This window comes from Nelumbo lutea, chromosome 5 (genome assembly GCF_056320005.1).
Source record: "Nelumbo lutea isolate HS-2025 chromosome 5, American lotus-T2T, whole genome shotgun sequence".
Lineage (NCBI taxonomy): Eukaryota > Viridiplantae > Streptophyta > Magnoliopsida > Proteales > Nelumbonaceae > Nelumbo > Nelumbo lutea.
Window position 1 is genome coordinate 15,064,522 of NC_142688.1, and position 60,948 is coordinate 15,125,469.

Consider the following 60,948-nt stretch of genomic DNA (forward strand, 5'->3'; position numbering starts at 1 on the left):
CACATGTTCGGAGAGAAGCTATCCGACAAAGGGTCGTGATCACCAGTAATAATATGGAAACTCCAGGAGCTGTTTTGGCCTCTAGAGGTGTTAAAACTGGGCAACTTACGCCCTCCTCAATGGGTTCTCTTCCTTCAAGCAACGAAAAATCTGGTACGTCCTCTAAATCCTGAACATCTTCTGGTGGAAAAAAGTGTTCTCATTGTGGTAACTCAAAGCATACCCGGGAGAATTGCTTCAAGCTACATGGCTATCCCGACTAGTGGCATGATCTCCAAGCTCGAAAACGTCAAGACAAGGCCGAAACTAGTGGTAAGGTTGCAACGGTTACAACAGAATCTCAACTCTCACCACAGGGAGACGTACACCTCTCAGATTCAGGTAACAATCTTCCCAACAAAACTATTGATGCATGGATACTTGACTCAGGGGCTACTGACCACATGACCTATGATGCTACTGATTTTTCAAAGACTTCACCACCAAGACAGACTACAATTGCTAATGCCAATGAGGCTATCTCTGAAGTCACAGGAGCAGGCACTGTGACCTTGTCACCTGCAATATCCTTGAAGAACACCTTGCTTGTTCCCTCTCTCTCCCATAAATTATTGTTTGTTAGCCAAATCTCCTCTGATCTAAATTGTGTTGTGCTCATTTATCCTACTTTTTGTCTTCTTCAGGATATTCTCAACTAGGAGATAATTGGGCATGGTACTAGGAGGGGTGCTCTACTACATGGATGATCTCAGCACGGGTCAAGCACATCATGCACAGCATCAATGTAACACCAAAGAACAACAGATTTGGATGTGACATCGCCAGTTAGGACATCCATCATTCGGTTACATGAAACACTTATTTCCGGAGTTATTTACAGATATACAGCCTCATGATTTTTAGTGTAACACTTGCATCTTAGCTAAGAGTCATAGAACTATTTATCCCTTAAGTATGAATAAGAGTAGAGTTCCATTTGCTTTGATTCACTCGGATGTGTGGGGGCCATCCCTGATAACTATAGTGTCTGGATTTCGCTGGTTTGTAATCTTTGTTGATGACTACACTCGCATGACATGGTTATATCTGCTGAAACATAAAGATGAAGTGTTGATTGTATTTCAATATTTCCATATGATGGTAAAGACTCAGTTCACATCACAGATCCAGGTACTCAGGTGTGATAATGGCGAGGAATACATGAATCAACGGTTCCAAGATTATTTCTAGATTCATGGGTTACTTCATGAGACTTCATGCCCACAAACTCCACAGCAAAATGGCATTGCTGAGAGGAAGAACTGGCACATACTCGAAACTGTCCGTGCTATGTTACTTAGAGCACATGTACTTAACCGACATTGGGCTGATGTTGTTGCTACCGTCGTGCACCTCCTTAACCGAATGCCATCACGGGTCTTACAGTTTAAAACACCATTACAAGTTCTTTCATCGCATGCCTCCTTGCCATCCGTTTTGATGATTCCACCTCTAGTTTTTGGCTGTGTAGCATTCGTGCATCTACATAAAAAACAATGCACAAAATTGGATCCATGAGCAGTTAGATGCTTATTTTTGGGGTATGCGCTACACCAGAAAGGGTACCGATGCTATGACCCAGGAACCCACCGCACCTATGTTACCATGGATGTTACCTTTTGAGAATCATAAACATTCTACTCTCCTTCCGAAACCAATTCTTCTCTTCAGGGGGAGAGTCAGAGTGAAGAACATAACTGGTTTTTTCCCGACTGGCTGAATACGAGTGCTTCAACAGAGATGGTGATCAATGAAGCAATCGGTAAGACACCTACAGAGACAACACCGGAGACATCTACAGAGACCCCCAACGTCTACATCACCTCTCCTAGAAGAAGAAATAGAGACCCCAACCTCCCCAGTACCGGAAGGCCCATCTCCTGAGGATATCCCGGAAGCCATCCCTGAGGTAATCTCTCCTATCACACCTTCAAGTTCTAATGATATGAATACTTCAACTGGTTACTCTTTACCTTTCTGGCATAATCGTGGCAAACCACCAAATAGATATTCTCCAGATGTCGAGGATCAGAGGTCAAAGTATCCAATTGCCAATTATGTATCAACAAGGAGAGTCTCCAAACCTTTAAAAACATTTGTGCAAGAATTGTCCTCAAATCATATCCCCGCCAGTATTCAAGAAGCTTTGACAAACCCGAAATGGACTCAAGCCATACAAGAAGAGATGGAGGCACTATTGAAGAACAAAACATGGACTCTGATTACCTTGCCCGAAGGGAAAAGACCTATAGGGTGTAAGTGGGTATTTTCCGTTAAATACAAGGCGGATGGGACAATCGAGAGGTACAAAGCGAGGCTGGTCGCAAAAGGTTATACCCAGACACAGGGCATAGATTATCAAGAGACCTTCTCACCAGTGGCCAAGTTGAATAAGGTCAAAGTTTTATTATCTCTTGCAGCAAACCTTAATTGACCACTGCACCAGTTCGATGTAAAAAACGCCTTCCTCCATGGTGATCTTGAAGAGGAGGTATACGTGGACATCCCACCTGGTTATACAGTGAATTCCAAGAACCAAGTTGTGCGTAAACTACAGCGAGCACTATATGGACTGAAACAATCACCACGGGCATGGTTTGGGCGGTTTAGTCTCGCAATGAGGAAATATGGCTTCCAACAAAGCAATTCAGACCATACACTATTTCTGAAGCATCAACGAGGGAGGGTGATAGCTCTAATAATATACGTGGATGATATAATTATCACAGGGAATGATTCAGAAGAAATAGCAACACTGCAAAAGCAATTGGCAACTGAGTTTGAAATGAAGAACTTAGGTGGGCTCAAGTATTTTCTAGGAATTGAAGTTGCTAGATCAAGGGAATGTATATTTCTGTCTCAACGGAAATACACCTTGGATTTGCTCTCCGAAGTGGGACTATTAGAGTGCAAGCCAGCAGACACACCAATTGTTCAAAACCATAAACTTGGAAAACACCCAAACCAAGTACCTACCAATAAGGAGAGATATCAAAGGCTGGTTGATTAACTTATTTACCTCTCACACACTCGTCCAGACATCGCCTACGCTGTCAGTGTAGTAAGTCAATTCATGCATTGCCCAAGCGAAGATCACATGGATGTTGTAATGCGAATTCTGCGATACTTGAAGTCCTCTCCTGGAAAAGGACTTATGTTCTCAAAAAATAATCATCTAAAGATAGAAGGCAATACAAATGCAGATTGGGCCGGAAATATCTCAGATAGAAAATCCACCTCGGGGTACTTTACATTTGTCGGTGGGAATCTGGTCACGTTGAGGAGTAAAAAACAAAAGGTGGTGGCCCTATCAAGTGTTGAAGCTGAGTTTTGAGGAATGGCTAAAGGGCTTTGCGAGCTACTCTGGTTTAGAAGATTGATGACTGAAATTGGTTTCCCCCCAACCTCTGAGATGGACCTATTCTGTGATAACAAGGCTGCCATAGACATCTCTCAGATTCCCGTCCAACATGATCGAACAAAGCATGTGGAAGTGGACCGACATTTTATCAAACAAAATATCAAAGACAAAATCATTCGGTTTCCCTTTGTCAAGTCTAAAGACCAGCTAGTAGATATACTTACAAAAGCTGTATCCAGTAAAAACTTCTACAGCTCACTTGGCAAGTTGGGCATCCAAGATTTGTACACGCCAACGTGAGGGGGAGTATTGGCATGAGCTGTAAACTAGGAGAGTATCCCTTAATTATGGGATAACTCTTATCATAATAATTTGTATGTAACTAGGAAAGGAAGAACAAGATAGTTTGGGTGTAACTAGAAGAGGTGTGTATATAACTCATTCGTTGCAAAGGAAAAAATAAGAAATAAGAAGAGTTTTCTCGTTCTATTCGAGTTATTACTCTTATTAAATCCTATATTTTTTAAGTTATTTTACTAATAAATGTTATTAATTAAATCTATGTCAATGTTTTCGATAATATAAATCCATATATTTTAGAAGTGACTCAAAAACAAAACCATTCTTTATCTAAGTGGTGGCTAAGTAATTCAACCATCCAAATCAAATTGTTCAACCTATGAAGTCATAGTTAGGTAATAAGTTTTTTAAAATAGAAATAAGTATAAAAATTACAAAAAATGAAGAAAAAATTAGACACACTTATGATATTTTTATTAATCAAATTAAAACAATAATTATTTTTATTGATAATTTAAAATGACCAATATAAAATATAAAATTAATAATAAATAGTTTAACTTTTGGGTTAAATGTGTTAACCTTTATTGTCATAAATAATTAATAAAAATTAATAAAACATAAAAAAAGTACATAATTTTTTGCAAAAAAAGTATTTAGTATAATATCATATATTTATCATATTAAACAAAAAGTAAGTGTGGCATACAAAAATTATTTTTACACACAAAAATACAAAAAATTAAAAAAAAAAAAATGAACGCATTTATAGTTCTACATTTACACTTCTATTAAAAATATGAATAAGATTGTAGAACTTTTTTTTGACTAAAATCAATGTTTTAAAAACCGATCCAAAGACGAAATCACTTTAGCTTTCGTTTTTTAGTCAGCAGTTCAACTATCCAATTTGAGTGGGTTAAATTGATAAGATGTAAAATATATTTGTAACTTTTTATTTTGACTGTTAGATTAGGATTATGTTAAAACCCACCATATATATACATTATTAATTAGAAGGGAGTGTGAGACTTTGAGAACGGGGTGGTTGATTAAAGCTAAGAAGTGAGAAGAAGAAAAAGAAGAAGAAGAAGAAGAAGGAACCACGAGCGATGATTATATCCATGTTTATCATCACTACCACAACAACTCTGTTTATCCTCTTCTTACATCTCTCTAAATCTCTCTCAGATTCTAGGTCGTTTGTTTTATTAGTGTATCTCAAAATTTTAATATAAGATCAATGTTTAATCTCTCATCTCTTGCATTGATTTTTCGATTTTTTTCATTAGATTTGTAATTTTTTTGTTGTTACAACTTGAAAAGAATTACAAAATGAGAAAATTCAAAATCAAAATGGAAAAACTAAAGACCCTAACTAATTTTGGCTATTGGGAATAAACAAACAAGATTATGAGATATAAAAGTTTCTTTTTCATTTTTTATTTTCTAATTTATATTTTAAAATAAATAAATAATTTGAATTAGTTTGAAAGCAACACAAGGACCATTAATTCGAGTCAAGCGTTTTAACGGTTAAACTGTCTGTGTTAGTGGTTCTCTAACCATTTCAACAGTTTTTCTTTTTTGTAAAATAGCAGTTCAAGGCCAAAATGGAACCAATGACTTAATCGGTTCCCAAGCCATATGGTTTGACCGTCTACTTTGGTCCAGTTTTTAGAATAATGACTAAAATACTTAATGTTGAATTTAATCCTTATTTAATTGTAAGGTTTAAATTGTAATTTGAACTACTACTTTTCACATCATTCAATTTCTTCTATTTAAATCTTATATATATATATATATATATATATATAATATATAAATGAACAAAAGGAAAAATATACATTAAAAAGATAAAACACTATAAGAAGAATGAGTGTAGACAAGTAGGTATAGTCATGTCAATGGTAATTGAAACTTCACAACTTGATCTGATTATTACATATTTGGATTTAGTATTTATGTAATAAGATTTGGATTTTGTAATATGCATTTGATTAATAATAAAAAATAAAAAAAATATACATAAAATTTATAAAAAAAAATTGGATATAGTATTAGTATAATTATAGATAATTGTGATGTGTAAAACACATGTGCACTTACTAGTTTTAGATAAATGTACCAATACCAAACACAATTTTGCCGAAAACACTTATTCAATGCCTAATCAACATAAGTATTAACTAAACAAGTTTTTTGTCAAAACATCAATGTCAACATTTTGACATAAAATATCATTACCACTCTATGTTTGAGTCTGAAATGGCAATGGTACAACCAAGGGTTAAGGTATCAATACGATAGTTCCGATATGGGGCATATCGTATCTGTATCCATGGTCATGGGAACGGGATAAACCATGGCTGGATGCATATCTCACGAGTTGTGTATCGGCATGATACGCCTCTATTTCGAGTCGTATCACACTGCATTGATGGATACGGTTCGATACACACCGATGCAGAGGTGTATCCATGCCTAGTTTGATAAAATGGTATATTGACTACTTTTGGATTATTTTTCATCTTTAATAAAAATAAAAAAATTATCAAAACTTAAATAAATAATTTGATATTTAATTTTTTCAAAAAATTTAATAAAAACTAAATATTATAAAAACAATATATTTCATCTACCTTAGATGATTTTATATTTTATTTTACACATAATTATATGCTAAAAATGAAAGCATAGTTATTATTTAAAAAAATAGAGTTGTTATATAAAAATACTAAATAAATAATTTTTACCAACAAAATTAACAGAAAACAGAAAATTATAATTATAAAATCTGAAATGAATAATTTAATATTTATTTTCCCAAAAAAAGTTTAATAAAAATGAAAATTATAAATAATTTATTTTATCAACCTTAAATGATTTATTTGTTTTATTTTACAATTATATGTAAAATAAAAACATTATATGTTAAAAACGAAAGCATATTTATTATTTAAAAAACTGTTGTTATTAAAATAAAAATACTAAATCAATAAATATTCCCAAAAATTAATAAAAATTGAAAGAGTGATAATTATTATATGATGTTTGAATGTTCTAGAGTCCTATTATTGTTTAGTGTAATATTTCTTTTCATATAACCGATTGAAGTATGCATTTCTATCTTATTCATAGATAATTCAACTTTTGGTTAATATTGTATAATTTGCATGCATTTCCCTAGTGTATCCAAGCGTTACTATATCTTTTGTTCATATCCATGTGTTTCCAAAGCGTATCCGTATCCAACTTGTACTACATCTAGGATACAATACACTACCTAATTTTTTTAAAATCTTCTCATATGAACACAAGTTTGTAAGCATTTGGGCCATTCTCACTAAATATTAGGCTGAGAATTGGGTTTCGGGCCATCCATGCCTTTATGTAAATTCCCTACTTCCTGCTCTAAGTGGAAATGTCTGGAATGAAGCTAGCCCGCCCTTCCCCAAGCATTACACAGACAAACACAAAAAAACCTTCCAGTAAACTGGGACAAACACTGAACAACTATACACAAAGCAAAGACATACCCAAATCCAAACACTAAAACAGACAATTGAAATAGAACCAACAACATCACTACAAAGAAAAGAAAACTAAGAATAAATCCTAACAACACACAAAAAAAAAAAGAAAAAAGACCGAGATACCTTAACTTAAATTTAACAAGTCTATCATTTATTATCTGAATTCTCTCCCTCTATAGAACATGACTAAATATATACAACAGGATTCTCTACTAGTAAAAACCAATTCAGATCAGGTAGGCACAACGTTGTAAGCATATTTAATGAGCACTTGGATTTTTTTTTGACACCTACCCCTTAAAATACCCTTACCGCACCATTGAAAAAGATTAAAACCCACTTTTAACAGTTGTCAAAATACTTATCAAGTGCTCATTTAACGTACTTACTTATGTTGTGCCTACTAGATCTGGTCCCAATAAAAACTCCTACGCCCCAATAATCAAATGTCCTTTTGGATTATCTTATTACACCCTCATAGATGTATTCCTTTGGATTTCGAATTGGACTTTGAGGAGAGAGTACAATATAGGTTTTCTAAACTTTTTTAAGGCTAATTCTTACCCACTCCTTATCCACCGTGAATTAGAGCCACACATCTCTATTATGAATTAAGAGATGTGTGGCTGCAATTCAGGGCGGGTAGGGTGTAGGCAAGAAAAGTGGGTAAGAAATCTGGGTTCCCTATACTATGGGGTCAGCACAAAGAACCCCTATAGTTTATGACAAAGACCCCTTGAACTTTAGCCATGAGACCCTTAGCCATTAAGTCAGATTACTTAATGTGATAAATTACCAAAATACCCATATGAATTTTTCTTTTTTTTTTTTATTGCCATTTTCTCTTAAACCCTAACCTAACCTAATTTCATGCGTTATTTTACGAAAATCAGCCACACAAACGATTGATTTCCACCAAGGAATTAAACCCACATTTTAGTCTCTTTTTTTTTCCTTTCTTTTTAACTCCCCACAGTTCCTTGCTTCTCTTGCCCGAAAAATGTTGATCTTTCTTAGCTGGAAAACCAAGAACTTTATCATGGGAATTCCTTCAAGATTCCGTCTTCTTTATTCATTCATTCTTTCTTTTCTAACAATCAATCAGCATTAGAGTTACCGGAATCCATGGCAATTTGGTTGGTGGTGTCTTCTCACCATTCAGATAAATAAAAACGGGTAATTTGGGGATTTAAAAAATTAAACAGTTAAAATGAATATTCTTTTTTGAAATTAATTGATAGAATGGTATAAGAGGAAGGTCTTTGTCTCATCGCTAAAATTAAGGGGTCTTTTTCTGTAAATTAAAATATAAGGGTTTTTGTCACCGACCCAATAGGGATATTTGTAATTTACCTTTTCTTTTTACTTGTATCCTACACTATCATTTAGTGGTAAACTGACAAGTGTCCCTTAAACTGCGTTTGTTTATGGTGTAAATGCTACACTCTGATCAGGTTTGGGGCTGTTTGGATGGAGTGCAAAAGAATAATCGATGTAAAAGTATTACCGCGGATAATAACGTCTCTCTCTCAAGCAAAATGCAGGCATTGGTACCGCCCAATATGGATTTCAACTTCGATAATGCCTGCTTTTCTCCCTGCATTAGACCTCCTTCTAGCCCCAAATGTTTCTGTGAGTTCTACTTCAGTGCTCCAACTAGTCGTACCAGGGTAACCTTTCCGTGACAAGGACCAATGACACATACAGTAGAGATGGACCTTCTTCTTCTGTTATTGTCCCATTTGGTTGGGGAGACAAGCTCGGAGAACAAAAATCCAATGATAGCAACGAAATCAACTTCGCCTTTGATTTCAGTGGTCAGTTAGAGAGAGATTTACCGCTGATATATAAGCTTTTCGACGGCGGCGTCATCCAATCCCTAGAACCTCCATTGCGGTTAGGTTCCTGAGTCCGCCACTCGGAAGAGCGTTGCTTCATCATCGAGGACCTCCAAGTCCCCCATCTCGCTGGGGGAAAAGAGATGTTCAGTGAAGTGTTGTCCCCGCGGCACAAGAAGGACTTCAATTCATTTGCAGCCGCAAGCCAACAAAAGCATACAAGACCAGAAAATGATTGAGAAAGGGTCTCTGGTTCAAAATCTGCCCAAAGAGAGACCAGATCACCCTCGCCATTCAGGGTTTCTAAGTTTACGTGGGAAGAAGAATAACACCAAAGCACCAAAGCCACTTTCTCGAATCTGAATTCCTCCTCTTACTCTTCGTGTGGTTTTGCAAGGGCAACAAGAAATGGAGAGTGAAAGATTTTCTTTGTTTCGAATCGCAGTGGCAATTGGGTGGGTTGGGTTTTAATTCATCTCACCCATTAACCCATTAATGATACATTTACGTAAAATTAAATGGGTTAACCCAACTGCATTGACCCAATCCAATTTGTCCAAATCCATTAATCTTATATTTATCTACTTAAAAAAAAAAACTAACTCACATTTGACAAATAAGTTGGTTATTGCTTGGTAATAATAGTATTTGTTATTTAAACAAATAGTGAAGGTTTAAATCACATGACATGAATGCTATATTTACATAAGTGGCGAAGCCATTTAACCATATTCGAGTTTTGGGTTTGACTGAACCATTTAGGTTTAAACCGGTCATACCAACTTGAAGTATTTAATTGGATTATTTTTGAGCTAATCACATCATGAGTGGTTGAACCGTTTGGATTCAAATCAATCTAGCAAGTAAATCGGGTTGGGTTGTGCATGTACAATCGAATCAGATGCTCTGGACTAGGCTAAAGCAAACAAGTTAGCTTTTAGGTTGGATTAAACAAAGTCTAGACCGAACCAGCCCATCCGGTTCAGTTTTAGATTAGGGTCGACCCATATCAGCATGATCTAGATTGGGTTGGGTTCGGACTGGACTAACTAACCCAAATGAAGTGAACTGAGGTGATTGGGTCTGTTCATATTTAGATTGAGTTGAACTGGTCTAAACTCGGGTCAAGTTGATTTGAATTTATGTAAATTTGGGTGAAGTGTGTTGATTCGAGGAAATACTATTTTTAGTCAATAATTAATAGAAAATTAATACATTAATTATAAATTATTTCATTCAAATGAAGAAAAAAAAAGACTACAAAATTAATACTTATATTTTTAGTGGTTAACCCAATGGTTATCCACAACCCAACCCGACCAACCCATTTAAATTGACCCAATGGATGATCAACCCATTTCCACCCCTCATTCCGTAACGATCGTTGCATTTTGAAAATCGATGTAAAAAGATGTAAAGTTTTACATCGACAAAATTGATGTAGTTTTTACATCGATTATTGATGTAAAACTTTAAAGGTGGTGGGGTTTTATATCTATTATCAACATAAAACTACACTCCATCCAAGCGTACGCAAAATTGAATTGGAGTGTAGTTTTACGTCGATAATAATTACATTCTTTTACCAAATGCATACAAAAGTGAACCAATATAAATTCGGTTCTTGATTTACATCGCATCCAAATGCAACCAAGAGGTCAAAGTGACGAACAAGGATCCTTTGTTCCGTTGATGGGTATTCTCCAAAATTTAGCAAAAGTTTGTCATGCATTTTACATTGATCATTTGAACGTGTTGGAGTGTTAATGGGTGTAAAAGTTGGTTCGCTTTTCACACTCAAACAACCTGACCGTTGTTAAACCCGTCAATGTAATTTTGTATTGGGGTTATATCAGATAAGGGCGACTTTTGGGCCCTAATATCAATAAAAGTAATATATTTAATAAAATTTAAAAAAATAAGTTAACTTCTAAAAATAATATAAAAAAGGGGCAAAGTTACTGATCATCATCTTCTTATTATAGATTATTCGTCAAAGCCGTCTGCTGTCGCCTCCGACTGTTGCCTGTAGCCGCAGAAAACATCTCTTCAATTCTTTCTCAAACTTCATACCCCTTCGCCTCTCCTTGAACCATAGACGGTGGCCATGTCCAAATCCATTGGTTTCCCCAAATCTAGAAAGTAGGGCTTATGTGGTTTGGGAAAACCATCCGAGAACAACTATATCATTGTCGAACCAGTTCTCCTTGACCATGATGTCGCTATCCCTAGACAACCACTCTGTATCTAGCTTATACTGCGGCAAAGGGGATGCCATTTCCTGGGATGCCGACACCTACGGCCCAGGTCCCCCCATAACAACTAACACTTATCTATCGACGACCGATGACAATGATGGCCACGATAGGGACCACTTTTTTGTGACACTCATGGATTTTGAACTCCACCACTTGCCGGTGCTCGACTATTAGCGACGCTTTTTCGATCGTTCGATTGATGCCACCGCTAGATAGGACGCCATTAACTAGATGTTGAAGGCATAATATTTGTCCATCTATTGAATTATTTTTCATTAAATTTGAGTCTAGCCTTCTGTTTCCTTATTGTTTTTTGCAATTTTGTTTTTCTTCTTTCCGTGACTTAGGTGCATGCGTACTACCGCTTCAAAGCTATAATGATGTATCTCTCCATCAACTATCTCGACCATTTCCTATCCTCTCATAAGCTCCCGGTACATAGTTGCCTTTCCGACACTTGATGCCATTTTTTTTTATTGTTTCATCAAACGAACAACATGGTGGCATGCATCTCTATAGCAGCGAAAATGGAGGAAACGAGCGTTCCCCTCTTCTTAAACTTATAGATGGTGAACGGAGGCGGAAGCGGAGGTGAGCGAATGTGGTAGCGGATGTCTCTGATAAATAATCTAAAAGAAGAAGAAGATAATCAGTATATTTGTCCATTTTTAATATTATTTTTAAAAATTAATTTATTTTTTAAAATTTATTAAATATATTATTTTTATTAATATTAAAACCCAAAATAAAACCCTTTTCTATTTACACCGCAAACAAGCGCAATGTTAACAAGTATATTTACAATGCGAACAAACGCAATCTTAACACGTATATACACACGTAATGTACATCTGTCAAAAACAAAAACCTAATAAAAGTGCAGGACAAAGGTGTAGGACAAAAGGTCCCAATTCCTATACACGCCGTTCCCCAATTTTGCCTCGAACTCGGGGGAAGGGAGACGGAAGCAGAGCTGTAAGTCTGTAAACAGAAAGATGGAAGAGCAGCAGAACGAAGCAAAAGAAAGCTCATCATCCACCACCACCACAGCCACCAGCCCCAATACCCATCTCCGAACGTCTTCCAATACCGCCTGTCGCAACTGCGGTGGCCCAACCACCTTTACACCACCACCCAAATGGTCCGAAGTCTCTCCCCCTCCTAACTACCGCCCCATCCGTTCTTCCGCCATCAATCTTCCTCTAAACAACTCCCAACAAGCCATCATCCTCGCACCTGTCCCGCAATCCCAAAAAGTCCACACCATCTCTCCTCCTTACTTCTTCCAAGTCCCAACCAAGAAAATCACCCACCCAGATGACATCCGCCGTTTCCACGACTCTGATTCCGGCAAGAACTTCCTCGGCTTTGTCGTCGCCCTAAGCGAGTCAATCCGTGGCCACAAGATTTCTGACCACTGCCACCAATCCCTAACTCTAACTTCCATCGTCTCCCTCCTCCAAACTCTCTTCCTCTGGGTTGACGAGATCCCCCCTGTCCAGCAATCCTCCCGATATGGTAACTACTCGTATAGGGTTTGGCACGGCCGGATGACCGAAAATGCTGAATCTTTGATGCTCCAATTCCTCTCCGACGATCTACGGCCCGCCACCATCGAGATTATCCCCTACTTCACCGATAGTTTTGGTAATTCGAGCCGCATCGACTACGGTACTGGTCATGAGACTAACTTTGCGGCTTGGCTTTATTGCCTGGCTAGGCTGGGCCTTCTCAAGGAAGAGGATTACCCCGCTGTTGTTTCTCGGGTGTTCGTTAAGTATCTGGAGTTGATGAGGAAGTTGCAGGCGGTTTACTGCCTTGAACCGGCGGGTTCACATGGCGTCTGGGGTCTTGATGACTACCATTTTCTGCCTTTTATCTTTGGATCATCACAGTTGATCGACCACAAGTATATCAAGCCCAAGTCCATTCATAACCAGGACATACTTGATAATTTTGCGGACGAGTATCTTTATCTCTCGTGCATTTCCTTTGTGAAGAAGGTTAAGAAAGGGCTCTTTGCCGAGAACTCGCCGTTGCTGAATGATATCAGCGGCGTGCCCACATGGAGCAAGGTGAACAGCGGTTTGCTCAAGATGTACAAGGCGGAGGTGCTGGAGAAAGTTCCCATCATGCAGCATTTCCTGTTTGGATGGCTCATTAAATGGTATATCCTTGGATCCCTTCTCTCAATTTAATAGCTTGTAGCCTCAATTAAATAAAGTCTTCAAATTGTCGTCTAAGCAAATTGAACTAGTAAGTCCTTGAAGAAGCTACGGCTACTCATATTGTTGTCTTAGGTGCTCTCTCTGAGCCAACTCCTCAAGGTGTTAATTGGCTGTACAGCGCATCCCAGAAAATGAAGTGTCAACTGATAGTCCTAAACTAGATTGCAAAACAGAAAATTGACCCATTCGGTTGGCACAGAAAAGAACTTCTGAAGGTATCTTCCTTCAAAGAAGTTGTACTCCTCTACTGTTAAATGTTTATAAATAGGTATGGAATTTTTTATTACAATAAACATAGCTATTAGTCTGAAAATACTGATAAAGAAACTAATCTGAATTTTTGAGTTGATAAAGAATAGTGATTTCTTCTATATATTTTGTCATCCAATGAGACAGGGACAGAAAGACTTGGTGCCTTTACCCAATGAACTACTTTCTCCAATATCTTTTCAATCAAGGCTTCATTGGTGTGTGTCTCTCCTTGAATATTCTAGCATTTCGCTCTTCCCGAACAGTTCATAACACCACTGCCTTTGTACATCTCCAAAGAATCTTCCCTCTTCTTCTTGGTGGTTCAAAGGAGGCCATAAAGGGCCTCCTTTGAAATGCTAGAGACAAAAGGGCAGAAGATTAGACAATGGAATTTAATTTTGCTATGTCATTCACAAGAAGCAAATATGAGGAGAATGCACGAATTCAGCCTTCTTTTTTGAAGGGTGTCACACATGCTAATCTTAAAGTGAAATACCTCCTAACAAAAAGCCCTTGTGTTGGGTAGTACTTGACCCTCCAAACTACCTTTATTGGGAAACCAATGGGGGAATTGGGGATTGGGGTTAAATGATGGATCGATGAAAGCGGCAAAAAAAAAAAAAAGTGAAAAAAGTCCCGACCGAATCAAGAACCCTTTAATCTATTATCAGATGATGATGAAGCATCAAAGAAAACTCCTTCTAAAGAATTCAGAAATTCCAGTACATGGGAAGTGTAGGTGGGTACCATACACCCCATCCCCGACCCTAACTTTGGAACACACTCCTGTCCCTAACCTCGATCCCCAATGGAGACGGGTTCCCTACAAGGTTCAAAGTATCGATACGATACAAGTTTCGGCCGTATCGTATCGGTACTTAGAAACAGCCAAAACACTTTTTTTTAGTTTTTTTTTTTTTTTTTCAAACTTTGGTTTTTTGGAAAGATTATAGGCTGTTTTTTAGTATTAAAAAAATGGGGGTCCGAAACATCTGGAAACAGGCCCGTATCGTTTGTAAAAGATACGATAGGGCGTATGGTATCGATACTTTGAACCATGGTTCCCTGTTGGAGACCTGAATCCCCAGAATTTTTAAATTAAAAGTTTTAGAAAATAAGTTTACTTAAAACAAGGGATTTTTTAAAATATAAAAAATATTTTAAATATATCTTGATATATGCGATATAAATTATATACATAATATTATATGTATATATTTAATATACAATGTATGTTCAATATATATAATTGGGGTCAAGGTGGAGCGAGGAATTGACTCCCCATCCCCATCCTTGTCCCTGGTCGGGTATCACCATTAATTGCCATCCCCTCTCTCGTCCCTGCCAAGGCAATCTCCATCCCTGACCTGATGGGGTTGGGGAAACTGGGTACCTGGTGGGGATGGGGAAATTTGCCATCCCTAGTGCCCAATGCATAGTGTGAGCGGTGGCTCCTAAAACATATTATATGAAATGTTTTAAATGTTTAGTACATAATGTGAACAGAAACCTTTATGCTCAGCTAATGGCTGATGATGTCAAGTACATAGGTTCTTTAGCAACAATTTTCTGAGTCATGATGGACCTGTTGTTGCTTGGTGAAAATTGGAATTATTTTTCCGCACTTTTTAAGTAGATGTAAGACAATGGAAGTATCCATTCCAAATGGCTGGTGCTTCAGTTCTTTGATGATCATGGCCTTTGCTACAACTACCTTTTTGTTCCTTGATGAACAGTTGCAATTTTCTGCAATTCTTGATTGACAAGGACAATGGAAGAGTGAAAGCTTCCCTACCTATCTTTCACGTTATCATGGCACTTGTGATGTTCATGGTCAGATCAAATAATTTGTGATTTCTTCCTAGTATTACTATTAATGGACCTTTTGTTTAATACTTAGTAATGATGGAGGTGTGATTGGATCCCATGTATAAGTGGACCATTATCCAATGTTGGTCTCTATCTGGGCTCTTGGGAGGAGTATTGATGCCAAAGCATTTGATGGACTGAAGGTTTACAGCTGCAAGAAGAAAAGAAACTCATACCGTACCAAAGCTCAATCCCACCACCAAGACCAAACCCAAAAGGTTTGGGGTTGATTTTAAATTTATATTGTATTTCCATCATCAATAAAAAAAATATTCTTTGCCACACTTATTTTCATTTAATATTGGTTAATTAATACAAGAACAGGAGTTAATACTTGAAATATAAGACTTAATGAGAGGGAATTGAAATATGAGAAATATTGATAAAAAAATTGAAATATGAGAAATAATAGTAGTTCAAATTACATTTTGTGCCTCACAATTAGAGAGGGACCATTTTTGAACGAGGATAAAATGGTTGTTCAAATAACATTTTTGTCCTTACAATTAGAAAGGGATCAAATTAAAAAGCTGGGATATTTTAGTCAAACAAAAGTTCCACACTCTCATTCACACTTTAAATAATAGTATAGATTTTATGCCTTGTTGGTGTTACTCCAACATTTTCTTAGAGGTATAACACTATGACTCCTCTAACTGATTGGTGTGACTCTAATCTAGAATTAGAGTTTGAAAGTGAGACACCAAAGACTCTAATTCAAAGCTGTGTGAGTGTGACTCAGCCCAATATTCTCTTTCTCAGCATCCTACCACATATCCTTAATTCTCAAGCTGCATGTTGGGGTTTTGGGCTGTGCTGCATCAGGTAGACTGGGTATGGATTGTACAGTCATAATCTTTGGCATTTTGCACTAAGTGGCTGCTCTCAGACTCGAACGTGCATTCTCACACTTGCCAGCCTGAGATTTTACTTGGTGTAATGGTAAAAATGGAATCCTTTTAAGAAAACAGAAAAGGATTCCTTTCACTGTAATGCTAAGTGAAGGCAGCCCCATTGGAATGGAAATGATAGTTGCACTGAAAATTGAGGTATACTTTATGCATGTACCTTTTGAAGTATCAAGCTGTGTTCTCATTATCAAACAAACTATATCCTGTTTAGTTTCTGATGGTAATTCCACATTGTTGTCATTGTCTTGTAAAGATTAATGTGGGTTGCTTGGAACCCTGCTGTTTCAATTTGGAAATTGGAATAATGACAATCTTTTGGAATCTTTACAGGGAGTAGGTTAATGAATCAGCTAAGTTGGACATTTGCTGTGTAATAAAGTTCAGGACTCACATCAGGATATACAAATATGGCTGGAAGTTGTGTTATTGGGGTTATATATTGTTTTTGGTGATGCACATTAGGTAAGTTGTTTCTCTTTGTAGTCTTGTTGTATTGATTAACAATGCAGATCTAGTTTTGGAATCTTTACAGTGATTGGGTTATTGAATCAGCTTGGTTGGACATTTGCTGTGTAATAAAATTCAGGACTCACATCAGGATATACAAATGTGGCTGGAAATTGTGGTATAGAGGTTATAGACTGCTTTTGGTGATACAAATTAACGTAAGTTGTTTCTCTTTGTAGTCTTGTAGTACTGATTTACAGTGCAGATCCAGTCTTGGAATCTTTACAGGGAATGAGTTGATAAATCAGCTTAGTTGGATATTTGCTGTAGAATAAAGTTCAGGACTCACATCAGTGTATACAAATGTGGTCATAAGTTGCATTATTGAGATTATAGATTGTGCTTGGTAATACACATTCATGTAAGTTGTTTCTCTTTGTAGTTTTGTAATACTGATTTGCAGTGGACATCCAGTTTTGCATCATTCAATTTTGCCCTTTTTAATGGTATCGATATCCTAAGCAAAATCAAGATTTTAATGGACTGGAAGTTCACTTATCTTTTCAAACTCCTTTTAAGAGAAAGGGAGAGGAAATAAATGTCTTCATGGTTATGATTTTGGGATGACTTTGAATTCTAACAGAGTTGTAGTGCCATCTTAATTCAGCTTTTCTATTTGTTGAAGTTCAAAACTTATATTTATGTTGGGATAGGGGTAGAACTTAGGTCTTAGTTATAAAATGGTTTCCTAGGCTATGATTGAATGGAAGTTCTCTTGCTGTTTTAGGCTAATTGATTAGGGAGTATTTATTGGTTGGTGAGCTCACTGTCTGAAGAAACAACTGAGGCAAGCTTGGTCTAGAGAATCCAAAGGAAGCACCACTAGGCTCAACAATGGAGGTTTGTGCCCCATTCCTCAAAGTACAAGGCAAATAGCCAACACTTTTGAGGTGTTTTGTGTTAAGGTAGTTCACATTATACATTAATCAGAATAGATTTACTCACACTTAAAATTCAAAAGATCCAACATTTTAGTTTTCTGATTCTTTTTAGTTTGTTCAAGTTAAACTATACTCAACATACTGGGGTCTCTTAAAAATTTTTTCGGAGTATCTATGTCATATTAATAGTTTCTCAACGGGTATGAGTTTGACAGCCCTTTAGTGATACTTCCCCTTTTGCATCTGAAATAATTGACTTGTATAATCTTTTTCATTAAATGATGATTAATCATCATTTTCTTTCAGTATGTAATTGACAAAGTTATAGAATAATTGAGGTTCTTATCTTTAGTTTTTGTGTCATTGTATTTTTTTTCCTTCCATTCATTTTTTCTGGAAACTTCTTTATTTGGGAGCAGAAAATCTAAGCTTTCTACTTTCTTTTTTCCTTTTTATTGCATCTGTGGAAAGTGTAAGATAATTATGGCCCTTGTTTACATCGAAACAGATGCTGCTAAAGGAATTGTGCTTCTAGAGTTCTAGTTATATTACCTTTTGAGGTTTGTGAAGTTTAAGCCTCCTGCTTTTTGTGTGTGGGCATCATGGCACCACGTCTTAGTTCTTTTCCTTCAACGATTTTTATTTATTTATTTATTTATTGGTGGGGTGGAGGGGACCTGTGCACTTCTGCTTTGCCATCCTTTTATTTGTATCTTCCATCTACATATTAATGCTCATGGGAGTGTTCTTCTATTACCTTTTTCTGTTATTTCAACCTCCCTGAAATTATCATGTTTGTTCTTAGTAAAGCTGTTGATTGGTATATAACCATGGTTGGAATCAACTCAATCCCGATTAACCCAGTTGGGCTGGTCTTAGGTTTTCTGTTACGCAGGGGTGTTCAAATTTGACCCAGAACTTGGGTTGGGCTTGAGCTGAGGTCTTGAGGAAATATCATATTTTAAGTCTGGATTGCAAAGTAAATGGCTTTTACATTGTGAAATGTAATTCATGTGATAAAATTAAACTTCATCGACATATGCATTGCCATCGTTACCCTTTGGATAAATGCCTCTTTTGTATTTCCTTCTTCCTCCTTGTATCTCCTACTTAACTTTGGTTTCATAGTTCCTGTCAACAACCAAATGAAAGTGTATTGCTCTCCTATACCATTTTACTCTCTTTATTTCTCTGAAAATGCTAATCCCTTGAATGAATTAATTTTGTTTCTTTCACACCATGAGAGATAATGAGCTGACCCTTAGGTTGTATTTGGTTTGAAAGAAAAGGTAGGGAAAGGAAGGGGAAGGTAGGGTTGGCAATGTTATTAGAAGAGAATGGGACAGAAAATGAAGATATGAAAGGAGGGTTATGCAGAACTCTCCCAGAGTTGGAGGTATTCTTTAATGATTTCAACAAATATTGGTGGATGGGCTGATACTGATACTGGAATAGACGATAGCTTGACTTCCGTCAAGGGGCATGAATGCTTATCTTTTCCTAATTTTGGCTTTCTTCTCTTTCCTCTCCGGCATTCTTCTTTCTCTAACCCATCCAATTTTACCTAACCTCTAATTTGCTGCAGTCCAATTTGTAATTTAGCACCAAAATTCAGGCTTGACCTGGTTTGGACTGCAGGATTGCTACTCCTATTATTAGTAATGGAATTGACTTCCAATTGCATGGTGATGATGATGATGACGACGACGACAGTAAGGAGGCATGATAACAGTGATCATGAAGATAAAGCAACTCAAATGAGGATAAAAAATTCTAGTCTTTTGATGGCTAAATCTTCAGAGGAGGCGTGGGAAGCTGTTCACAGATTTTAGGTAACGTTGGTGGGTTTATCACTTAACCTCCTATTTTATATTTTTTGTCAAATCCCCCCTCCAAACTTTCATCCAATCAGGGGCGGAGCTAGGCGGACCCGTGGGATCCATGGCCCCCTATGCCTCAATATTTCCACATTATATGATTTCTCCACTCCATATATATTTCTCCCCTCCCCCTACCCCATGGTTGCCTTTTCGTGGCCCCATCCATGTATATATATATATTTTTTGATCAATAACACTTTCATTAAATCATCAATAGAAGATTTACAAGAGGAAGACAAACACACTTATCTTCCAAGAGCAACAAAGAACCTCAATAAAAGGAAAAAAAGAAAAAAGAAAAAAAAAACACTAAAGTTACAGCTTAGCCCAAAACAATGAATCCCTTTTTGCCCCTTGTTTAGTTAAACCGTCAGCTAAGGAATTAGCCGATCTTTTAACCCAACATGTCTTAACTTCCATCTCCCGCACCAGCCACTTGAATTTCCTCCTCTCATTGTTGTACTTATAAGCCATTGTGATCTTTAATCAGCCACCCTATCACTACCTCTGAATCCCCTTCTTATGAGTTTCCTGATGTTCAACTCCTTAGCTTTCCGGGCTCGTTCCATAACTGCAAAGATCTCAGCTCTAAGGGAGTCACCCACTCCAATTGGGCTTGAGAAAATGGCAGAAATGACCCCATTTTCATCCCTAAAAACACCCCCAATCCCAGATTGTCCCGGATTTCCCCTATTACACCCATTAAAGTTTAATTTCAAGAATCCACCAGGTGGAGGGGTCTAAGCCACTCATTCTTGACTTGGTCTGTGTGCAATTTGCAATTTCACCCCACTTCCTCAACATATCATTCACACTGTAATCTGTGAATAACTCCAAAGATTTCAGCCACTGTATCGCCCTAATATGTATGATAGCCCTCAGATCTGTTGCTCCTCTCTCAGCTTTTGAGAATATCCTGGAGTTTCTTTCTTCCCAAAGTGTCCAACATACTGTAGCCCTTAGTCCTCTCCACATAGTCCTTCCCCTTTTTATCCGCTACCTGAAAAAAGAAGGGGAAAAAAGGCCCTGCAAATCTGATGGAGGATTCCAGCTACATCCAAATAGGGAGAAAGCCCAATCCCAAATTAACCTCGCAAAATGGCAAGACACCAATAGGTGAAAACCAGTCTCCCCATCCGCTTACAAAGAACACACCACTGAAGTTCCACCCAATCCCTTCTTAGACCCAAGTTCCACCCAATCCCAGAAGTGGAAGAGGACAGGGTGGTGAAAGACGAGATTGGCTCATTTTTCAAAATCAGAAAGAGCATACAAAGAAGGAAACTTATCTTTTAGAGGGGCACTCCCCACCCAGGTTTGTTCCCAAAATTTTATGGAGTTACCGGAATTCAAATCATACCTGATATTAGGGGAGAAAACTGGTAGCAGGTCATGAATGGCTTTCCAAGTAGAATTGCTTGTGGTCCTAGCTCTGATTCCAGCGTCCCATCTTTTGTGCTCCAACCCATGTATACTTGCCACTATTCTAGCCCATAGCTTCTCCTTCTCCATAGGGAATCTCCGCAACCATTTTCCCAATAGAGTCATATTCCTTCTCCTAATACTCCCAAGCCCCAAACCACCACAAGTCTTACTCCTACACACTATCTCCCAGCTAACTCTATGATCCCTCTTCTCCTCTCCTGGCTCTCACAGGAAATCCCTCATTAGCTTCTCCAATCTGTTAGCAACCTTCACTGGGATTTTAAACACCGACAGGAAAAAGATGGGTAAGTTAGCAAGCGTGGCCTTAATTAGTGTAATTCTCCCACCAAGTCTTTTTTCAAACCTTTCCACCACCGGGTTCCAAAAGCTCTCTCTCATAGGATTATCACCTAATGGCAACCCTAAGTAGTTCAAAGGCCACCCTGAGACTTCACACCCTAGCACTTTAGCACTCTCCCTAATCTCTCCCTCCAAATTCTGTTTCCTGATAAAGCTCACATTACCGCCTTCACAAAATAGAATCGTGTCATCAGCAAACTGTAAGTGAGTGAGGGAGGTTTCCACCCTCCCAACTCTCCAACCTTTAATGAGCTCCCTAGAATCTGCTCTGTGAATCAGTTTCCCCAAAACCTCTGCAATTAGAATGAACAAGAAAGGAGAAAGGGAGCCTCCTTGTCTTATACCCCTATTGGCTGGAAAGAAATTTACCACTGTCCCATTCATTAGCACTGAATAATGACAATTCCGGACACAACCCATGATCCACTTACACCATCTAGCCCCAAACCCAAATTTAGTCAAAACTTTCTTGAAAAAATCCCAGTCCACCAAGTCATAAGCCTTTTCTAAGTCCAACTTACAGATCACTCCCTTCTTCTTATCCCTTTTAAAGTTCTCCACATTCTCATTAGCAATTAAAATCTGATCAGTAATTTGTCTTCTACTCACAAAAGCTCCTAGATAGTGTGCAATGATATATGGAAATACCTTCTTCAGCCTCAAAGACAACACTTTTGCAATGATCTTATACAAGCTATTAACCAAGCTAATTGGCCTAAAATCCTTCGGGTGGGATGCATCTTTCTTTTTTGGAATTAAGGCTATAAATGTAGAGTTCACACCCGGATTGACAGTTCCTCTCTTGAAAAACTCCTCAAACACCCGCAAAAGATCATCTTTCAAGATATCCCAACAGTCCTGATAAAAAGCCATTGTGAACCCATCCGGCCCTAGAGCTTTTGTTCTATCCATAGAAAAAACAACCTCCTTGATCTCTTCTAAATTAAAGCTTCTTTCCAACCTTCTCCTGTTCTCCACCCCTACATCTAGCCAATCCAATCCTTCTACCCACACCCTTCTACTCACAGGCCTTCTTAGAATAGATTTGAAGTGCTCCACACATGCCCCGACAATCTCCTCTTGTTGTACTAACTCAACTCCATTTACTACCAATTTAGAGATAAAGTTCTTCATTCTCCTGCCATCTGCTAGAGAGTGGAAATACCTAGTGTTGCTGTCTCCCTCTTGCAACCATTTACATCAAGATTTTTGCCTCCAGCTAATTTCCTCCTTGTGCAGGCAGTCCTCTAACTGTCTTCTCAACTCTCTCCTGAGACCATTGTCTTCCTCTCCGAATTCTCTCATTTCTTCTTTAGAGTCAAGGCTTTCAATCTTATCCATCAGATCTCCCTTTCTTTCTTCTATCCTCCCAAACTCCACCAAATTCCACTCCTTGATTTTTGCTTTCAAGAATTGTTGTTTTTTATGGAATCTCATCCCCTCCCATTCCACCAGTGGGTTATACTCATACCACCACTTCCTCACTTTGCTAGTAAACCCTGGATGAAGTAACCACATATTTTCAAATCTAAAGGGGGTAGAACCTCCACACCTTTCCTCCTTACATAACACTATGGGCCAGTGATCCGAGGTCACTCTTGGGAGAGCTCTAGAAGCCAAGGTTCCCCAATGTTCTTCCTAATCCAAAGAGAACAGGAATCTATCTAGCTTGGAGCAAATGGGTATAGATTGGAGATTTGACCATGTAAATGTCTTATGAGATAGGGGAATCTCTTTAAGCTCAAAGGCATCCACAAAATTGTTAAACTTCCTCATGCTTTTTGTCACCCTCTGATTAACCTTATTGGATTCCTTCGAGAATCTGATCACATTGAAATCCCCACCCATGCACCAGGGCCCATCCCACAATCCTCTAACATCAGCTAATTCCTCCCACAACTCCTTCCTCTCTCTGTAGTCATTCGATCCGTAAACATTTGTGAGCACCCACATATAATCATCCTCTTGCTGCTTAAACTTCATGGAAACCGATTACTTTTCGATCAACTCCTCCAAACCTTCAACAACATCCCTCTTCCACATTGTTACAATCCCCCCGAAAGCACCCCACGAGGGAGCAGCCACCTAGCTAATCCCCCTGGCTTTCCATACACTCCTTACCCATTTGTTATTAAACTCCATTCTCTTAGACTCTTGCAACAGCACAATGTATGTGTCATACCGTCTTATTACCTCTTTTATTGTCGCTCTCTTCCTTGCACTCCCAATTCCCCTCATATTCCAACTAAGAATCTTTATTCCGCTTCTTTTTTAAACCCCTTGCCACCTACCCACTACTTTCCCCCTTTCCTTCTATCTTCTTTTACCCCGAGCTTATTGTCTCCTTCTACATCTCTCTACTTCACTCAATCTCCCCTTCTTTGTTCTGATCTCCTTCTTCCTCTTCTGTAAGCTTTCTTTTAACACATTCAAATCTTCCAACCTACAACCCAACTTCCCTACAAATTCTTCTATCATGTCTTCTCTCACCGAGTCCTCCACCCCTACCCTTCCTACAGAATCCCCTCCATCTTTGTCCACCTGCCCTTTCTTCCTTTCCTTTGGTCCCACCTCTATTCTTTCCTCTCCATCCATCCTCCCTCTCCTGTTACCTCCCTCCTTCCTTGTTCTCTCCCCGTAATCCTCTCCACCTCTACCCTCATTCCTTTCCTTCCTCTCCACTAACCCCTCCTCTCTTCCTTCCTCCCCTTCCCTCCTCCAGATTAACTTTCCTTTCACTTAAACACTCTTTCAATGATTTCCCACACTTTTTCACTCCTATACCTTCCTTCCCGCACCTTCCCACTTTCCTTCCTTCCCCTCTCCCCCTCCTCGGAGAGCCCACCTACTAGTTCGATTGCATATTCATGGGCTACAGGACATGGAACAAAAACGGAATCTGAAACCAAAGACACAGGAGACACATTAGTAGCACAAACCGAAATCACTCGGTTACCTGGGACTGATGGACAAGCTAGAAAAGGACTGCTCCCGGCCTCCCTCTCTTGTTCTAGAGGTTGGTAACCATCTATCTCCTTGAGTTGGTTAGGAAGTACATCTATCCTTTGGTCATCCTGGTGATCTTTCCACTCTACCCCTGGTTCACCCCTAGATGGTGTGTTCCTGCTCTGCTTCCGGTTCTCCCGGTTTTCCCCTTCTGATATTCCTTGCACACTCTGTAGTCTTGGGAATGAGTTAGACCGATTGCAATATTCACCTTGAAATAAGCTTGCAGTATTCCACCATCCATGTCACCTCCAACACAATTACCTTTGTTGTTTACACTGCCCACGCTAGTACCATCAACAAAAAAGTCCTCCGATTCTTCATCTCCTTCATTGCACTGCACCCAACCTTCATCCTTCTCTTCCCTCTCTTCAGTTCTTTCCCTAGCGTATCTTGGATTCAGCCTCTCTGAGGAGCGTTGCAGGGGGTTGGGCTAAGCTCCTCCAGACTTGGTCGGGAAACCCACTGCAAATCCAGCTTCTTCTCCATTTTCTGCCGCTGCACGCATTCCTCCCCCCCCCCCCCCCCCCTTTTTCTCGTGACTTGGGACGGTGATAGATCATTAACATCGTCTATTAGCCACCCAAGAAGAGTCCCTATTACCCCGATCCACGTGACATTTTAAGTTATCATGTGGGTCCTTCAAGTGGAGCCTCCTTTCGGTGTTACACCCACCCAACCCACTCGCGTGACCTTTTAAGTTGTCACGTGGGCCCTTCAGACGCTGTCTCAGCTAAAACTTCGCCCCGCCCAACCCATCTGCCACCTTCAACGGCTCGGACCAAACCTTTTGGCTCCCCAACCCATTCTGTCTCTTCGCCACATCAGCATAAGAAGAAGAGCCCGCCATTAATTTGTTTAATTCAAACCCATCTGAATTAGTTTCCTTAATTAGGTTGCTTGTCGTTTGGTTTTCCCCAACCAGCTCAGTAACCCCCAAAATATCTTTCATCTGCTCTACCTTTTCATCTCCCAACCTCTGCCCTCCACGTGTCCACCACCCAGCCAGCTCATCATCTTCTACCTTAGGAGCACCTTCCCACCACGACCGTTCAACTTCGGAAGCCACCCACACCTTGTACCAGGCTTCATCTGAGCAGATTTCAAAGAATCTCGGCAGGTTCTCATGCCTTACACCAGCTACCTGTAACTCCACGGCACCCAGATTTTGTTTATCAGCTTTCACCAAGATGCCTCCCAGCCTTTGCACGATGTGCTCAAGAACAGAGTCTCGCCAGAGGTGAAATGGAAGGCCTACAAGCTTCAGCCGGACACACCCATCTTGGACTTCGACTTCATTGCAGATTGGGCTCCAGTTCTGTACCTGTATCAGACCTCCATCCACCACAACTGCTTTAAAACTTAGTTCCTGGTCGCCTACATCAAGCACAACTTTCGTCTCTGCAAAAGGGAACAGCATAGCTTCACTCCCAATACCTATCTCCCCTGCAACTGCACTAGCACCTTTCTTTTCCTCCACTCATCCTTCCCTGCTCCTACCAATAATCTATGATGAATAGAAGCACAAGCAACCACCATTTCAGTCGGAAGGTCTTGCACTTCTACACTCCCAGAGGAACTAATCGAAGCTGCCCCCTCCTGAACTTTTTGACCCTGGTCTTTGGATTTTTGACTAGTTCTCTTCACCCCATCCACTCTCTTAACTTCCAAGGCTACAAGGAAAGACTGTAGCACCTTCACAAAATCCATCCATCCTTTCCTTAATCTCCCTTCCGGCACACATAGCATTTGCTCCCCATTTGTTCCAAAAAACTCCACCACAGAGATAAACCATCCCCTTCTGTTTCTTTTCAATTCCATTACATATTTCTTACCTAGAACTGACATTGAGTTTTTCCAGCCATTCACCTTACCAGAGTTGATAGCCCCATCTATGAAACCTTTCATCCAGACAATGACTTCCTTTGACATCAACACAGTCGCCCTGTTATTCTCTCTGATTTTCATTGCATCCTCACCTTTGATCCTTTCCTCTTCGAACTTGAAAGTCTTGGCTTCGATCGAAACCTCAGACCTCCACCTTCCTACTACTCTGAACCTTCTCTCGTCCTCCATTCTACTGCTTGCTAATAATAGAATGCATTTCATTAAGAGATGGATGCATTACTCAAGAACCAGACAGGAAATGCATTACTCAAGAACCAGAGAGGAATTTGTTTTTCCATGAGGTTTTTCTTTCCTCAAGGTCCAATCTTGTCTTTCATCCTAAATAATTTTGGAGCATTTCTGTTGCAATACATCACTAATACATGTTGGATTTCGAACACCCCACACCCAAAGAAAAAATCCTGGCGAATCCACCTAAGTGCCTTATACCATAAAATACCATTTTCTTGATTTTTGTTCATTTGTCTGTTACAATTTTGGTCACTAAAGGAATAAATCATTAAAGTGAGCTTCAAACAACTTCACCATGGAATGGAATGGTAGATTAAAAAAGGGAAAATTTAAATGTAATACCCTGAACTTTTGGGGTGGTGTCAAGTTAGTAACTGAACTTCAAAACATGTTATACCAGTCCAGTATCCAAATTTTTGGAAACTGTCAATTTAGTATTCATCATTAGTAATCTGTCAATTAACTTATGTGATGTCACATGTGATTTATAATATTCTGAAAGCTCAAAATTATCTTTTTAAAGAAAATACTGTTCATTGTATTCTTCCTTAAAACTGAAATTAAACCAGAACAACATGATAAGTGTTCTTCCACAAGTTAGCCAAGAAACAGACGATAAATCAGAAACGACTTCCTTCCTCCAACATTAAATTGGTTGAATTATCTTTTATAATCATTGCTGAAACACTGTTTATCATCTTTCCAAAAGAATAAAACAGAACCCAAAAATATTTGTTTAGTGTTAATTGCAACTCACGAACTAGGATTGTACAAAACAAAGAATCAAGTAATACGAAAATGGCTGCAGGGACTCAACGCTGAACGGAACACCACTGAACCAGTTCGGTGGTGTGTTTGCTTACCCCCCCTCCTCTCTCTCTCTCTCATTTTCTTTCGTTTTCTCCTCCCTTGTCTTCAGCCCTTCTTGTCCCGTCCTCTCTGTCACCACCGACCCTGTATCACATAACAGAACCCCACTGAACTTGTCGCTATTGAAATATTTGTACCATTGTTTCACCCAGGTATGAGACTTGAGATTTTTCTCCCAATCGGTAGCCATGGAATCAATCATCAAGAGTCGGTCGACAGCATTCTAGTAATCAGCTTGTCTTCGTCTTTTGGTTTTGTTAGTGGGTATATAACACAACCAACATTTATTTGTATGCTATTGCTGGTTTTGGAATCTGCAAATCATGGTTTGAGAACTAGTAAAATGGCCTTTTTGAATACAAATATTTTGCATGTAGTGTATGCATGTGTGGGTTGTTCATTTAGGCTGTATTTGGAAATGATTCAAATAGAGTGTAAATGCAAATATGCAGAATTTACATACGCATCCATACAAATACAAAATTGGGTTAGTTTTGCATTGACAAATTTACTTTTTTTACCAAACAACTTTTAGTTGCAATTGATGCAAACATAATGTGATATATTTAGGGGTGCAAGTCAGGTTGGCCCGAGTTAACAGTTTACACTGTTTCGGACTTGGGTTTCGGGTTGGGCCTATAAATTACCCACAATACTTCGGACTGATAAAATTAGTTAGGGTTTGTTTGGTTTACAGTGGCTGGACCCAACCAGCTGAACAACTTTCTTTTTTTTTTTTTTTTTCTTTTTAACTAGGAAAAATGTGATAACTAGGAAAAAGGTGCACGATCTCGCGAATTACTTCTGAAAAAAATCAGAAATCATATGAGCACCATTTTCTTCGCGAGTTCCATACAGATTATTTGGAATGGGTACACTTGACGATATGAATCACTTGAAAAATAAACGCATTCGTTCTGTAGCGGATCTGTTACAAGATCAATTCGGATTGGCTCTGGTTCGTTTAGAAAATGCGGTTCGAGGGACTATATCTGGAGCAATTAGGCATAAATTGATACCGACTCCTCAGAATTTGGTAATTTCAGCTCCATTAACCACCACTTATGAATCCTTTTTCGGCCTACACCCCTTATCTCAAGTTTTGGATCGAACTAATCCATTGACACAAATATTTCATGGGCGCAAATTGGGGGTAGGAAAAACATGATCGGGATAGCGGATCCAAAGCTATGGAACTTGGGTGTGGGTCTTTTGTCGAAATGGAATGGCCTTACTTTTTCTTTTTATTTATTATTTATCGTGAATAGATTCACTATTCCATATAGTATGCTCGGCTCGAATCAGCATATTTTTGTGTTTTACTCCCCGTAACTCTTCCTCAGCCAGGCTTGGGCAGAATAGCAGAGCAAGTACAAGTATTAGTAGCATAGCAAAAATGCGTTCCTCGTCATTACTATGTTTGCTCGCGGTAATTGTGGCCTCTCAAGAGAATTGATGACTGCATCTTTGATGCACTGCTAGTACTAGTACATTTGAGAATTCTTAATTGGCTAGTTGTAAATAGCCCCAGCGCTTCTTTAGGAGTTAAACTCCCATTCGTCCATATTTTGAGAAAAAGTATCTCTTGTTTCTCATTCCCATTCCCATAAGAATGAATACTATGATTTGCATTTCAAACAGGCATGAATACAACATCTATAGGATAACTTGGTGTTTTTATACTGTGATTCTTCTCAATTCGTAATCCAATACACAAATCAATTGGTTCTGTCAGGCTAGCTATATGCTGTGTAGTATCAATGATTTCCACAGAAGGTGGTGAGATGATGTCTTGAGCAGTTATGTATCCAGGACCCCTGACGCAAATAAATGTGTCACAAGTTCCATACAGATTACTTCTCAATACATCATCCTTTATTAATGAGCCAATTGATTTGTGTATTGGATTACAAATAGACATGTTTGTATGTTTCCACCAATTGATGAACCAATCGAAAAATGTATTTCATTTATTAAGAGTTCTACCAATTGATATGTTTCCACAAATAATTGAAATTCAATTTCTTGATCATTATCTTCAATTTTTGGAAACTTATAAAATTCTTTTGTCAAGCCCTAATCAATGAACCTACAAAATCACTCAAATTGTATCTAACTAAATCCAGGTATTGTAGACATTCCCTCATTTCCATCTCGGAGCATTTTTAGTTTACCATTTCTCGAAAAATCCCATTATTGGCTCATTCTTCATCTAACCATATGGATCGATCTAGCAATGATGGAATGCATATTCTTTTTACTGAATCACAAGAAGATTTGATTTCTATTTCTAATTTCGATTTTTTTTTTATTTCCATCCAGATAAGAATTTTCATAAACAGGGCTATTTTTATAGCATGTATCATTAAAGTGAAAGTGGAATTCATCATTTGTTTTTTTCTTTCTATTCACTCGGATCTCTTCCTATTTTGTTTGGATCCTCCTTTTCTTCCGAACAAAGGGAAGGGGAAGGGTATTCTTCTTCTTCTAGGGTCTTCTTCACCATGCCAAAAGAAAAAGAGGTCTTTATCTTGTTTAGTCCCCTTCGTTTTGGAAGTTGTTTTTATTTCTACATATGTTTCTTCCTCACTTTCTCTCATTTCTTCCGTTTCTGAGGTTTCTTTCAGTTTCTTAGTGAAAATAGGTGACGACATTCTGCCTAAATAGTAGACACATGTGATAAATAAGAGAATACTAAAGATTTGAGCCATAGAATTTCTCAATTCTGACACATGATACTTATTAGATCGAATAGAATGATTTTTCTGTATCCATAATAATACCAATCCAACCCATTTCATGAATAAAATGTGACCAATTAACCAACCAACAAAACTAATTGTTACAAATAACATCTTGTTGTTGCATCGAAACATATAAATGTTGATTAATCTGGCAATTGCAACCGAAATCCTTTGGAATCAGAATCAAAATGCTCTATTCCCATAATCTGTTTAGTTCAGACAAGAATGATAATGAGAATTGAAATCAGTAGGAATGAGTTCATTTTCAAGGGAGGGGCAGGAAATGGCCATTCCCTCAAATGGGAGAATGCTATTCAAGCAAGAATGGAAATGAGATTTCGATTTCATTCAACAAAACAGTTGAAATCAAAATAGCCCATTCTAATACCGATTTTAGATCCCAACCAAATGAGACCTTATTTACTTTCAATCCAGAGGCATTTGCACACGGGCTGCAACTAGTGTGCTGGAGGGGACATCTATTCTTTCAATATTGGTGAGCTGCGTTTCATGAAAGAACAGAATAGAAGATAGGGTGAATTAAGTGATTTGATGCAGTTTGCACGCCAGGAAGTCGGATGGGAAGCCTACCTGCATCAATGCCTTTCTACAAAAAAAGGCCCTGATTCATACTCACAGCTGCTTTCTTCTGTTTCAAAGTTCAAAGTTTAAACCCCCACCAGTATGTTGCAGCATTGTTGTCATTGTAACATAACTACAAAAGACAAGCATAATTAATTCATGTCGTGATAAACAAAACGGAAAACGAAGCCCAGTTGACTGGTTGTTACTGGGGATGGAGAAAGATTTCAGTGTCAGACTCAGCGTGAGGGCCATAGTAAATGAAGGTTTGAAAAATGAGATAGGTTCCAAAGTCTATTAACTCTGTTCATTAAAATGACATTTAAAGCCCCAAGACCAAGTCCAAACAAAACCCATTTCACATGAGCCACTGCCCAGTAATGGAGGACTTTGGGGTCTTCCTTGTTTGTAGAATGTAGACTTGTAGACTAGACTTCATTCACGGTGCAATTACTCATACCCGTCTGAACTACCGACTCGTGTCGGTTGATCCGGCCTCGGGAAGCACTGCTAACCCACTCCTACATTCATCTTCCCCTTGCCTCAACTTTTCTAAAGGTAGTGGAAATTCTACTACCTTTAGAGCTGTAAGCTGTTACTGTTAGCACTTGGCACTTCGCATTTGCAGATTGTTATTATTAATTATTTAAAGTTGTAACCACCATTCTTTTCAAAAAAAAAAAAACAAAAAACCCCATTAAAATCTTTAACTTTTATTAGCATGACAGAGAGTAAAAGCAGCGCCAGCGAGAATTCCCATTTGTCATCTCTTCCTCCATCAATTTACCTTCTTCCATTTTCCTTGTTTGGGTCTTTACTGCTTTTGTCCCTATACCCTTTCTTTGTTTTCTTTTGGTGCTGCTGTTGATCATTGTATAGTTGTAATCTTGTAGGTTGGTGTATCTGCACTTCTGCACCTCTCTCTCAAGGGGATAAACCATTACACCGGCCAGCCTTGCAGATTCAAGTAAACGCAGTCAGGCGAAGAAGAATTGTTCCTTTTCTTTCTGGGTATGCCTATAGTCATAATGTATTTCTTTACTCCTTTCTGGGTGACATACTTTCTTTCTTTGCTTTCTTGTAATCCTCTCCTCTTTGGAGGTCTTGAATTACCGGAAACAACAATCACTTTTTCATTTTTTGCTTCAATGCTAATACCTTGCGATGATTTTGTTCTTTTTTCCTATCGTTTGCTTGTGTTTCTTGACACTTTTCGTAATCTAGTGTAGATGTTCTGCTATAAGCCTATAATACTTCTGCTTTGATTGCTCTTTATCTTTTTTTTTTCTTCATTTTATCTGATTATGATTGATCGGTATAGGTGTTTATTATTGCTTTCTTTTCACGTTTAGGCTTTTAGTTTCTTGCTCAGTTCTTGTCCGGAGATTTTGATTGACAGAACTCTGTTTATCTATATCTTTTTCTCGCTGTGGCCTGTGGATTCAATTGCCTCCTCCTCAAAGTCATACACACCCATCGGGCGATCTGGGCCTCTGGCTTGCTATTGCGAGAGAATGTAAAAGTTGTATTTCATTAAAAACGAATTCTTTTTCTTGTACGGCGTATTAATTGTGACCTGGAACTGGAAGAAGGGGAAGAATAAGGGTTTTCGTGTTTCTTTCCCCTTCGCTTTTCTAAGATTTCTTTTATATATTTTTTCTTCCGGCAGCCTGTTTCTGTTACCCATCTTCTGTAATTTTTTAATCTTCTTCACTTCTATCACTTCTATTTCATGCACCATGTGTGCTTGAGTTCTCTTTCTCTTTTTTTGTCTATCCTTTGTATTTGGAATACGTGGGCGATTCCTATTCTTTTGAGAGGAAATCTTTATCTATATATCGGATGTATACTGATTCTGCTTCTGCTGATGATAGATATTTCACTTTTGCCTTGGGTTTTGCATTTGGGTCATGATTTCTTGACATTTTCCCACTGGTTTTCTATTAGTTGTGTAAGAGGGCTTTCTTCGTAGTGTCCTGCGTGTGAATTCTTTATTACTATTTGTCTTCCTGTGATTAATGAAGAATAGCTGAGAGACCTTCTTTCTTTCCCCTTTGTTTTGAAGGAAATTTAGATGGAGGAGGGAGGCGAGTTCCGCTGCTGGGATGAACTAATACCCGATGCTCTCGGGCTAATCTTCAAAAATCTTTCTCTTCAGGAAATTCTTACTGTGATTCCGAGGGTCTGCAAATCTTGGAACAGAGCAATAATGGGTCCCTATTGCTGGCAAGAGATTGACATTAAGGAGTGGAGCCTTCAGTGCCAGCCTGAGCAGCTAGATCGAATGCTTAAAATGCTCATCACAAGAAGCTGCGGATCCCTACGCAAACTGTGTGTGTCTGGCCTTCCCAATGAGCCTCTTCTCTCCTTCATTGCAGACCAGTAAGAAGACCACCTCTATCCATTCACCATTTAGATCCTAATTCCTACTTTATGCAAAACTTAAGTAGCTCCCTTGCAACTCATAGTCACAGACAGATTTCAGATGATATTTTTAGTGCTTTTTCATTTTGTTTCTTTGTTCTACTACCCGATTTGTTGATTTGGGGTTTATTCTTATTTGTTTTGCAAGTTCTGCATCCCTTCAGACTTTGCAGTTGCCGACGAGTGAAATAAGTGATTCAATGGTGGAGCAGGTAGCAGGGAGGCTGTCTACCATCTCTTTCTTGGACCTGAGTTACTGTAAGAATATTGGTGCCCGCGCATTAAAGGCGATAGGGAAGCACTGTAAATTGCTGGTTGGGTTGAAGCGTGTCATGCATCCATTGGAGGTGGCTGACAAGATCTCGCAGAATGACGAAGCCCATGCTATTGCCACCACAATGCCCAAGCTTAAGCACCTTGAGATGGCCTACCTGCTCATTACTACAGGGGGTTTGCTTGAGATCCTCCTCAACTGTCGGGAACTTGAATTCTTGGATGTGAGAGGGTGTTGGGATGTGAAACTTGATGAGAAGTTCCTCAAAGAGAAATGTCCAGGGCTGAAGGTCCTGGGGCCCCTAATAGTAGATTGTTACGAGAGGAATTACTGGGATGATTTCTCGGATTGCTCAGATTCTTCTGGTTACTTGGCGTGGGATTTTGTTGCTGGCGAACTGTATGATGGAGAGATCTCTGATGGGGTTTGGGATGATGAAGAAAGGTTTGGAGGGTTAGAGTTGAGTTTCTATGAAGGATTTGGGGAAGATGTTGCGTTTGGATGGCCCCAATCTCCTTGAGGTTTACTTGCAAGAAAGACTGTTTGTTGCTGTTCTCAATGGGAGATTCAAAGATTCTACCTTTACCCCCTCTAATCTACTACTTGAGCCATTGTTACTGCTGCTTGGCTGCCACTTATAGTAGTTTACTTGGAACCTTCATTAGCGTTCAAAGGATGAAAATGTGACTGATGGAAATGAAGTTGTGTGGTCTCTCTACCTTTTCACTCTTTTTTTTTTTTTGCAGACTTGTTAACCAAGTATCACCCAAAATAATTGAGTCGAGTATGAAACTCTACATAACGGAATTGCAGTGGGAATGAATTGCAAAGGAACAGGGAAAAGTTGGGTTATTAACTTCTTATTGCCTTATTTTAGATTGTTTCCTTGCGTTTTTACATGATTATCAATCGAGATATATTTGCCATTTCAACTAATGAATTTCGCCTTGTTATGCTTTGCAAAAAATGTTTCGGCTTGTTTAACTTTGAAAAAAATAAGAAGTTTCTTTGGACCAAATCCGATGGCAGGAAGCCGATTCATGAATTAGGAAAGTACTTGTACCCCTAAAGATAAGGGGGGCTTAGGACTCAAGGACCTTGTATGGGTCAGTGAATCTAATCTAGCAAAATTAGGATGGGAATTTCTGACTGATGACAACAATATTGGGTAAGATCAATAAAGAAATTTTTTGGGCTTGGAGAAGTATCCTTAGGGTTAGAGAGCTTCTTCTTTATGGTTTATGGTTTAGGGTGAGAAAATTTGTAATCTTGTTCCAAACTATGTTTGGATGAAGATCAAGGTTACTTTCATCCCACCTGATCTAAAATAAGATAAACTAATTTGGTGGTTTAATACTAATGGGAAATTTTCCACTAAGTCTACAGACAGATAGAAGTGCAGTCATGTGTTAAATCTTAACCGGAACAAGATTGTTTGGAATCTTAAGTGTCCTCCAAAATTGCAAGTTTTTATGTTCCTTTTTACTGAATAATAGACTCCCCACTAGTTTCTTCTTAGTCGAAGGGGAGTCAACATTGAAGGAGGATAGGGATTATTCGTTTCCCCGATCCCCATGGGGACTTGCCCCAAATAGGGCGGGGATGGGGAAATTTTCATCCCCGTTAGTTGGGATGAGGAGAGGGCGGGGACTGTGATCTCCGCCTATGGGATCCCACTAATATATATGTATATATGCATATATGTACACATACATCTATATATTAATATTTTAAAAAATATGGTTGAATATATTTAAATATTTTTTAACGGGAATATATGTTTTAATTATTTTATTTTTATCTTTTTTGAATAAAATAAAATAAAATAAATGACTAACATTATAAAAAAATCACGAGGAATAGGGATCCCCGTGGAGATGGGGATAACCTTATCCCCATTAGTGGGGACAGGGATGGGGACGGGGATGGGACAAAGACTGGGATGGGGATGGGGAGAGGCTCCCCGTCCCTGCCCCGCCCCGTTGCCATTCCTAAAGGATGATGTGATGTCTGTGGCGAGGATGAAGATGTTAACCATATTTTCAGATATTGTCCAGTGGCAGAGAATTGTTGGTTGATTATTCACCCAACTATTCAAGAGTTGGATAATCATGATGTGGCCTTTAGAAATTGATGGGTGAATCTTACTAGAAATTTTCTAAATGAGGAGGAAAGGGTAGCAGCTTTGGAAGAGAAGGAACATGAGAATATTTAAAAACATTTCGACAGCCCAAAATAAAGTCATTGATAGAGTCCTTTGCTCCTATTCAGAATTTAAAGACAACTCGATGGAGCTCAAGAAAGAAAATAATCGCAAGAAGTGTAGCTTCATAAGGTGAAATCCTAAGATGCGAGTTATTAAAATTAACTTTGATGCCTCATGGCCAGAAGGTATCATTACTAATCTTGCTAGGAGCCACTTAGGTCAAATTTTGGATTTTAAAACTTACAGATTGGACTGGCGTCCATCAATAAAGCCGAAGCTTGGATTGCATGGGAAGCCCATAACTTAGCATTAAGTTTTAAAAATCATCCCCTCATAATAGAGGGTGACTCTAAGTTAGTGATTTTTTGCCTTAAGCAGATAGTGCCTTGTTTGTGGAACCTACACAACATCATTCAAAACTTCTGGGAGCTGAAGGAGAGGTGGGAGAAAGGGGTTATCTACAACCATGTTTTTAGGGAGGCGAACCAGGCTGCTGATTGGCTGGCCCACCATGCGCATGAGGTCCAGTTGTCGGCGGATGGTTGTCTCTTTGAACCTGTGTAAGCTTCCTTCCTCCCCCGTCTCGTGTAGTCCCCTTTGAATTTATCAAAAAAAAAACAAAAAAACAAAACAAGATTTGCACACTACATGTTTGTATTTTTACCCCTTAAAAAACGCTGAGCCTCAATGTTTTTACTAGCAAAATTGATTGTATCGGTCCATCGGATTGTAATGGTGGGCTCCTTCTATTACGCTTATATTATATAGGCTCCACGGTGGCAAATTGCATATGGAAAAGATCCCCCTCTGTTAAAGAAGCGTTCACCCCTCAATTTTTGTATATGAACAATTGTCTTACAAGGATCTTCTACCAAGAGCTTCCAACATGATTTCTAGCTGCAGATGTGCGACTATAGTCTTTAGAACGAGTTGGGGGCCATGCTGAGAGTTCGGATGGGCTGTGTCCACAGAGCACCCCACAGCCCATCCCTCCTTTGAGTTGAGAACATGTCCCCACACATGGGAGGGACTGGATGTGCTGTGGGGAGCCCATACCGTCTGCTATGTTGGTAGCAGATCCCAACTCCACAGAGAGGAATTCTTGCTGCATAGATTTGGCTTATATTTCAGTGAAAGTCTCACCAGTAAAAATGGCCTAAAGCAAACAAGAGAAGATCTTTAACTTTCATATAAGAAACAACAAGGTTTTCTTTCTTTCCTTGTGTTCATGACTTGCACAAGGGAGGATTAGAGGAAGGTTGACGGTAGGTAGCATCGACATTGTTTTTCTCCTTTGGCCTTGAACCTGTATTTAATTATACTTGCTGAGGTTAACTCTGAATTTATCAACCCAGGCCCAACCGAAGCTTGATCGTAGACCAGGCTAGGGCTTGGGTTGGGTAGGCTCGGGCTACCCGAAGCCTTTTTCTTGTTTTTGTTTTTGTTTCGGTAGACACTAGACAGAGACATGCAACCTGAAGCTTCAATTGAAGCTCAACCAATAGGTCAGGATCCAATTTCCTGGCCCAGGCCCAGCCCGAACCCTGAAAATGAGTTGGACTTGCCCAAGTTGCGGCCCTATTGCTACTTGGCTCCACCTTCAAGGCCTCAACTGCTATGTTAAGTTCTTCTCTAACTTAACTATGTATCTACTTCAACAAGAAGTTTGTTGGAATTAGCGCCTTGGAAGTTGGAGTCATCCTTAGTACCTGATTCATATCGATATCGATCTTTCACAGATGTATCCCACAACCTCTACCCATGGAATGAATTTCCCCAAACTTTCTAAATTAAGAAAAATTTCATTACATAATAAAACCAACCTTCATCTGAACAAGAGATGAGAACAAAACAATAGATCCATATCCAACCGTAGTTTTTAGTTTTTACCATTACGTGACAGAAAGACACACTGTACTACACTTAGGTTGTGTTTGGTTTGAAGGAAAAAGGTAGGGAAAGGAAGGGAATGATAGGGAAACGTATACAAAGTTTGTGAAGGTTTTATTATCTTTCCTTTCCTTTCCTTTCCTTTCCCTACTTTTTCCTTCAAACCAAACGTAGCTTTAGAGTACCTTAGGTATAACAGACACCTAGTCCCATGCCTGTCCGTCCGTCCACCATTTAAACTGAGATGTGCTTAATTTCTGGTCATCTGTTCCGAGTGCAATCCATCTCTCTCTCTTTGTAATCTGAGCATGAATTAATGAATTATGCTTTTTATGGCTTTAAGAAAAAGAAAAAAGAAATCCAAAGACAGTCAAACCTGAATCTGATATGATGAATTAATAAAATGGGATACTGAACCAAATTAACCAGACCTCTCCCATGAATATTACCCTTACATCCGGCAAAGGCTAAATTTAACAAAGTTTCAATGCTACTATGTCAACGGGTTCGGCTAAACCTAAACCTGATTAAGAAGCATATATGACGTACCCAAACCTCAAGAGCCAAGACAGGTTTGTTTACCACTTAACCTAATTATATATCCACTGACATACCTAGTTTTACACAGCTCCTTCGCTTGGTTAGGTAGCATTTGAAGTTTTAAAATCAAGTTTCTTTCAAGTGTCATTAAATTGTATTGGGGTGAGATTTATATATTTGATAATTTGCTTCAGAAGCCTGGCTAGACTATCATTTAAGGCTTTAAGAAGGTCAAAGGAGTAAAGAAAAGTACTTAATAAACCATGAGTGGCCATTCAATCAGACCTAATTATTAACCAAACGGCACCAGAAAGAAAGAAGATAACAACTTACACAGAGGACAGAGAGAGAGAGAGATTTAAACTTTGAAAGTGACATCAATTAAGCTCTCCCCATTACAATTATTGAAAAATGAAAATATCCCACGACTGTGTAGTGAATTTGAGAATATATATATATATATATATATATATATATATATATATATATATATATATATATATACTTGCGCTTAATTGGTGGGGTGACGATGATCAAATGTATATACGACAATTGGACTTCTCACACTATGAATTCCGTCAGACCAAACCAATGATCCACGCGCTGTAGAGTGCGTTAATGATAGCGCACTTCTACCGACGGTCACGACAAAAGACTTCTTCTCGTTCAATGCTTTAAACGACAGAACACTGGGTTTAACGCTGATTTTCATAGTAGAATCTGAAGTTACTTTTGCCTTGTATGTGGACTTTGGGAAGCCAACGTTGGTAACAGTCCGCGTAAAGTTACTGTTGAATGCCTTGAATCCATCAATATAAAGTCCCATTGAAGGGTAATTGAGATCCTTAGCTGAGCCTTTACCATTCGCCTGCTTTGGGCAACTGCTGCTGTTGTCACCTGATATAAGCCTAACCCTCTTCGAGTCATAGCCTATATTGCAGAGCATTTGTACGTAGTCACCTTTTTGGGCATCATATACCAACCCAGGGTTTCTAGCTTTCACTGGATCTATATGGCCAGCACCATAAGCAAATTCAGCGTCTTCATTCTGGGCAGCACTCATGGGCCGAGCTATACACATACAAATAAGGAAATTTTATTTGTGTTTATGTGTTAGATTAATTAATCCAGTTTCACGTGATAAATGAATCTCAAGATGAAGTTAATTATGAAGACTTATTAAAAGCTATATATGTTTGCTTATCAAACTACTCTAACTTAGAGAGAAAATGGCTACCAGTAGTCATAAGAGCAGATTTAATGGCAGCCGGCGACCAGTCAGGGTGGAAACTTTTGACATAAGCAGCTGAACCAGTAACGTGTGGGCAAGACATGGAGGTCCCAGACAATATGCTATACTTCACTGATCTTTTATCTGCATCACTGTCAGATACTGAAGCAATAGGCGAAAATGCTGACAAGATATCTACTCCTGGGGCAGTTACATCCGGCTGCAATATATATTTTCCCAAAACATTCTCATATATAGGAGAAATTAATAAAACTGAAGATAGAGAATGGACAAGTGAGAGGAGAAGCAAACAATTAAATAAAGATGAACCTTAATAATATCCGGTGTGATTAAATTTGGCCCACGAGATGAAAATGAAACTACCAAAGGAGCACTTGAATCATGAATTGCTTCGCTTCTCAAAATGTTTGCCTGAGGATCTCTGATGATATATAGCATAAAAAAGTTATATATATATATATACAATCCCAAAGATGAAAGCTAATACAATGGTTTTAGTTTTGATTAAATTCCATTAACTCCATTCAATTTTGTGAAGTTAGATGGATTTTGTTCTGAAAGGGTTTCCAATGAAAATTCTTATATTAAAAATAACAAAATAAAAGATAAAATACATCAGTGCACCTATTTAAACACATTAATTAGGAAATTCTAATAGATAAGAGATTTATACATTAGATAATATAGTAAATAATATGTTTCAAATTTCAGCAAAAAAAAAAAACAGAACAGATCAATGGAGGGCTTACCTTGTGGAATTCATGTAAAGCTTGAGATTCTCCCCATTCTCAGGGGTTAACAGTACTGCAGGAAGAGGGTAAATTAAACTAAAATCATTTAATTCGTTATCTATCATGATTGTCCCAAGAGCACCCACTCGCATAGGTTCCTCTCCTATTGAAATCTTATCACATACCACAATCTTCCCCTTTACCAAATCACCATCTAAACAATCAGAAGCGCAAAGCCTGAAATGAAGCACAAAAAAAAAAAAAAAAAGAAAAAAACTTAGTGCCAAGTACTCTCTCTCTCAACTTGAAATTAATTCTATCAATTAATCTACAGATGAAACATACTGAACACTATCAGGATCACATTTCGTTGAAGCACTTCTGCCGTATACAAGATCAACTTTTCTTTTTCTTGCACCAAATGAATTAACAGATTTACCCTGTACCATCAAAGAAGATAGACCAAATGTAAGTTTGGAATTTTGAAATAACTTGAAGATTAATAGTAAAAAAAAGTGGTTGATATGCTTACCACAAGTTTTGTACCATCCCTTAAAACAACTTTGTCAATAATTTGACGGTCTGTACTACTGGCTGCTACAGAAAACATCCATGGTGCAACACTTGAAACTGAGGCTGCAAATGGACCACTATTCCCAGCAGAATTCGAGGTTAAGATGCCTTTCGCCATGGCATGAAATGCACCAATAGCAATGGAGTCTGAAGAGAAATCAAATGCTTGAGCTCCCCCTACTGAAATAGAGATTATATCTACGCCATCAGCAATGGCATCATCAAAGGCAGAGAGGATATCTTCTTCACGACAACCTCCACTGTTGCAGACCTTGTAAACAGCAATTCTAGCTGATGGAACTCCCCCCCTTGCATTTCCTCGAGCCAATCCATAAAAGCTCACATTCACCACTCTGTTCCCTGCTGCTGTTGAAGCAGTGTGTGTGCCATGTCCTTCCTTGTCCCTTGCAGTTTCATCATTCAAACTGTAAACTCGAGCACCAATGAGCTTACTGCAATAGTTACAATCCAGATATATTGTTGAGAGACAGTGTCATAGTTAGATCATTACATAACTTACAACTTTGAATGCAAGACATGATCAATATATGTTTTCATCATCTCGAGATATATAAATGGACAGAGAATTCAATTAACCCCCATACTGATTAATAATACAACAAATATCATCATGCATTATTACAAGAAAGAAGATGGAGACACGGAGTGAAGAAAATTACTTGTTGCAGGTGAAATTGCTGCCACCATTACAAGTACCCTTCCATTTCTTGGGAGGAGGGCCGAATCCTTCATCACTGAAACTTTCAGACTCGGGCCAGATTCCAGTGTCGAGGACACCAACTATCACATCACTCTCAGCATTGGGTTGTCTTTTGGTCTTCGCAGTTAAACCCATGAAATTCCAGGATCTGGTTGTATGAAGCTGGAGGGTTCTACTTGGAAACACCGATACCACGCCATCCATACCTACATATACAACAATGAGAAATAAGACATAATTTAGATCGATGAGATATCGATTATATATATAGATATATATTTTGCATTATTACTAACTCTCAAGTTTTTGTTTCTCGCGCTCATTTAGCTTGGCTGCAAACCCATTAAAACTTCTCTTATAGCTGCGTACAAGGGACCCAGTCGCCAAGCTTCAAAGAACAAAGAAATAGTACTCCATTGATCAGAATCACCAGCAACGTTAACGTAACACAACAATTACCAGAGCCACATGCATAAATTAATTTGATGAATAATAATAATAATAATAATACAGCTGCCACTGGATGTATTATTTAAATATAATACAGACTTTCTTCCCTCAACTTGTCGTAGAATGCTAAGATGCTGAGATGAAGTTAAATATCCATCATCCTGATCAGTATTAAGGGCGCCCATGTACACAATGTGAACCTGCAGAATGCAGACAGCATTATCGTCATCATCACCATATATAATACAGCTGCCCCACAGTATTATACATATTTATATTGAATGGTTAATTAGACCAAGACTATATATATATAGCTGCTAATGCTATAACCATCAAATCTGTAAATTCGCCTGCATACAGTACAATAGCCATAGCCATAGCCATCTGGTTCTCTGGACAATGCCATGCCATGCCATCGACCGTTCATATCCAGACGAAGAAGCTAAATGGCCCATCAGATCAACACAACCAGAGAATCCATATATATTAATTAATTAGTTGCTGTTGCTATGATCATACAGACTCAGCATCAGATTAACAAAAGAATATCTAAACTATCACGTAGCTAAAAAACGAAGATGACTTGCCTTTCTATCTTCCTCGGTAGCACCACATGGAATACTAATGACGGCCATGAAAACTACTAGAATGTGAGAAAACGATAGAGATCTCAAGGTAGCCATTCTTGGATGCTGATCACTGAAGATGATCAGGAGCTAGACCTAATTTTATATGGCTGGGGAGATGCCAAATCGAGAAGCTACTCAATAATATTTACTAGAATTCTATCTAAGCATTAAGCACTTATAGAAATACAGCTATATAATATATACTCCACAGAAATGGGCCCAAAAATGTGAAAATATCAATAATTAAACCCGAAGGACGATCCAGTCAAAGGTTCAGTTTGGACTTAAAAATGATGCATTCATTAATGGGCTAGCATTTTAATTAATTAAGCAAAAGTATCCAAACGGGGGCTAATTTTGTTGTATATTGAGGAAAGCCATCAAAACCGGCCGGGGGTTTATACACATACACACGTAGGTACATAGCATTTGTACACAAGAGTCTACCCAAAAGTTTAGACCACTCTTATATATAAATCCCTTGCACGTTCCTGGGATATATTGATAAATTAAGTACTTGAAAATTTTAGAACCAATACATGCAATTAAAACTTATTAGTGGTACGTGGTTGGAATTGAAAACAAATGTTGCTGGTGATTGGCCGCATGCATGACGCTAGCTAAGCTACCAGATGCCGTTTATCCACGAGAATGGCCTAATGGGTGTAGACATGTGAGAGATATCTTACTTGGAAATATGTTTTAGACTAATAACGCTACCTGGCTTATTGCAGATCCCACCAATCATTCTCTCATTTTCTTTCAGGTTTCAAACCTCAATCTCTTGTCTAATTAATGCCTAAAATCTCTTCTCCCCAATTTCTCAATCCTAACTAATTGGGTTAAATATCTCTTCCTCTCCTTTTCTTACAATAATCAAATGTAGGAACTCGTCTAATCTAAGCAATTAGGTCCCAATTCCCAACATTCACGCCCTTGAAGGTTGTCTTTAGTTTGAAAGAAAAAGTAAGGAAACCTGATTTATTCCTTTAATTTATTATGAAAAAACAAAGTTTTAAACAGCCCATAGGGTTACTTATTACAAATCCATTAAAGGAATATCACTGAAATGCTTAGCAATTAAATAAATGCATTATTTTAATGGCTTATAATTATATAATTAGTAATGTGTGTGTATATATATTTATATATTTATGTAACTACTAAATTAGTATCATATCAAATAATACCACATTTATTAAGTTTTTTGGTAATTTATTTAGGTTAATTAATATATTGATAACAATGCTTGTTCTGCATTATTTCCCAACCAAGGAATGGCATTCACCTAATATTCTTATGTATTTACTATTATGTTTGTGGACTATTCTACCATTATTATTTACCTCCCAGCTTTCCCATGTATAAGATCAATAATTAAGTAGTTTAATATATTTAAAATTAGAACTGCATTTAAAATAGTAATTAGCAATATAACTGAATATCTATAACTATTTAAAATTTTAGGGTAAATTGCTAGCTGAAACTTCCCTTGAAGTTTTTGACTGTTGTTGACACTTCCCCTGAAGTTTGGTAATTGCAATCACCTCCCCTGAACTTTTTGACATAGTTGATCTTTAGACTGCCTTGAGAATGATATCAGTTCATCAACGCCTTTAGAACAATTTGTGTTTTTTCCTCCATTTTTATTGGTTGAAATAATTTGTTCTTTAGAATGGTTGTTTTAGTCAATTTGATATTTGTTGCTGTCAGCCCATGGAATTATGAACGAGTAATTTAGTAATTTTACTTTCACTATCAAGCCTTTTAGCAAGTCAAGAGGCAAAGTGTTGAAACCTAAAAATTTGAAGGGTGATCTTTGTAGAATTCGGATTTGTTGAAAGTGATAGCCATGACAACACCTCACACACCATCCATAAAAGGCAAAGAGCAATTTCATAACATGTTGAACCGAAAAGTTTAAAGTTTATTGTTTTGTCTTTTAATGAATAAGTTTTTAAGAAGGTTATAGGATACTTAATGGTTGAAAATTGAAACTGGTATAGCAATATACCCTTAAAAATTTTCTTATTTAATTATTATTTTAATAACTAAATGACAAAGCAATAAGTCTTTCAGTTCAACAACTTCAGCCGTTATCAAAGGGCACCTGAGTGAGTAGCTGTTGGTCATATGCATTTAATGATTGGTGCGAGACGTTATCATTGGTTCCACATCCCATTACACAGCCATTTGATTCAACTAATCTCATCTCGTCTTTATAATACTTGATTTATATATTTATTTATGGTAAAAATAAAATTTTATTTTCATAATATATTTATTTATTTATTTACGAGGAAATGCTGGCTTTAAAACTTCGTTTACAGCCAATTTTTAGTGGAGGAATTGCTGTTGGGAGTCTATTTTTGTTTTTATTTAATGATGTTTATAAAGAAAAGAAAGGACTTTCTTTTTCAAGTTTTCCTCAGTTTTGGTGCCATTGAGTTTTTTTTTTTTTCAATTCATTCATTTTGCATAGCATGGGCATTCTTGTATTGTCATTACCCTCACCATAAAATTCTATTTTTTGTACTTTTTTTATAGAATTTTTTCATATAAAAATTAAAATTAAGGAAGCATTTGACAATATGGTTGGTTTTATTTTTGAAAAATAAAAACAACTGTCACATCAGCCAAAACAACACAATTTTGCTAATATGACAATTATTTTATTTAGAAAACAAACCAACCATATCATTGAACACCCCCTATATATCATTCTATTTAAATTCAATAACCCATGTGTGAGTAGTCTAATGGATTTAAAATATGGGGGGCTCTCTTTAAATTCAATAACCCCCGTATACATCAGAAACTTTGCCCTGTCAACTGTCATATGGGGGGCTCTCTTTAAAATAATTACGTTATGTCATAATTCAACATAAAACGCACAACTTGCATGGAGCAGAGAAGAAATCATATTTTTTTCATTAATTAAAAAGATTAGAAGATTCCATCCTCAACTGAATTCGAAAGGTTGGGTTGATTGGATGATCAGAAGATTTTTCTTTTCTTTTTATTTAAGTATTTAACGTATGACCATGCAGCCTAAGCATTTATTTCCCAAATTCTTTAAAGAGGTCTCCAACATATTATAACTCTATGCATTTTGGAGTTTTCCATACTAAATTTTGAATGTATATTTCTATTTTTGTGCTCATCAATTTACTTTAATCTTTGGATTATTTGGAGAAAATAATCTCAAGATCATTCATTGATCATATTCAAGAAAGTCAGCACATTCATGTTTTGGTCAAGCATCTATATATATATATATATATATGTATATAATAAAATTGGACGGTCCGCGTTAACATGATTTTCCTTTCTCCCCCACCCATTTCTAATTTTCTCAGTATTTTGAATTTTCTATATTTTTAATCAAGTAATATTAACTAGGACCAATGAAACTATAACTTGAAGGGAACATTTTGTAGGAGACATTGGGGCTTCCAATGCATCTCATGTGAGCCTTATCGGAACTCCAAATGTCTCCCCCTCTTTCTTTCACTCTTTACTCCAAACTCTCTCATTTTCTTACTCTCTTTGACATTATAGGAGACCTTTAGAGCTAAGATAGTTGCACGGGTTGTTCTAAATGTGAGATAGTTTCAAATGCCTTTTTTTTTAGAGTTGGTTCTCAAACAAACTATTTTGTTGCAAAGTTGGTTTTAGATTCAGAGTTTTTCTTTGTTGCCGAACATTTAGGCACATTTTGCTTGGTTCAAGTCGGTTTAGGCGTTAAACTTGCAGCAACAACGAGCCAAGTACAATTTCTAGAAAACTATGGTTTCTTGATTCTAAAATCAACAAAATATTAGTTTTGGCATACAAACCAACCCATTAGAGGCCTAAAATCCACAAAAACAAAAAAATGAAATAACAAAAAAATAACTAGGTCAGCACACTACCCGTTTGTGAAGATTCATTCGGATTTTATATGTCCAACCCATGCATTACACTGATGGATTTATCTTTATGTTAATAATAGTAATAAAAAAATAACAATAACAACAACAATAATAATAATAATAACGGTAGTCATAATAATAATAATAATAATAAATCATACCAAATAATATTAAAAATAAATAAGTTAATTAGTAGTGCTTTTAATAAATTGTAGTAATTTTAATAAATATATTATTTTAAACAATTATAGTATTAATAATTAATTAATAGTATTTATTAAAATATTATGTTTACTAATAAATGGTATTATATTGATTAACAGTATTTTTAATAATTAAATTATTATTAATAATTGTAGTATATTTAATTAACAATACTTCTTAATAAATATATTATTTTATTAATTAACAGTATTTTATTAATAAATACAGTATTTATAATAAATACAATGATTTTAATAATTACAGTAATTTTAATTAATTAACAGGATTTATTAAAATACTGTATTTATTATAAAATAGTATTTTTAATAGTTCCAGTATTATTTGATAAATACATTATTATTAATTATTACAATATTTTTCATAAATAAATATTTTAAATAGATACATGATTTTATTAATTAAGCACATATTTTTGTAAATAAAGTATTTTCAATAATTACAGTATTTTTAATAAATACAATATTTTAGTAATTAACTGTATTTTATTAATTAACCATATTTTTAACAATTATAGTATTTTTAACAAATACAGTTTTTTATTAATTAGACGTTCAATAATTAGAGTATTTTGAATATTTTATTAATTTGTTAAAAATTAATTATACGTTCAATAATTAGAGTATTTTATTAATTTACAGTATTTTTAATAAATACAGTATATTTAATAATTACAACATTTTAATTTATTAACAGAATTTAATAAATACTATATTTATTAAAAACAATAGTTTATTCCTTAACAGTATTTTTATAATTACTGTTAACTAATAAAATACTATATTTAATAATAACAAAATTTTATTAATTAACAGTTTTTATATATAATTAGTACAAAATTATGTATTTATTAATTAACGTTTTTACTAATTAACTGTTTTACCATATTTTAATAAATACAGTATATTTAATAATTACTAGTAATTATTAAAATATAGTATATTTAATAGTAGTAGTATTTAATTAATTAACAGTATTTATTCATTTGATGTAGATAATTTGTGTTTTTGCTGTTGCCATATATTTTCAAAAGTTTGGATTATTTATTTTATTTTCTTATGCTGTTTTCCCATTTGTTGTTGCAATTTTGTTAGTATAAAAATGAAATAGTAATAATGTATAGGAATAATTAGGTTGTTCTTTAATTATAATAATTATAATAATAATAATAATAATAATAATAATAATAATAATAATAATAATCCTAATAATGATAATAATTAATAATCATCAGTTCATTAGATTATTATCTAAAAAGAGTTAAAAAACCCAAAAATAATGCACACATGGGTTACACTAACAAATAATATGGAAAAATATTTATTTCATTAAATAATTTGCAATAATTTGTTATTTTTGTTAAAAATTATTAATATAATTAATCCAAATTAATAAATTAGTAAAATCTTTTTTATAACAAATTATTAAAATAAAAATTTAATTATTTGAAACAACATTGCATTCTTTACTTAATTATAAATTTTGGTTATTTCACTTTCTTAATAAATCCCGTGCATTGCATGAGTCCCCCCTAATAGTATATAATATATTACATCTTGACCCTCCAAGCTATGGTAGCTTAAAGGATGAGTTGTCAAATTTAGTGATCTATTTATGTGACATACTATTTACATATAAAAAAAAATTAGAAGATAATGAATGTATTCCAAATGCCTCCATGTTGCCAGCCATGCTCTATACATTGTTATTTAATTATTTACTTATTCGTTTTCCTATATTAAATAAATTAAGGGATATGATGCCAAAATCTTTCCTTCATGGTTATGGGAAAACCCTTGGCATGATTGATCTCCTTTAATATTCAAAGTTGCAGTTAGAGATTGGTTTGTACTGTTTTTTTTTTCATTGGTAATTGATACTATATTGCAAAAAAAAAAAAAAAAAAGAAAAAAAAGTATACAATTTGCATATTGGAGTAGGGGGAAGGGAAAAAAAAAAAAAACCCGTGTTTTCTTCCATTCATGAACTAAAACACCAACTCTGCCATCCAACTCTTACCCATCCACTTAACACCTATCCAGCTATCAAGACAAATAAGAATAAGGGATTTAGAAATCGCAACCATAAAAGAAAATTGAGTTCAGACGTTGTTCCTTTTCTCATTATTTGAACAAGGCAGTTCACAACTTGAGCTAGTTCCTGATGTTCTAGCGTCATTCCCATGAGATTCTCAATTTCCTACTAATACTCTTCCATGTCAAGAGATGGTTTCATCTTGAAATTAGTCATATTGTGCAGGGTTATTGTTTGATAAATCAACCTTTTGCTGATGTTGTTCTTTTATTTATATAACAAAATATCTTCTTAAAAGGTAATTGAAATTATAAATTCATTTTTTTTATGTAAAGATTAAGAGTTTAAGACTCTAATATGGACTTATTTGAACTTGCTTCGAGAGGCTTAGTATAAAGGCAAATCGTAGGATAAGGAATACAAGATATTTTGCATCACATTAACTATTTGAAGTAATGCAATTGAAGAAAAAAGAGATTGTGAGTTTTACCTGTTTGAAAATATTTTAAATGTTTGATTTTATTTTTAAGTTTTCATTTGAATACGTTTTACACTTATTCTTTTTGCTTCTAGAATACACTTTACATTTTTTTTCCGCTTCTAGAATACGCTTTACATGTTACTTTTAAGCATTTTAACTTTAGATAATAGGCTTATTTAATTAATTTTATATTTTTATTAACATTATGTTTTTTTTTTTATTTTTTGTATTTTTGTGCTTTGCTTCAAAAACATGCATGCCTTGCCTTGCACCTTGAGCCTCGGACACAAATTGCCCCTTGCGCTTTTTTTTTTATGCCTTACACTTTTTTAAAAGCAAAGTTTGTTCCATTGAGAAAACTAAGAAAGTTGCCAAGTAGATTTCATTCTTCATTAGCAATTCTGTTTATCTATGTCTAACATAAAAATATATTTCTATTTACCAAAAAAAATACATTTCTATATATCCATGCCAGTGGAATATTGTTTATCTAGAATGAAATAATTGACATATATTGTTTGTCATAAAATTGTGTTCTGGATGGGCCTTACAGGATTCATCTTTATTCAAACCATTCATTTAGGCTCTGTTCACTTTTTGGTAAGATGCTTATTCGGGTAAAAGCACTTATCCCAATAAGTCTTTTCTAGGAAAAACTTATCCAGGATAAGTGCATTTATCCATGTTCTCTTATTTCATAGGTAAATACGTCAATGACCATTTTATCCATAAAGGTCCATTATTAAAAGGGGTATTTTTGTCTGATCCCCAAAGTGGAAAAGTTATTTATCCACATGGAAGATGATTACTCAGGAAAATAAACTTTTCCTATCCCACATAAATTTGAAAAAAGAACATAAATGAATCCCATTGACCAACTTTTCCCACTCTCAACATTCAAGAAACAAACATCCTCTTATAGTTATATAAAAGTCCTTCTCATTCACCTGGATAAGGAGATTGACTTAATTTGTTGGCTGTAGCTAAAGGTATCAACACAGAAGAATTATGTAGGGATGGGGGTTTCCATTAGTTAAAGAGTGAGTTTATATTGGGCCTGATGTATATGCAAGGGGCTGATTTTCCGGAGTATACAACAGGGATATTAATTGCCTATTGGTTAGTGCTATTTTTTTATTGATTTTTTCCTCTAATGCATAATTATTTCATTCATCGTTCTCAAAAAAAAAAAAAAAACTATCTTAGAAGAAAATTAAGCTATATTGATGATAAGGTTCTTATAGCACCTATTGCCCAAGAATTGATTTATTTATTTTTTAAATTTATGAAACAGAGGCAATTAACAGTAATTAACATCAGCCTCTTTGTCTTAGAAAATACCAAAACTATTTTGGCTAAGGTGCCTCATACTCACATTGAAATAAAGAAAACTAGCTTGAACAAATAAATTGGCCGGCAGGGGGTATTCCGGTATTGTTGCAGTTTGAGCATGTTTACCAATGAGTTTTAGTAGCTTTCACTCCTTTCTCATGTCTTTCACCCTTCATCTATAACCATAATAAGGTGGTAGCTGTTCTGTTTTAGGCACAGAAAAACCCCACTCATTTATTGTTTTTTATTAGTTTAATCTATTTAATTTTTGTCCATATTGGAGTGCCATGGAATATACTAACCCACGTGGCAAGGAGTTGTAGCGGTAGCGGGTTACAAGAATCCGGTTTGTGGTTGTTTATTTATTTTATTTTTTTATTTTGATTTTTATATGTTTTATATGATATTGGAGGGTTGTGGGATATGGGGAGCTTTGGGGGATTTTGTGAATCTATCGCATAGAAATTTTTATTTTTATTAAAAAAAAAATTCTTAATGTTTATATGCTTTACATAATATTATTGGAGTGCCATGAGATGTGCTAACCCACAGATGATGTTTATTATTATTATTGTTATGCCCTCAGTTAAAAATTATTGCAAGTGTTGAGGTTTGAGGCCTTCTATGGTTTTTCCACCAACAAACTTATCTTGAACTCCCCTTAGTGAAAAGCATGCAAATGCAATCTAGCCTTCAATTTCTAATATGTCACCTTGCTCTGTTTTGTTTAATTGTGTATGATTTGTATATTATATGTTTTAATTTGGAGATTATGTCTTCTTTTTAGGGGCGTTCTTTTTTTGGATTTTAAGAGAGGGGAAAGTTGGTCAATGGGATTTTGGTTCCTATTGACCAAGAAACCCATGTTCTTTTTTTAGATTTATATGGGAATATGGAAAAATTTATTTTCCTGGGTAACTCCTCGGTAGGTAAATAATTTTTCCACCTAGGAGAAAATTGCTAACACTTCAATGGACACAAATGCCCCTTTTAAAAATGAATTTATACAGCTAAAATGGTAATTGCTTTATTTACGTAGGAAATGAAAGAACATGGGTAAATGTACTTACCTAAGTAAATAACTTAGTGAAAAGCAAATAGGGCCTTAGTCTTGCCATGGTGTCAAGTAAAGGAGATTAGTTATTAACAGGTTTGGTGTTGCTTGGGCCATAACCGAAGATCAAGCCCTAACACTACTTGAATATCTAACTTGACCTCTAGCACTTATAGTAGGCCTAAGCCAGGTCAATTGTAAGCAGATTCAATCCTTTAATCTCTTTGCAATGGTCATATGAAGCTACATACAAACATGTACAGTGCAAATACATACAAAATAATACAAAATACAAGGTTTTGCACTTTACAAATTTGCATTTGTACTCCTTCTAAACTGAGCCTAAGGTTGTGTTTGGAAAAGATGTAAATAAGTGTGAATGCAAATATGTAGTGTGTAAAACGGTTCATATAAATTATAAAATTGGGTTAGTTTTGCACTGACAAATTTACCTTCTTACCAAATAGACTTTTTGCTGTAATGGATGCAAACATGAATTCCAAAAAAGCATATGTTTTTTTTTTTTTTTTATCAAAATCCCACTTGAATGCAAATTTACTTCTTTTTTATTGATGTACTTTTACATCTTATTATCAATGTAAATATGCATTAGTCTTGTCATTTGTCAATGCATAAATGTAATGTTGTCAAACACAGTCCAAAGTGAACCAGAGTGCAAATTTACCCTGGGCTTTGCACTCTACACTCTCCATTTGCATTGCTTCCAAAAACAGCCTAAGGCTCAGTTTGAAAGAAGTACAAATATAATTATGTAGAGTGCAAAACCCTGTATCTTATATTATTTTGCATGTATTTATATTATATATAATTATTTTGCATGTATTTATATTATATATAATTATTTTGCATGTATTTATATTTCCAAAATAGCGACCAAATCCCTCATATGCTGCATAGAACCTGACAATAGAAGACTCATAAAAAGGCCTTGGGCTTGGGTGTCGATTGATAGCTAAACTAACTATAACAGTCAACCAAATCGTCAAAAAGCAACCTTAGAGCTGCCTTATAGGCAAACACACATAGGCACTCTAAGGAATGCGTTTGTGTATCTTGTAGAAAGTAGATGGCATAGACCTACCCATGTCCAGATGAAACAAATTGTAATACAGAGTAAATATTCCTGGGTATAATTTTTAAGGTTACATCTACGGGTAGGGACTAGGGATGCCACTTGGGCATGTTAGGCTGGGTTTAGGACCAACCCAGACCTAATGCTAAGACCTGAACATTGGTTCTGGGCCTGGCTCAAACAGAGCTCAAAGCCTAGTTTACTAATACAAGCCCAGCCCATAGCATAAAAATAGAAGCCCAATTGGGCCTGCCCAAGTTGCAGCCCTATCCATGGGAGAGAAGGAGATCAATCTACCGTTAGATACAATACAACCCTTGAAGCATCAACCTCTCCTACACTCTCTTAACCATAATCCAATAAATCAATGGATTAAATAAGCCAAAAAGTACCATTATACCAGAATTATGAAAAAAAAAAGAACAAAAGCTGATTACAGAACTAAAAATAGAACAATAAACAGGTTACAATTAAACCCCAGCCCAGGCATTCCCCTAATGCAATTGACACCAATTCTAGCTAGACTATTATCTCACCTTGGAACCAACCTAAACAAGCAAATAAAGTTTCTTCCCATAGTTTTAGTCCCCTCTTGGGGTGTAGAGGATCAGATGGGCATCCATTAATTAGGGCCCGAAATGAAACTGATGAGATGCAATGTTTAATTAATTCACAAAAAAATCTCTGAAAATCCTCTAAGCTTTAGGACGTGGATGATGAAATTCCATTCTCGTTGCAGCATCCTATATTGGCCTGAAATCTACAGCAAACTCCACACCATCTTTTTTTGGAATGAGAACCAAGTTTGTGGAGTTGATGTGTTTTATTTCCTCAGGTTTCCTCCAGAGCTCTTGTATAAATTGGGCAAATTCTGTCTTTCTTTATTATATTCCATGCATTCTGATAGAAGAGCGCATGGAGTCCATCAGGCCCAGGAGCCTTTAACGGCCCAATGTCAAATAGACTGGAATTCACTTCTTCAGTAGGGAGTAGTAATTTACTACTGACTTAAATGATTCATTCACTCCACGGTGTTGTAAAGCCACTTTCGATTGCATCGCCTCAAGCCATTGTGATAGAATGATTACCGGTTTACTGCTAACAAAAGCAATTATTGTTTGGTCTCCACGTTTTATGAAAAATGAAATATTTTGTCCCAATAAGGTGAAATTTGGTGCACAGAAGACCACCCTCTCAGAAAATCTTTAGTTATAGGATTTTTGTTGTGTTAATTCCAAGTGCTTCAATGTGCAATTTTTTACCACTTACGGTTTGTCATATTATGTACGTAGGCTATTGCCCAAGTCAGATCAAACCCTGTCAAATTACCACCATTTGTAGTTACCCCCACGGAAGCCTAAGAACCCACCTAAACTCAAACCCATTTCACCTATGCCTCTTGTAACCTAGAACCTCTAAAACCAAAGTATTTTCAGCCAAGTCCTAAACTTACTGAAATTTAAACGAACCAAGCCCACTACTCTTACCCAAATTCTAGGCCTCTTAAAGCCTAAATCAACCGGTCCATTCAATGACGTCCTAAACCTTTTGAAACCTAATAAATTAACTAACCACTGTTACCCAAGTATCTTGTTACAACTTCACATGAATTAATATTATTAAGGAAATGTGATAGCATGATTACTCTTAGAGTTTTGGATTTTACATGCATTGGATTACTTCAATGGTAAGTGTATGACGTATATGGAACTTGTAAATTAATTAATTAATATACTTAGTTATTGAAATCAATACTTATTTAGTTTTTTTTTTTTTTTTTGTTGGTTTTGACAGGTTAAAGTTTTTGATTTACATGAATACGATTTTCAGATGCAAGGATGGAGATATTTTCTTGTTTTTTCTTATGTATTTTTGTAATCATCAAATGAAAAGAATTGATGTTGACTTTTGAATCCAAGGTTTTAAAAACTGATCTAAAAAATGGAACCATCATTTTGGTCACCAATTTCTGGGTTAATGGTTCGACCATCTGAATTAATTGGTCTAACCGCTTTAATTATATATCTCATCCTACCCTTTGGTTTGGAATATTAGGGTAATAGAATGGGATATAAATATTATGAGAAATGGGCATTAGAACGAGAGTGAAAGGAGGGGTCTGTGATGTCTGTCGGCTCAGAAAAGGGAAAAGAAAAGAAGGTTGAGAAGGGAGGAGGAAGAGGAGGAGGGAGGAAGTAGAGATGTGGGTGATGGTGACGGCAACGGCGACCTGCAGTGACAATAGTGACGATGACTTGCAGCGGCAACATATCACTCTCAGATTTCTTTATCGCAAATCTGTAATTCAAGATCACTCTTAAGATCTCATCTCCGTACATAAGACCTCTCAGATCTCTAGATCTCAAAACTGAGATCGATCTTGTTTTTCTTTGTTTTTTTTTGTTATTTTATTTTTTGAAAATTTTAAATAAAACATATTGTACCACAAATTGTTGCCCGGGTCAAATGGTTCAACAGTCAGACCATCTGGGTCAATACTTTGTTGACTAATTCAATGGGGGTTCAGCACTAAAAGTGAACCGATACCTTGACCGGTTTTAGGGCCAAACGGTCTGACCGTCTGTATCAACCGCGGTTTGAAAATACTGATTGAATCAATATTAAAATATGAATATTTTGTATTTAAAAAAAGATTATGCTATTTGAGAATTGTTTTATTATTTATACAATGTTTCCTTGTATAGGTTAAAGCTATTTCTACGATTTCAATAATTTATTTCCAACGTAATTAAGGCACAAACAATATAGGATTTTAATAACGGTTTTACAAAATCTTTGCTATAAAATCCATATAGTCACGTTTTCTAGTATTCCAACCGAGAAAAACAACTTATAGTCACAATTTACACAATAAATCGTGGCGCTATAAAAAAGTTTAGCAACGTCGTTTTTTATTTGAAACCGTTGCTACTATCAATTAATCAATTGGTTCATATGATTTTTAGCCACCATATATGCCATGGCCATATAACCTACAACAATGGTACATTTATTAAACCGATTACAATAGCTTTTGCAATTAGCAATAGCCAAAACCGTGGTTATATCCATACTTTTAGCCTTGGTGTATATAATCCGTTGGTAAAAGATTTAGCCATGTAATATCCCCACTTACAAAATATCATGACTAAAACATTGTTAAAACCTTTAGCAATGGTTTTGTTCGGATCACTCGGATTGCCCACACTGTCTCATAAATGTTAGTTTTATATGTCAACAATGAGGTTGGTGGAAGCTTACCACATTCCGTTGTGCAATTATGTAAGTTGATCTATCATTTTTTTCATTTGACCAACTCTTATTACCCATTTTTTTGTGATAACGTGCAGAGTAGAAGAGGAAGAAACGAGTCAGCGACAGAGGCAGGCCCAGAGCCAAGAGGATATGCCCAACATCGATGAGAGATCGAGACTAGAGTCGCGCGCCCAGCTTAAATTGTGTCAGATGATGTTCGTAACTCGTAAGAAAAAGGACATTATTATTATTAGTTTAATAACAAACAGTCTATTCCATTCTTCTTTACCGGGTAGGATTAAACCTGATCGAGTTGTTTGAACTTTGAACACCCCCAAACACCAAAGACTTCGGTTTTATCAATTTGGCCTCTAATTTGACTTTTAGATAGTGAATGGGGTTCTTCCATTCTATCCTCTTCAGTGGTACTGGTCATTGATACTGGAAAAATTGTCTCCTTTCTTTTGTTCTAGCTCATAATCTGAACGAGTCGCACATACACCCTAGTACATCTTCCTCGGCGCTGAGGACATCCCCGAAGGGCGGGGGATTTCGTGACGTTTCTGATTGGCTGTTTGGTAATAAGTTGTTTAATAGTTGGCATGCTGAATCGTATACAGAATGGGCTGGTTTAGATCGATCATAACCGGAAAATTATGAATTACTTTCATTTAATATTTTAACCTAATCATTTCACTCTTTTTTTTTTTCAAAATCTTCTACTCTGTATTATTTTGTATTTATTCGTACAAAATCAAGCTGAGTTTAAAATACTTTTTTCTAAAATATTGATAAATTTACTATAAAATTGTTGTCATGGATGTATACTAGTGGATTACCGTGAAAGTACTTTTATGTACTTTTACATAAAAGCATCTTAATAAAAGTATTTTTACACGAAAGCAATTTAATAAAAGTATTTTTACACAAAAACACTTTTATATGAAAATATTTTATAAAAACACTTTTACTGAAGTACTTGTATTTATACTCCTTTCAAACACAACCTTAGTATTTTGGTTGATTTACAAAATTGGGATCTACTTCACTTTTTCTTCCCTACTTATACCCTGCACTTGTGTTTACTTTCTAAAAAACAATGTCCATTTATTTCATGTTTGGTTTCACATGTATGTGTAATCTTTATTGGTACGTAAGGTATTTGTAATGAGAGACCTCTCTTGGGGTCGGGTCTTGTCTCAAAAAGGTCGGATGGATCTCTCCCAAATCGATTGTTGATCAGTTCCATCAAATAGATCGAGAATCAAACCAATTATTAATTGGGTTAATCGGGTTTGGCTCGATCATACTTGACATCTGTAATTTTTAATATAGTATACCTTAATAAAATTGACAGTAAAGTATTACAATTTTTTAATCAAAATTATTTTATAGAATATTTACAAAATTTACCACATAGAATATCACAAAATCTACAAGAAAACCAGCAGACTTTTATGTATTATATATCAACTCGAGCCTCACTCGGTTCAGAAGGCTAAGAACCCGTCCGAACCCAATTATTAATCGGCACACAAAGTGGACGAGGGTAGGTCAATGATTTGGACGTCTTACCACTAAGAGGGACTACAACCAGTTTTTTTTTTTTTTTTTTTTTCTAATTTTTATGGATATTTTTAGGCAGGCAGTACCTTTTATATGATCCAAGCTTGGGTGGCAGGGTGGGCCGGTTGGGGTTAGGTTGTGTCATCTACTGGTCATTCTTTAAATGTTATATCATATTTAATTTTTTGGTATGGTGTCTATGTTTGCCAAATATTGGATGTTGAACTTAGGGACTTAACCGGTCAAAGTAATTATACGGGCCATTTAGAATGACTGAAATTGCTGAACCGAACATCTTATTATTTTGTTTTTAGTAGATTAAATAATTAAATAATAAAATTAGTTAATGCTATATTAATCTATTAAAAACGACAAATTTTGGATTTTTAGCTATAGCTTTTTTTCAATCATTAAAAACTTATTTTCTTATAATGAATTGAATTTTTGTAAAAAGAAATATTGTGGATATATCATTGGTCTCCACTAAGATACAATTAGTTAACCTGTATGGCTGTCTTACTCCAACCCTCCCCCAATTGTTCATTTTGACATTTCTTTCTCTCCCTACCAAAACTATTGATACGGGTTGATATATGATATTTATAAAATCAAATAATTAAATATTTGCAATAGGTTTATCATCACTCACCCATACTATATAATATTTAATTTTTATGGCACTGAGTTCATGCATAAGCATGTTATATATATTAGATCAATTTAAGTAGTGTAAATTTATATATAACATAAGTGTAGATTGAATGATTGAAGCTCTGCCAACAAAAGATGGATTTTCTGGCATGAGAGGCATGGAGAAGATGGGATGGTCAGGTCTATATGTCTCTGATCCTCAGAGTAGGCTGACTATATTGTTTCAGTAATGGTGGTCACGAGTCATGACAATTAAAGTGGGTGTTGTGGCAGAACTGAATTGTTGCTGCTGTGTGATTGCCGGGGTTACAAATGACAGGTTTTAAAAACTGATTCAGAAACTGAACCATCTTGGGCACCGTTTTTTGGTTTGGCGGTTCAATCGTTCAGGTCGAATGGTTCAAACTGTGATATTATAAATAAATAAATAAATAATAAAATTATTTTTATATAATAAAAAATATTATAAATTTTTAAATAAAATACAAAAAATACACATAAAAATACAGGAAAAACAACATATAGAAAAAATAAAAATATCTAAATATAAAAATAATAAAATAGAGAAAATTTCCAAAAAAAAAAAAAATCCATGGCATTACTAGATTTCAAACTTCAAGATTAAAGTTCAAACTATGGTATGCAGATGATCCATAGTTAGAGATCTCCATCTGTTCTAAATTATCAAAACATTGATGTAGCTCACATGTAAAGTAGTAAACTTCTCAACCCAAGAAACAAAAACTACAAAAAACACCCAACACCTTGCATTCATCAAAATAAACAAAATATAGAGGTAAAACAGGAAAATAATCACATACCAAAGATGTTGATTCCAAGATGGGCATAGACAGGAGAAAAAATCCATCCACAAAATGTATAAACCACCATGTGATATAGAATGTAATTCCTATTGGAAATAGAATGACACTGGTAATGGTGGTGTGACAGTGGGTTCGGACAGTCGGGCTTGGTCACAAGAAAGTTGCCGCTGCAAGCCTACAAGTGCTACTCCAACTCGTAGACAGTGGGCTTGGTCACCAATACCCAATGCCGAGTGCCACTGCAAATTTGCTGGACAGCTGCTGCAAGTTCATCGCCCACTACTGCAAGTGCTGGTGAATCTTTTGTCGTCGGACGCCGCTACAAGTGCTGATGAGGGTGAGTCTTTTCGCCGTCGGATGCCACTGCAGGTGCTGATGAGTCTTTTTGCCATTGCAAACTCACCAGTCACCGTCGATCAGTGTGTATTGTCATCGAACGCCAAAGTTTTATTTTTTATTTTTTATTTTTTTATTTAAAACATTGAAAATAAAAATGCTAACCTGCAAACCACTGCCCGGGTCAAACAGTTTGGCAGTTCGACCACCCGGGTCAACGGTTTTTTTACCTTTTCAACATTTTTTAACAATTTTCGATTTTTAGTAAAACTGGACCTGAGGATGACCGGTTACAGGTTTTTCTGGTCCGACCGTCCCATTTGGTCCTGTTTTGAAAAGCATGGTTGATTTAACTTTTCCTTCTTTACATCGATTGCCCATAGCAAGGCTTCATAAGGCTCAATTTGGGAAGAGTTCGAATACAATTCAAATTTTTTTATATTATACTACATTTTTTAACCCTTGTATTTGTATTTATATTTTTTATCAAACGGACCCTATTCTTCCTTTAGTCTAGTACCTTCTGCAAGTAAGGTAGCTACTATACAGTGGCCTAGTGGGCAAAGAGAATGGGAAAGCGAAACTGAAGATGAATTGAACACTTGAGAGAGGAGATCAGGATGATGTGACCTTCTCCTTCATCTGCCATTTCCTTTTGTTTCTTTTTTTTTTAATTAAATCCTAATATTAAATACCACTCAATTGGTATTAACTGCTATCTGGTAGGTTCAGTTGGTTTGCGGTATGGATTTTATAGGCACTGGTGTAAATGTAGAGGACTGCAATTAGGTTAAGTTCAAATTCTGGTTTACTACTTTAGCTTTAAATTTGACTTTGTCTTACTATTTGTATTTGAGCAAGGTTGATCATCTTATTGGCCGACCTGCATCAAGCACACGTAATATGATAATAATGCAAGCCGGGCCTAGGCCCAGTCCGACCCAGCCCGGCCATGCTGCCAGGCCCAGGTATGACTCAAGGCCATTAATACCTTGTAAAAATTCAGTCCTGCTTGGTCAGACTAGATCTACTCCTCACATAGGGCATCTCACACCGATTTTATAGGCATATCTCATCATGCATTGGGAACATCTCTCATACTTATGTTATTATTCAAGAAAAATGTTCTCAATGCATGGTGAGATGTGCATGTGAAGTCATGTGAGGTCAGTATATGGTGCCTAACGTGAGGAACAGATCCCAATTACTGTTTGGTGGGCAGGAAATACGAACACCAAATATACAATACCTGTTCATAATTAATGTTACATATTAATTATTTGATTTTTATCATAGCATGCTTTCCAAGCTAAACTATGAACTATTGTTTTCATTGCTTTCAGTTCTACTTAGCTTGCTAACTGTTGAAATAACACATTTGTCTGTGCAGCATATGCCATGCATGTTGCCGTTTGGAACACAAATATATATCCAAAAGCTGCTTTACCTGTGGCGCCGCTTTCAGCCAATTTTTCACAGCACACTTCCGCCGTATATTGGAAACATT

The 60,948-nt window shown here is 36.5% G+C and overlaps 3 protein-coding genes across 14 annotated transcripts; 2 read left to right on the forward strand and 1 right to left on the reverse strand.

Moving 5' to 3' along the window:
• Positions 1–11,787: 11,787 nt before the first annotated feature.
• On the forward strand, positions 11,788–17,526 carry LOC148850541 (uncharacterized). Of its 3 annotated transcripts, none has more exons than XR_016099384.1 (3): positions 12,221–13,502; positions 16,926–17,057; positions 17,148–17,526. XR_016099384.1 is itself a non-coding variant. In XM_088945480.1 (2 exons), the coding sequence occupies exons 1-2, from the start codon at positions 12,331–12,333 to the stop codon at positions 16,930–16,932; spliced, it is 1,179 nt and encodes a 392-aa protein (XP_088801606.1). In that variant the 5' UTR covers positions 11,788–12,330; the 3' UTR covers positions 16,933–17,526. The 3 variants fall into 3 exon arrangements, 1 of the variants encoding a protein (XP_088801606.1); XR_016099383.1 differs by having other exon boundaries at positions 17,182–17,526; XM_088945480.1 differs by having other exon boundaries at positions 11,788–13,502; positions 16,926–17,526.
• Positions 17,527–31,331: 13,805 nt separating this feature from the next.
• Positions 31,332–34,543, forward strand: LOC148850542 (F-box protein FBW2-like). Of its 10 annotated transcripts, none has more exons than XM_088946994.1 (4): positions 31,332–31,547; positions 31,883–32,000; positions 33,055–33,371; positions 33,562–34,543. In XM_088946994.1, exons 3-4 carry the CDS (start codon positions 33,064–33,066, stop codon positions 34,205–34,207), a joined length of 954 nt encoding a protein of 317 aa, XP_088803120.1. In that variant the 5' UTR covers positions 31,332–31,547; positions 31,883–32,000; positions 33,055–33,063; the 3' UTR covers positions 34,208–34,543. The 10 variants fall into 10 exon arrangements, with proteins under 10 accessions (XP_088803120.1, XP_088803121.1, XP_088803119.1 ...); XM_088946995.1 differs by having other exon boundaries at positions 31,530–31,576; XM_088946993.1 differs by lacking the exon at positions 31,332–31,547 and adding an exon at positions 31,571–31,799.
• A 4,291-nt stretch (positions 34,544–38,834) lies between these two features.
• LOC148850543 (subtilisin-like protease SBT4.4) lies at positions 38,835–42,733 on the reverse strand. The gene is made up of 10 exons (XM_088944255.1): positions 42,638–42,733; positions 42,150–42,250; positions 41,897–41,988; positions 41,560–41,806; positions 40,839–41,331; positions 40,652–40,746; positions 40,325–40,543; positions 39,885–39,996; positions 39,561–39,774; positions 38,835–39,394 (listed from the first exon to the last, which is right to left on the reverse strand). Exons 1-10 carry the CDS (start codon positions 42,731–42,733, stop codon positions 38,835–38,837), a joined length of 2,229 nt encoding a protein of 742 aa, XP_088800381.1.
• Between the last annotated feature and the right edge of the window lie 18,215 nt (positions 42,734–60,948).

Bases quoted from the DNA above. Each gene is read 5' to 3' on its own strand.
- LOC148850543 (XM_088944255.1), bottom strand. From the start codon at position 42,733: ATGGCTACCTTGAGATCTCTATCGTTTTCTCACATTCTAGTAGTTTTC. The intron at 42,251-42,637 runs GCAAGTCATCTT...TGCATTCTGCAG, and splicing joins CTACCGAGGAAGATAGAAAG to GTTCACATTGTGTACATGGG. The intron at 41,807-41,896 runs GTTAGTAATAAT...TTGTATATGTAG, and splicing joins CGAGAAACAAAAACTTGAGA to GTATGGATGGCGTGGTATCG.
- LOC148850541 (XM_088945480.1), top strand. From the start codon at position 12,331: ATGGAAGAGCAGCAGAACGAAGCAAAAGAAAGCTCATCATCCACCACC.
- LOC148850542 (XM_088946991.1), top strand. From the start codon at position 32,722: ATGCACCATGTGTGCTTGAGTTCTCTTTCTCTTTTTTTGTCTATCCTT. The intron at 32,941-33,063 runs GTAAGAGGGCTT...AAGGAAATTTAG, and splicing joins ACTGGTTTTCTATTAGTTGT to ATGGAGGAGGGAGGCGAGTT. The intron at 33,372-33,561 runs GTAAGAAGACCA...TTGTTTTGCAAG, and splicing joins CTCTCCTTCATTGCAGACCA to TTCTGCATCCCTTCAGACTT.